General features: G+C 53.0%; 2 protein-coding genes across 9 annotated transcripts; one reads left to right on the top strand and one right to left on the bottom strand.

Moving 5' to 3' along the window:
* Positions 1-11635: 11635 nt before the first annotated feature.
* On the top strand, positions 11636-41137 carry LOC144729026 (uncharacterized). The gene is made up of 5 exons (XM_078608858.1): positions 11636-11833; positions 14243-14347; positions 27341-27540; positions 38008-38415; positions 39101-41137. The coding sequence occupies exons 1-5, from the start codon at positions 11636-11638 to the stop codon at positions 40071-40073; spliced, it is 1884 nt and encodes a 627-aa protein (XP_078464984.1). The 3' UTR covers positions 40074-41137.
* Positions 41138-43684: 2547 nt separating this feature from the next.
* PAN2 (poly(A) specific ribonuclease subunit PAN2) lies at positions 43685-67468 on the bottom strand. Of its 8 annotated transcripts, none has more exons than XM_078609294.1 (27): positions 67299-67468; positions 65942-66151; positions 65343-65648; positions 63237-63362; positions 60560-60729; positions 58966-59086; positions 58686-58763; positions 58259-58526; positions 57283-57449; positions 56880-57055; positions 56453-56549; positions 55282-55401; positions 54834-54953; positions 54106-54234; positions 53686-53885; positions 52903-53045; positions 51106-51212; positions 50556-50654; positions 50301-50377; positions 50014-50149; positions 49305-49442; positions 48774-48833; positions 47743-47833; positions 46749-46906; positions 46110-46253; positions 45844-46023; positions 43685-44544 (listed from the first exon to the last, which is right to left on the bottom strand). In XM_078609294.1, the coding sequence occupies exons 3-27, from the start codon at positions 65508-65510 to the stop codon at positions 44008-44010; spliced, it is 3810 nt and encodes a 1269-aa protein (XP_078465420.1). In that variant the 5' UTR covers positions 65511-65648; positions 65942-66151; positions 67299-67468; the 3' UTR covers positions 43685-44007. The 8 variants fall into 8 exon arrangements, with proteins under 8 accessions (XP_078465420.1, XP_078465422.1, XP_078465416.1 ...); XM_078609296.1 differs by lacking the exon at positions 65942-66151 and adding an exon at positions 45381-45474; XM_078609290.1 differs by lacking the exon at positions 65942-66151.
* Positions 67469-72089: the final 4621 nt, after the last annotated feature.

Raw genomic sequence — 72089 nt, 5'->3', positions numbered from 1 at the left:
TCACCACTGCACACTCCACATCGCCACTGCACCCTCCACATCGCCACTGCACCCTCCACATCGCCACTGCACCCTCCACATCGCCACTGCACCCTCCACGTCACCACTGCACCCTCCACGTCACCACTGCACACTCCACATCGCCACTGCACCCTCCACATCGCCACTGCACCCTCCACGTCACCACTGCACCCTCCACGTCACCACTGCACACTCCACGTCACCACTGCACACTCCACATCGCCACTGCACCCTCCACATCGCCACTGCACCCTCCACATCGCCACTGCACCCTCCACGTCACCACTGCACCCTCCACGTCACCACTGCACACTCCACATCGCCACTGCACCCTCCACATCGCCACTGCACCCTCCACGTCGCCACTGCACCCTCCACATCGCCACTGCACCCTCCACGTCACCACTGCACCCTCCACGTCACCACTGCACACTCCACATCGCCACTGCACCCTCCACATCGCCACTGCACCCTCCACGTCGCCACTGCACCCTCCACGTCACCACTGCACCCTCCACATCGCCACTGCACCCTCCACATCGCCACTGCACCCTCCACATCGCCACTGCACCCTCCACGTCGTCACTGCACCCTCCACATCACCACTGCACCCTCCACGTCGTCACTGCACCCTCCACATCACCACTGCACCCTCCACATCACCACTGCACCCTCCACGTCATCACTGCACCCTCCACGTCGTCACTGCACCCTCCACATCACCACTGCACCCTCCACGTCATCACTGCACCCTCCACGTCGTCACTGCACCCTCCACATCGCCAGTGCACCCTCCACGTCATCACTGCACCCTCCACGTCATCACTGCACCCTCCACATCGCCACTGCACCCTCCACGTCATCACTGCACCCTCCACATCGCCACTGCACCCTCCACATCGCCACTGCACCCTCCACGTCGCCACTGCACCCTCCACGTCACCACTGCACCCTCCACGTCGTCACTGCACCCTCCACATCACCACTGCACCCTCCACGTCGTCACTGCACCCTCCACATCACCACTGCACCCTCCACATCACCACTGCACCCTCCACGTCATCACTGCACCCTCCACGTCGTCACTGCACCCTCCACATCACCACTGCACCCTCCACGTCATCACTGCACCCTCCACGTCGTCACTGCACCCTCCACATCGCCAGTGCACCCTCCACGTCATCACTGCACCCTCCACGTCATCACTGCACCCTCCACATCGCCACTGCACCCTCCACGTCATCACTGCACCCTCCACATCGCCACTGCACCCTCCACATCGCCACTGCACCCTCCACGTCATCACTGCACCCTCCACATCGTCACTGCACCCTCCACATCGCCACTGCACCCTCCACGTCATCACTGCACCCTCCACTTCATCACTGCACCCTCCACATCGTCACTGCACCCTCCACGTCATCACTGCACCCTCCACTTCATCACTGCACCCTCCACATCGTCACTGCACCCTCCACATCGTCACTGCACCCTCCACGTCATCACTGCACCCTCCACATCGCCACTGCACCCTCCACTTCATCACTGCACCCTCCACATCGCCACTGCACCCTCCACTTCATCACTGCACCCTCCACATCGCCACTGCACCCTCCACATCGCCACTGCACCCTCCACATCGCCACTGCACCCTCCACTTCATCACTGCACCCTCCACATCGCCACTGCACCCTCCACATCGCCACTGCACCCTCCACATCACCACTGCACCCTCCACATCGCCACTGCACCCTCCACATCGCCACTGCACCCTCCACATCGCCACTGCACCCTCCACATCGCCACTGCACCCTCCACATCGCCACTGCACCCTCCACATCGCCACTGCACCCTCCACATCGCCACTGCACCCTCCACTTCATCACTGCACCCTCCACTTCATCACTGCACCCTCCACATCGCCACTGCACCCTCCACATCGCCACTGCACCCTCCACATCGCCACTGCACCCTCCACATCGCCACTGCACCCTCCACATCGCCACTGCACCCTCCACATCGCCACTGCACCCTCCACTTCATCACTGCACCCTCCACATCGCCACTGCACCCTCCACATCACCACTGCACCCTCCACATCGCCACTGCACCCTCCACATCGCCACTGCACCCTCCACGTCGTCACTGCACCCTCCACATCGCCACTGAAGCCCTCCGCGACGTAGCTACGTATCTCGACCCCTCACTCGCGTCGCGAGGAACTACCTGCGAGGCCGGTGGCCACGTGGAGCGGTGGCTGCCTTGTGGGCATCACTCTTCTCACAATACACAACGAGTGTAGCCTGTGGAGTGTGTGGGGTGCAGAGTGTGGGGTGCAGGGTGTGCAGGGTGTGGGTTGCAAGGTGTAGGGTGCAGGGTGTGCAGGGTGTGGGGTGCAGGGTGTGGGGTGCAGGGTGGAGCGTTGAAGGTAAATACAATTTGGGTGAAGGATGCAGTGTGTCGGGTGGAGTGGAAAGTTGAACGTGGGATTGGGTGGATGGTGGTCTGTGAGAACAGAGGGTGGATTGCAGGGTAGAGTGGAGGATGGAGTGGAGGGTGGTCTGTGAAGACAGAGGGTGCAGTGGAGGGTGGAGTGGATGGTGGAGTGGAGGGTGGAGTGGATGGTGGAGTGGAGGGTGGAGTGGATGGTGGAGTGGAGGGTGGAGTGGATGGTGGAGTGGAGGGTGGAGTGGATGGTGGAGTGGAGGGTGGAGTGGATGGTGGAGTGGAGGGTGGAGTGGAGGGTGGAGTGCAGGGTGGAGTGGAGGGTGGAGTGGAGGATGGAGTCCGGAGCGGCGCTTGGAGACCGCGCCGACTCTGTGTCCGCTGTCAGTGCGAGTCGCCTCCCGCGGAACAATCTGCGCCGTCACCAGCTCGGGTCTAAAATAACTCCCCGCGTCTCCCCGCATCTCCCCGCGTCTCCCCGCGTCTCCCCACGTCTCCCCGCGTCTCCCCGCATCTCCCCACGTCTCCCCGCGTCTCCCCGCGTCTCCCCACGTCTCCCCACGTCTCCCCGCGTCTCCCCGCGTCTCCCCACGTCTCCCCGCGTCTCCCCGCATCTCCCCACGTCTCCCCGCGTCTCCCCGCGTCTCCACACGTCTCCCCGCATCTCCCCACGTCTCCCCGCGTCTCCTCGCATCTCCCCACGTCTCCCCGCGTCTCCCCGCGTCTCCACACGTCTCCCCGCATCTCCCCACGTCTCCCCGCGTCTCCCCGCGTCTCCCCACGTCTCCCCGCGTCTCCCCGCGTCTCCCCACGTCTCCCCGCGTCTCCTCACGTCTCCCCGCGTCTCCCCGCGTCTCCCCGCGTCTCCCCACGTCTCCCCGCGTCTCCTCACGTCTCCCCGCGTCTCCCCACGTCTCCCCGCGTCTCCCCACGTCTCCCCGCGTCTCCTCACGTCTCCCCGCGTCTCCCCGCGTCTCCCCACGTCTCCCCACGTCTCCCCGCGTCTCCCCGCGTCTCCTCACGTCTCCCCGCGTCTCCACACGTCTCCCCGCGTCTCCCCGCGTCTCCACACGTCTCCCCGCGTCTCCCCGCGTCTCCTCACGTCTCCCCGCGTCTCCCCACGTCTCCCCGCGTCTCCCCACGTCTCCCCGCGTCTCCCCGCGTCTCCCCACGTCTCCCCGCGTCTCCCCGCGTCTCCCCACGTCTCCCCACGTCTCCCCGCGTCTCCCCACGTCTCCCCGCGTCTCCCCGCGTCTCCCCACGTCTACCCGCGTCTCCCCACGTCTCCCCACGTCTCCCCACGTCTCCCCACGTCTCCCCGCGTCTCCCCGCGTCTCCCCGCGTCTCCCCACGTCTACCCGCGTCTCCCCACGTCTCCCCACGTCTCCCCACGTCTCCCCGCGTCTCCCCACGTCTCCCCACGTCTCCCCACGTCTCCCCGCGTCTCCCCACGTCTCCCCGCGTCTCCCCACGTCTCCCCACGTCTCCCCACGTCTCCCCACGTCTCCCCGCGTCTCCCCGCGTCTCCCCACGTCTCCCCACGTCTCCCCGCGTCTCCCCACGTCTCCCCACGTCTCCCCACGTCTCCCCGCGTCTCCCCACGTCTCCCCACGTCTCCCCGCGTCTCCCCGCGTCTCCCCACATCTCCCCGCATCTCCCACCGCTGCGTAGCGGGCAGCCTGCGGTGAAGCCGCGGGCCCCACAAGCTGCCCACTCCGCACGGAGCGCTTCTCTCAAGGAGGGGGCAGCGCGCGAAGGTTGACAACGCCAGACTCGCGCCGGACACCGCCACGTACCCTGCGTACGGAGCAACAATAACAATACTCATAATACTCATAATAATTGTGATTCACATTTATTTGTAAGGCGCCTTCCACTCACGTCTCACGGCGCCCTGCTAAGATTCGGGTTAAGGAAAGGCCAAGGGAGAAGGAGGAGCAAGAGAGACTAAACGGACTTAAGAAAATGTGTTTTTTTTAAAACGCGACTTAAAAGTGTCCACATTGTCGGCTTCCAACGGGGGGGAATTCCACGCAAGCGAGGCACAAATGCCCGCGCACCACAGGAACGCAGTCGAGATCGAGCTACGCGCAGAAGGTCTGTAGATCTTAACGACATTGAGGGGCTGTACGGATGGATTTGCTCGTGACCACGTGGTGGTGGTGCCGGCCCACGCACGGATTTACAAAGACTCGCAGAAGAAAACTCGACTCGTTTCAAGACCGGTAGCCAATGTGGTCATACGTAACGGTGGTTCGGGTGAGGACCCATAACTGCCGCAATTCTGTAAGAGTACGAATGTTGAACTTGCCAATACATGTTTTGGAGTTCTGTGAGAGCGGAGAAGGGCGGGGTAAGGCGATGGTTGTGAAGAATGGCGAGGAATGGTGAAGGTGCCGGAAATCGCGGCGTGCGTCAACATTTCCTTTCCACCCAGGGGGGTTTCTCTAAGCTCGCAGAACTTGTCTCTCCATGGACCCCCCCCCTCCCCAGACGGCACTCGCCACCACTCTCCCGTGCAGGGCGCGTGTGTGTGAGTGTTGAACTTTTTTCGCACTGTACGTAGCCAACCGTGCTAATCGGAGGTGCGGGATGTCCGTGGGAACACATTGAACACCCTACTCACAACAACAACAACCCCCGCATTTATATACACGATCCCATCCCAGTTTGTGTTCACGTGCATTTGGAATCGCAAAGTTAAATGTTTTGTTTACAAAAGTTGGAAGTGTTTGACACCAGGGAGCCTCGCCGATCCTGTAGATGCGGAGTTTGCGTGTCTCTCTACCCGTGGTCCCGCGGATTTTTTTCTGGGTCCTCCGGGTTTCACCTCCAAGTTTAGAATCAACATCACGCGTTTAGAGTATTTGGATGCCGCAAATGTCCACACGATAAGCCACTTTCTTTGGGCTATCATCTGTGGCCAGGTCGCTTCTGAACAAGAGATCTCAGTGTTGGGCCTAATCTGGTAAAATAAAAACATTCTTCAGTTTGGAGTCCCATGACTCTTTTTTTTCAGGAGAGTCCTGCACCGCGACGCTTGGCCAATATCTGCGTGTAGCAGGACACCAAAGCGTGATCCAGTCTGCCCACAGACGGGTCAGATGCCCTGCATGCTGTACTGCCTCCCTCATCAACGTCTCACCACCACCACTCTGCCACGTGCCAGCTGTTTCATTGTGGGACATCGGGACAAAGTGTCCCAGTACAGGTGTCCCACACTCCGATATGGCTGTCTTCGTGTCGGACAGCTGTTTCTGTGCGGGGCAGCTATTTCAGTGTGGTACATCGCGACAAAGTGTCCCCAGTACAGGTGTCCCACACTCCGAGATGGCTGTCTTCGTGTCGGACAGCTCTACCAGCATATAACAGCTGTCCCGCTGTCAGACAGCTGTCCCCATCACAGGGCGCCCTTGCGCGCCGGGCAAAGTGTTGTCTTACACCGCTGGCAAACGTCCACGGCGAAGCGAGCTGCCGTGCGTGCCCTCCTCCCTCGCCGTGTCACGGAAAGAGTTGCAAACCCAGGCTGCGGCCGGAACAATCACCGACACGTGTTTCGATTCCAATGATATCCCCCTTTAGTAGGAAGTTGACACGTATCCCTCCTACTCCACCACCTCCACCACCTCCACCACCCCCCCCCCCCCGTGTCGTGCTCATAGCGCAGTGAGCGTGCCCCCGTCGCGTCCGCCGTTTGCGGTTTGTTGCCTTCGTCTCGGGTGATGCGATCACTTGGCCGGTGCCCGCTGTGGCAGAGGGCATCACGAAAATAAATAAGCAAATTGGGCCGCGCGAGTTTAATTAATGTACACAATGCAGCAGCCCTGGGGATGGATGGGTGCGGGTGGATGGCGTGGGGAGGGGGGGCTCTTATTAACGGTGTCATCGTGCCTGATGATTTAACGGTCTCGATTCGCAGATCTGTTGAAATCGATCTCCGGCGCACAGTCGCGACCGTCAGTTATCGCGCCAGATAAGCGGCGCTGAAATGTATACGGGCGACGCGGGCGAGCAGCCACCGCGGCTGCCGATGGTGCGGGACTCCAACGCACCCTCCCCCCCCGAGCATTCTCCATGCTTCTGCCCGCGTGCTTCACGTCCCATCGACAGACTCACCCGGGAGAATCGGGGGAGCAGACACCCCCTAACCGCCCCCCCCCCCCACCTGCAAGAGCAGATGCCAGGTTGCTCAGCTCACTCCGTCACCGCCACGAGCACCCGGGCAGGGGCTGACGGCACAGGAGCCGCCGCTCGGAGTCTCGCGGTGGGCCAAAGTTCACATCCGGGCACCGTGAACTTCACAGCCGTGAACCCGTGAACTTCACAGCTGTGAACCCGTGAACTTCACAGCCGTGAACCCGTGAACTTCACAGCCGTGAACCCGTGAACTTCACAGCCGTGAACCCGTGAAGTTCACAGCCGTGAACCCGTGAACTCCACAGCCGTGAACCCTAAATTTCGATTTAAAGCTTTCGTGGTTTTTTCGGTAAAGTCACGTAGAATGGAAATAATAAAATAATAAAAATAAAACATAATAAAATAATTCTCACGACGTTTCGGCCACAACGCAAGCAGCCGTCCTCAGGTGGAGAACAGGTCTGTCGAGAAGACAGAGTCTGAATGAACCCGTGAACTTCACAGCCGTGAACCCGTGAGGGGGGGGGGGGGGGGTGAGGGGGGGGGGTGTTAGGGTTTGACCGGTAGGTGTCGGGTGAGGAGTGGGCCTCGGTGAGGCACTGAGTGGGCCCTGGCCTGGGGTAGAGGGGCCCGTAATTAAGGCCCCACTCGGCCGTGCACAACATCCCCGGTGCAGCGCCATAACAGCAGCTGAATCAACACCAACATGGACATCATCATCGTCGCCACACACACCACTCGCCCACGCCTCCGCTCTCCTGTACGGCGTGTGTGTTGAACTTCTTTCGCACCGTACGTAGCCAACCGTGCCAATCGGGGGTGCGGGATGTCCGAGCGGTGATAGTGAACACCCTCCTCCCTACAACAACAGCAATAAACACATTCCTGCGGAGGGAGCTGGTAGGAACGTTGGGTTGCTCGGTCAATGGCCAGGGTCAACGGCGGCGTGGTGTATTCCGCAAATATGTCCGACTGTGAGGGCGGGCACAAGCCGGCGTGAGTCGGTTAAACGTTGAGTTTTATAAGGACACCACGGGGTGACCAGCCCCTCTCCACCCAGCCCCTCTCCACCCAGCCCTAGCCCTCCCTCCCACCCCCCACCCAGCCCCACCCTCTCCACCCAGCCCCACCCTCTCCACCCAGCCCCTCCCCACCCTCCCCACCCAGTCCCTCCCCACCCTCCCCTCTCCACCCAGCCCCACCCTCCCCACCTAGCCCCTCCCCACCCTCCCCTCGCCACCCAGCCCCTCCCTCCCCACCCAGCCCCACCCTGCACGACGGACGGACGGACACAATAATCCCCTGTGGGCTGGTGTAACCAGGAGGTTCCTACCAGTACAACCCGGCATTTGTACACACCTTGGTATCCCAGGTTGTGCTCACGTGCATTTAGAATCGCGAAATCAGCGCTTTGCTTACAAAAGTGTTCAACAGCCGGAAGCCTCACTGAGTCTGGACATTGTGTTGGGCTCTGCGTGCTCCTCTCTCGCTCCCTCTCCCCGCGTCGTCTCGTGGATCATTTTGTTTTTCTCTCTCCTCCGGATACTCGCAGCCACGCGTGCGAGACGACGATGAATGGATGGGGGCGGGGGGGTGGCGGAGCGCTTTAAAAATAAAAAAGTGAAACGCAACAATGCCCCTCGCGCTGCGTGCGCGGCTGAAGCTGAGAAGCGTCGCCGCGATTGATTCTGCAGTGAATGGGGCGAGAAGCACTTAGTGGCGGAGCCGGGCACGAGACGAGAGGTGGTGGTGGTGGGAGGGCTTCGGTTACCCCGAGGGCCGGAGGAGGAGGAGGACGTGGCGCACGAACCTCCTCTAAGGAGGGAGGCTGCCACCCTGGGCCAACCGGCTCGTTGCCCCCCCCCTCCTACCCCCCCTATCGACTCGCACTCCGGAGTGGAGGCCCCTTCGACTCGATTTCCCGGCGCGGCAGTTCACAACGACGGTGCGCGTTGCGTGGCGGGCCCAGCGACGCCTGGGTCGTCGTGGAAGAGGAGACCAAGCGCCAGCTCGAGTTCGCTCCGGTCGAAGCGCTTCCGCCAGCAGCGTCGCGAGCGAGCAGTTGCAGGGCTGCGCCTGTAACCTCAGGGGTGCGGGATGCCGTGCAGCGGGGGGGGCGGGTCCACGTGGGCAATGGCGCTCGGTGAAGTGTCGTGCGCGGTGAGCGGCGACTCTGCCGGTGGTGAGCGTCTCGGGGGGGGGGTGGATGTCTCGACGTCTCGGTTGGCCGTGAGAGCGCAACTCCAAATCCCCCCAGCCCCCCCCCACCGACGCGCTGTTCACGGGGACCTTCCTTTGTTGTTCACGCGACCAACCAGCGGCGCGGACGCTTTTACGCGCACGCGCACAATCACAAAACTGTCAGAGAAACTTTAGCGCCGGGTCCGGTGAGGTGGCTATAAATAGATGCGGAGCGATGAGGATGCCCACAGGGGCCTCACAACCCTCCCGTGCCGGGTGTGCTCCACGGTGGGGAGGGCGTGGGGAGGGCGTGGGGGGATCACAGGGGAAGCGGAGTGCTGTACCCCCCCCCACCATCACCGCACCCCCCAAGGCCCCCACTTCATTCACACAGAATTTCCACTCTGGTTGTTGGGATTTCGTAGCTGGTTGTTGTTGTGTGTCCCTCTCTCTCTCCTGCGTGCTCGTTAATCCACGAAAACACCGCGGCGGAGAACACAGATAAATCGGCGGCTTTCCCTGGCGTGTAGACGCGGCCAGTCACAGGCGAGCTGCCGCGCTTGTGAATGGGCAACGGGCTTGGTCTCACCGGTTGGATTCCATCTCCTGGGGCCGCCCTACGCCCCACGCCACCTCTGTGTCCACCACCTCGCAGGGTGACACGGGCAGAGCGCAGTCGATCGCCAGGTCGCGTGCGACGAGCTGAAGTGTGTGGGTACAACCCTCTGGGCTGAACGATTTGGGGGAAAATATCTAATTGGGATTTTTCTGACAGATATTGCGATTGCGATTTGATTTGCGATTCATTTTTTTAAAGTCAAGTTTCGGTTCAATATTCACTGTGTGATAGATTTTAAAAAATATGATGGAGCATTACCACATGATACCATCAAAATATGAACTGCTCTATATATTCTATTAAGCATGAGAACTTAAAGATATTAATTGCTTCCAATATTTTTTTCATTGAAATAGAACGAGAAAACATAGAACAATTGTTAAGTTAAATAAATAAAGTTATACTTATTAAAAATAAAACAATTCCAATAAAAATATGTTGGGCTTTTCAAATCGCAGCGTTTGCGATTTGCTAATCGCATTGTTTCAAATTGCGATTTCGATTTTAAATCGATTAATCGTTCCGCCCAACAACCCCCCACCCGTTCCGACTTAAACAAATCCTCCCGGATTCGACTCCCGATTCGTTTCATCGTGAATCTGGTAATCGGATCTGAGAACAACCCCGCACGGCTCTGCCTCGCTCCGCGCGAGCGAGCTGCGTGCAGTCCATGCACGGCCACCACCGCAGACATGCTGTGGTGTCTCAAACGACAACACCGTAGACCTATACAACGCACGCACTTTCATCAATCCACGTGCTGGATGAAGACCTGCCCCGTGCCGTGTGAATGCGGGGTGCTGTTTGACCGCGCGTTTGACCACCGCGGGTCAGGGCAGTTCGGCGAAGATGACAGGAGGTTCCCCCGCGATCGGTGTCAGCCGCGGCCTGGGACTCGAACTGAGGGTGGCTGGGTCCACAGTGCGGCGCGCTAACCACGACGCAGATCGCTACGCATTTGATATTCAGACGCAGCCACGGCAACCGGGAGGATTCCGAACTGAACGCGATGCTCACCGCGGGGGTCGCGCTGCGAAACGTGGCGGGTTCGTTGCGACGCGGCCGGGGGGGGGGGGGCTGGGGGCTTAGCGCGGAGCGGACCGCCTCGGTCCGCTGCGGCTACGCGAAGGTCGGGACTGGCTGCTTTGCGCTCCGCCATGTGACTGTCTGGGGAAGGGAGGAGAGGCGAGTTGGGGAGCACGAGGGAGGGAGGGATTGGGAGGCGGCGTGGCTGGGCGCGGGGGGCACGGCTTTGTGGTGTAAGGTTGGAGCGTGCGGTCCGTGCACAGAACGTTTTAAAACGCGAGCGGAGCGGGGGGGAGGAGGAGGAGGGAGGAGGAGGGGGGAGGTAGGGGGAGGGGGGCGGCCCAGCCAGAAGCGGGGTCACAAAGTCGCGCAACATTCCCCATTAAAACGCAGTCGCGTGCGCAGCAGGCACGGCCAGGATTAGCGCACGAATCGTGATCTTGTGGCAGAAAATCAGCGCACGAATCGTGATCTTGTGGCAGAAAATCAGCGCACGAATCGCGATCTTGTGGCAGAAAATCAGCGCACGAATCGTGATCTTGTGGCTATGGAAACAAACAAAAAAAACCCGTCCTCTCTATCTCTGTCTCTCTCTCTCTGTCACGCGCGCGCTCTGGGATCTCGACGTGGAGGTGGAATTCGGGGCCAATGTCCACGGCTGCGTTTCGCTTCCGTCCAAATGCCGCACCATCCGCAGTGCAACAACACAAGCATTGGCGTCGTTGTGCCGAATATCCGTCGTAACATCAGCGGACAACAACCGCCGCCTGCACATCTCTGTCCCTCGGCAGAACGAGAAACACAAATACACGCATCGAAGCATGTTCATTTACACATCCCATCATGCGCGCGGCATCAGTGGTAGCGCAACTGGGCTCCACGTTGTCCCCCCCTCAATCGTCAGGGATTCCCCGATCGGCTCATCCGGTGCAGCTGTCACCGGATGGATTCGCGTTGATTCCACACGCGTGGAGCGTTGTCAATGTGACCCGGGCGCGCCCAGGGGATCATAGAGGGCCCGGGCAGGATGCCACGTGGGTGTCCCCTTCTTTGTGTGAGGAATGGGGGGGGGGCGGCATATTAACCCTTTGCCCCCCACACAACTCCTCCTCGCATCCAACGTGAGCGGCCCTGCGGGTCACCTGCACCGCGAAGTGCGCATCACGAGCAGGAGGGAGGGGGATGGGGGGGCGGGGTGTTCCCGGCATGAACCCAATGGCTGGACTAAGCAGGGCACTCGGTGACGAGGCGGCGATCGCAGGGCTCAGTGGCAGCGACGGCAAGAGCCCTGAGAGCCCCCACGGAACCCGCCCCCACCCCCCCCCATACACGCGCTCGGCGTGCCACGTGCGCGGCGTGGCCACGTGCGCGTGGCCACGTGTGCGGCTCAACGGTGGCGCCCAAGTGAGCGCAGCGGGGTGTGCGGCACACAGCCCCCCAGCACCCCCCCAGCCCCCCCCCCGGGGGCCTGGGGAGAGTGCGGGGTCGGCAGTGGGTGCAGCGGCGACTCCCCGCCGGGCGATTCGCACGGCAATCGGCCGACGGTGCAGGAAATGGGCGGTCTTTAAAAGACAAAAATCCCCCGTAAAATATTAAGAGGCTGTTGGGACAAGTGCTGTTAGCGAGCGCCTATGAAGGCCGGCGCGGCACACGAGGGGGTGGGTAACATCACGCCCGGCCGCCTTTGTCTCCCCAGCGTGGATGATTTCACACCGCACCAGATATTCATTTAAGGCTGAGTCGATCTAGGGGAGGCCCAGAACCGGTTCAGATATTCGTCACTGGTGTTGGCCATGAGCTGGAATCGAACCGGGTTCATAGCGCAGCACGCTAACCGCTACACTACCGCTCCACACACACCAAGACACAAACACCAAGACAACAACAACCGCGGTGACGTCACCACGACGCTTGTGCCAGGCCATGTGCACGTTGAGAACACGTGAAGTGTTGAACGCCCGCTGGCAGGAGGTCACGGGGCAGACCCAGGTGCCACGGGTCGACTAACTGAGATGAGTGGCTGATGCACCACCTGTGCCCCCTACTATGCCAACTTGCTTTGCTTTAGTCACCCGGCGCTCCGCTCGTTGTTGTGAGCGTCGCTCCTCCCCCCTCCGTTGTTGTTGGACGGCGACTGCCTCCAACTGCCCAGTAGCGTCCTTCACGAGCCTCCTCCACAGAGACCGATCTTGACACCGCTGGTACCAGTCATCGGCAAGTCCACTCAGCTCCACATCCTCCTGTACCACATCACTCCATCTCTTCTCTAGCCCGTGCCGCGCCCGTTTAGCCCCCTCGATCCGGCCGAACAAAAGCTGTTTGGACATGCGGTGGCTGGGCATGTGGGCTACATGACCCAGCCAATGCAGCCTTGCCTGCCGGAGGAGCTCACCGTTGGGACTTTTTCCAGATCTTTCAAGGATTTGTGAGCTCCTTACACAATCCAGCGTTACACAACTGATGAAAGGATAATGCCGCTCGACTGATTCAAAGTGAGACCTCTGCTGTTAAACCGGAGCCGGTCATGAGCACACTGCCCAGGTATGGGAAACTCTCCACTCTCTCCACAACTGCCCCATCACCAATTGGGAGTTGTGTGGGTGGATTGTCCCATGGTACAAAATACCCAGGCAGGTGCTTAGATTTAGTGGGGCTGATGATAAGGCCCCACCTCTGAGTTGCAAGCTCTAGGTTCAGCAGCAGCGCCTCCAACTCCTGCTCTGAGTGAGCAGCAATTACCAGATAATCGGCATACATGATATGGTTAAGCACCCGGGCATCGATCAGCCTCCCATTGCATCTGTAACAGATGTAAATTCCTCCGGTACAGCTATTGAAGGCTTCACGAACGACGTGATCAAAATAGATGTTAAATAATGTGGGAGCCAGAGGACATCCCTGTCGCACCCCAAGGTGTACAGGGAATGGCTCCGACTCCCGGCCACGTAGTGTTATCCGGGCCCGCTCATCATCATGAAGATCGTGAGCAGAGGGTCAGGGATTCCGAAAGCACGAAGAACAATCCAGAGCCCAGGCCTACTGATGGTATCATAGGCCTTGACCAGGTCAATAAACACCAAGACACATACACACACCAAGACACACACACACACAGCCGTTGCCGAGAGTTGAACGAAACATCGTGATACTGCGTGTGCAGTGGTGCACAAGCACATGCAGACACACACGCAGACACACAGACACACACAACATAACAACTCATCACATGTGTCAACACCGCTGGCCGACAGAGGCAGCATTTGATTAGAGGCGACGTTTTTGCCAATGGCCTTCTTTCGTAGCAGGACAATTGCCTCGTCGGTGTGTCCGGTCGGTGGCTCTTGTTCAGCGACCTGGTGACTCGTTAGGGACTGCGTTGTCAGCCGTCCAGTCCTCGGCCGATAGCACAACCATTCCCGTCTCAAATAACGAGCGTGGCGGTGCTCACCCCTCCCGCTGTGCAGCCCCGAGCCTGGAAGAGTCTAGAGGCACTCCCGCATGAGGATGTGGCCACCCCGAGCCATCGCGACGAGCTGGGGGGGGGGGGCTCTCTGGCAGGACTCCACAGCGCTCACGGTGACGCAAACGCAGCGGCCAACCAACCTCGGACTGGACATTTATAATTGTCGCTCTATGTCAGACATGCGGGCGAAAGAAGCCGCGAGCCGTCGAACGTAAATTCCACGTTGCTATGGCGAGGGCGATTATATCCGCCTGCCATGCGCCGTCGTGTCCGCGTCAATCGTTGCCTCCTCGAGACGCGACTCGGCCGGCAGCCGGTGGCGCGCGAACTTTGGGCGCCGTCTCGAGCAGAGCGCGCTCGAGCGGGCAGGGGAGGCGACGGGCTTCGTCGTGGGCGAGGGGCGCTGCGCGGATCGTTGGGAGATAAACAGCGGCGGGCGGGCGGGCGGCTCACGCGTGACCCGCCCTCGCCGATGCCCAGCCGCTCGAGTGGGGGGTGAGGGGTCCCGAGCGCATTCATAATCCATGAGGCGCGTGAGCCAGGGCGGGTTCGCTCCGTGACCACGCCACCACCCTGCTCCTGTTGCCTGAGAGCGTTTCGAGAAAGGGTTTCCATTGGAGCCATTGTGAGGAGATTCTGGCGACGCGCAGCGCCGGTGTCGCGTGACCTCTCGGATTACGCGGCGCTCGTCGCTGAGACGCGGCGGCGGCGCCGGGGACCCCGAGCGCAACGCCACGGCGGAAAGATCGCGAATGAGAAGTCGCCGCGACTGTGACGAGTGCGCACGCACCCCCCACCCCTCACACCCCCCCCCCCCCCCCCACTTACATCGCGGTCTGTCTGTGCGTAGCGCGCGGGCGCGCGTGTTTATTTTGGCAATGTCGTACACGTGTCGTCGCTTTTGTTTCCGTTTGTTGCAAAGGTATTTTGGCTGCCCCCACCCTCCCGTCGCGTTTGCTGTTGACCCCGACGATGGGAGATGACGGTCGGTGAGTGGGGCGCGTGGCCCGTTCCGGGAGAGCACCGCATCGCAGAATCTCCCGTGTCTGAAATCTCACAGAATCTCTCGTGTCTGAAATTCTCACAGCATCTCCCGTGTCTGAAATCTCACAGAATCTCCCGTGTCTGAAATCTCACAGAATCTCCCGTGTCTGAAATCCTCACAGCATCTCCCGTGTCTGAAATCTCACAGAATCTCCCGTGTCTGAAATCTCACAGAATCTCCCGTGTCTGAAATCCTCACAGCATCTCCCGTGTCTGAAATCCTCACAGCATCTCCCGTGTCTGAAATCTCACAGAATCTCCCGTGTCTGAAATCCTCACAGCATCTCCCGTGTCTGAAATCTCACAGAATCTCCCGTGTCTGAAATCCTCACAGCATCTCCCGTGTCTGAAATCTCACAGAATCTCCCGTGTCTGAAATCCTCACAACATCTCCCGTGTCTGAAATCTCACAGAATCTCCTGTGTCTGAAATCCTCACAGCATCTCCCGTGTCTGAAATCTCACAGAATCTCCCGTGTCTGAAATCCTCACAGCATCTCCCGTGTCTGAAATCTCACAGAATCTCCCGTGTCTGAAATCTCACAGAATCTCCCGTGTCTGAAACCCTCGCGTGCAGGATTCCCCGAATGCCATTTCTATGGGTGGCAGATGTCGTTTTCGCAAATGACCCTAATTACGCAATCGCAAACCCCATTCCGTGCCCGCAGCAATGGAAATGAGCACGCAGCTCTTTGCATTTGAACCAACAACAAAATGGACCAACGCAACGATTTGTTCCTTCCCACTTCAGCAGAGCACTTTACATAATTGCCCCCTGTTGGTCATTCCGGCCATCTTCGTGGGGAATACGTAGCTCCCACTTAAAACGTTCGTGACTGCAGGAATTCACATTCTTTGGTTCTTTCGGTAAAGTCACATAGACATAAAAACGAATAATAAATAAATAAAGTGAATTCAAATATATAAATAATAAAAACAATAATGTAGACTGTAGCCTGGTTCTTATTCGGAGTGATTGTACTGACAGTCTATAATGTAGACTGTAGAAATTGTTATTAGTCTGGGTGATTGTTCTGGCAGTCTATAATGTAGACTGTAGTCTGGGTATTAAGTTTGGTGAGTGTACTGGCAGTCTATAATGTAAACTGTAGCCTGGTTATTAAGTTTGGTGAGTGTACTGGCAGTCTATAATGTAAACTGTAGCCTGGTTTTTAAGCTGGTGAGCGTATTGGCAGTCTATGATGTAGACTGTAGCAATGGTTATTAAACTGAGTAAGTGTACTGGCAGTCTATAATGTAGACTGTAGCCTGGTTATTAAGCTGGGTGAGTGTACTGGCAGTCTATAATGTAGACTATAGCCTGGTTTTTAAGCTGGCGAGCGTATTGGCAGTCTATGATGTAGACTGTAGCAATGGTTATTAAACTGAGTAAGTGTACTGGCAGTCTATAATGTCGACTTATTCTTGGTTCTTTCAGTAATTTAAATATGAAAAAAAAAATATTAAAACAAAAACCACGACGTTTCGATCGCTACACAAGCGGTCGTCATCAGGCAAAGGGGGGTTAGCCTCTAAAGGCGAATTGTTTATAAGGTTTAGAGATGGGCATTGCCCAAGTGTGTCAGCAGATAACCCCCTAAGAACCAGGCTACAGTCTAAATTATTGGTGTTTTGTTTTCATTTTTTATTTACTTTCTTTTGTATTTTTTTAATGATTATTTTTCTTCTATCTCCGTGACTTTACCGAAACAACCAAATACTATAACTCTTCCTTCTTCCTGACAAGCGCCGCGCGGACCGTAACAAGACCATTGCGTTATTCCACGCAGTTGACCCGTAGGAGGCAGATGGGTCATAGGCTCATGAAAGATTCAGCACTTGGCTGGAGGAAAGCAACCGAAGGAAGAGAATGAGATAAGACGGGGGGGGGGGGGGGATGTCCACGTGTCACAGCCGTCGAGTGCCATCGAGATGTGCCTGCTCGCTTCTTGTGTCGGTGTCCGCGTGACTCGTGAGGGCGCGGGCGGCCTCGGAAACAGCTTCAGGGTTCGACGGTGATGAAAAGGCGAAATCCTCCGAAACGTGAAGGTTCATTGGAGTTTGAAGTGACCAGCACAGCATTTGTGCTCGTTTGGTCTGAACCAAACAAGAAATAAAAGTCTAACTCCACCGCCACTCAAAGTGCAGAGACATTCGGGAGATCGTGTCATGTTAACGTGTGAACGCGTCTTGGTTAAGCAGAGTGACACCTGTGCAGGGTACAGAGTGAGTGACAGGTGAGCAGAGTGAGTGACAGGCGAGCAGAGTGAGTGACAGGTCAGCAGAGTGAGTGAGAGGTGAGCAGAGTGAGTGACAGGCGAGCAGAGTGAGTGAGAGGTGAGCAGAGTGAGTGACAGGCGAGCAGAGTGAGTGAGAGGCGAGCAGAGTGAGTGACAGGTCAGCAGAGTGAGTGAGAGGTGAGCAGAGTGAGTGACAGGCGAGCAGAGTGAGTGACAGGTCAGCAGAGTGAGTGATTGGTGAGCAGAGTGAGTGACAGGCGAGCAGAGTGAGTGAGAGGCGAGCAGAGTGAGTGACAGGTCAGCAGAGTGAGTGAGAGGTGAGCAGAGTGAGTGACGGGTGAGCAGAGTGAGTGACGGGTGAGCAGAGTGAGTGCCAGGTCAGCAGAGTGAGTGAGAGGCGAGCAGAGTGAGTGGCAGGTGAGCAGAGTGAGTGACAGATCAGCAGAGTGAGTGACAGGTGAGCAGAGTGAGTGACAGGTGAGCAGAGTGAGTGCCAGGTCAGCAGAGTGAGTGAGAGGTGAGCAGAGTGAGTGGCAGGTGAGTGAGTGAGTGAGTGAGTGACAGGTCAGCAGAGTGAGTGAGAGGTGAGCAGAGTGAGTGACGGGTGAGCAGAGTGAGTGAGAGGTGAGCAGAGTGAGTGAGAGGCGAGCAGAGTGAGTGACAGGTCAGCAGAGTGAGTGACAGGCGAGCAGAGTGAGTGACGGATGAGCAAAGTGAGTGAGAGGTGAGCAGAGTGAGTGACAGGTCAGCAGAGTGAGTGACGGGTCAGCAGAGTGAGTGAGAGGTGAGCAGAGTGAGTGACGGATGAGCAAAGTGAGTGAGAGGTGAGCAGAGTGAGTGACAGGTCAGCAGAGTGAGTGACAGGTCAGCAGAGTGAGTGAGAGGTGAGCAGAGTGAGTGACGGATGAGCAAAGTGAGTGAGAGGTGAGCAGAGTGAGTGACAGGTCAGCAGAGTGAGTGACAGGTCAGCAGAGTGAGTGACGGGTGAGCAAAGTGAGTGAGAGGTGAGCAGAGTGAGTGACAGGTCAGCAGAGTGAGTGAGAGGTGAGCAGAGTGAGTGACAGGTCAGCAGAGTGAGTGACAGGTCGGCAGAGTGAGTGACAGGTGAGCAGAGTGAGTGACAGGTGAGCAGAGTGAGTGAGAGGTGAGCAGAGTGAGTGACAGGTCAGCAGAGTGAGTGAGAGGTGAGCAGAGTGAGTGACAGGTCAGCAGAGTGAGTGACAGGTGAGCAGAGTGAGTGACAGGTGAGCAGAGTGAGTGAGAGGTGAGCAGAGTGAGTGACAGGTGAGCAGAGTGAGTGACAGGTGAGCAGAGTGAGTGACAGGTCAGCAGAGTGAGTGACAGGTCAGCAGAGTGAGTGAGAGGTGAGCAGAGTGAGTGACGGATGAGCAAAGTGAGTGAGAGGTGAGCAGAGTGAGTGACAGGTCAGCAGAGTGAGTGACAGGTCAGCAGAGTGAGTGACGGGTGAGCAAAGTGAGTGAGAGGTGAGCAGAGTGAGTGACAGGTCAGCAGAGTGAGTGAGAGGTGAGCAGAGTGAGTGACAGGTCAGCAGAGTGAGTGACAGGTCGGCAGAGTGAGTGACAGGTGAGCAGAGTGAGTGACAGGTGAGCAGAGTGAGTGAGAGGTGAGCAGAGTGAGTGACAGGTCAGCAGAGTGAGTGAGAGGTGAGCAGAGTGAGTGACAGGTCAGCAGAGTGAGTGACAGGTGAGCAGAGTGAGTGACAGGTGAGCAGAGTGAGTGAGAGGTGAGCAGAGTGAGTGACAGGTGAGCAGAGTGAGTGACAGGTGAGCAGAGTGAGTGAGAGGTGAGCAGAGTGAGTGACAGGTAAGCAGAGTGAGTGAGAGGTTAGCAGAGTGAGTGAGAGGTGAGCAGAGTGAGTGACAGGTCAGCAGAGTGAGTGACAGGTAAGCAGAGTGAGTGAGAGGTGAGCAGAGTGAGTGAGAGGTGAGCAGAGTGAGTGACAGGCGAGCAGAGTGAGTGAGAGGTGAGCAGAGTGAGTGAGAGGTGAGCAGAGTGAGTGACAGGCGAGCAGAGTGAGTGAGAGGTGAGCAGAGTGATTGACAGGTAAGCAGAGTGAGTGACAGGTTGCCGTGCTGTGCACAGCTGCGCGGCCCCCCCGCCTTGCCCTGCGATTTCATCTGAGCCCAACCCGCGCCTGTGCCAGCGGTCTGATACCTGCCCTGGAAGCAATCGAGTTGTGTGAAAACTGCTCATGAATATTGAATTGGACGTCAGTCATTAATGAGTCTAATGGAAACTTACCGGTCAGTAAATCTGAGAACTGTTATCCTTTACACAGCGGGTTCAAACAGACATTTGATCTCACACCTTAGCATAAGCAATGACCGGAGCCTCAATGGTCAATGGCATCTACAGTGTTACAAGTGAATATTTAAAAGATACAAAAGGTGGAATCGTTTATTTTCTTTTCTGAACAACGAAAACGGCGTCCTTGTGCGGAATGGCAGGTGCCTCTCGAGTCTTGTCGCAGAAAAAAAGTAAATTTTCCGCATTTGGGAATGTTTTTTTAAAAATTCATTGTTGTTAACGTTTTGTTGAAATTCCAGCCACCGCGGGGCCGTTTTGCTGCTTCGGGGCCGCAGAACGCGGCTAGGTCAAAAGGGGACGCGTGGCTTCTAGCGTGCGGGGATTAATGAGAAGAGAGGGCACGCGAATGAGGGCGGGTGGAAGCTGGAGATTGAAATCGGGGCCAAAAAAGTCACATGGCCCAATGGTGCACGACTACGCGATACCGGTCCGGTAAAACCTCCAAATCTGGCTTCCTGCTGCTGGACGCCTGCCTCTAAACCCGCGCCATCTCACCCTAATCATGTTGGTCGGGGACTGTACAGACATCTGCATGGCGAATCCTGAGCGCCTGCGCGCCGCTCAGCGTTGCAGATTTCAGCTGCATTCATCTGTCCCCCTCCCCCCCCACCTTCTTCTTCTACCATGAACGTAACCCGCCACTATCGCGGACCACAATAAATCCTCGTGTGCACGCTCTATGAATAGATTAGCGATAGATTAATAGAGCGTGCAGACCACTACAACGTCCGGCACACAGAGCCGAGCCCGATGGATTTTAGTCCTGTCGGGACCCATCCAGCCCATTATGAATCCTCACCAGGGCGAGCTGACTGCACTAGTCGGGACCATTTCGTCAGTCAGCTGCGATGACAGCCCGTGGTGCTGGTTATGCAAGCGCCTCCTTGGGGCAAGAAGAGCCAAACCGTTCGTGAGGATGAATCGGCTTTCGAAGGGGGTGCTGACACCTTCTTGGTTCTTTCGGTAAAGTCACGTAGAAGGGAAATAATAAAATAATAAAAATAAAACTATAAAATACAATTATCACGACGTTTCGGCCACAACGCAAGCAGCCGTTGTGAGAATTGTATTTTATTATGTTTTAGTTTTATTTTTATTATTTTATTATTTCCCTTCTACGTGACTTTACCGAAAGAACCAAGAAGATGAATCCCTGCAGTCACGAAAGCTTCAAATCGAAAGGTGCTGACACCGTGACGTTGAAAGCAATGTCCAGACAACGCAACGTGTACAGGCTCGGCATCTACACGGGGCGACAAGATTCGCCTCCTAAACAACATCAGCCAAACCCACCGAGCCAGCGACAACTCGCTTGGCGACCGAGGCCTCCACGGTAACTGAGCAATGGCCATACTTCTGTGTTGAGGTCTCCCATGGCTATTGCGCAATGCTGAGGTCCCATGGCTCTTGTCCAGTGTCACGTGGTGTGGTTATTGCCCAGTGTCACGTGGTGTGGCTCTTGCCCAGTGTCACGTGGCGTGGTTATTGCCCAGTGTCACGTGGTGTGGTTATTGCCCAGTGTCACGTGGCGTGGCTCTTGCCCAGTGTCACGTGGAATGGCTCTTGCCCAGTGTCACGTGGCGTGGTTATTGCCCAGTGTCACGTTGCGTGGTTATTGCCCAGTGTCACGTGGTGTGGCTCTTGCCCAGTGTCACGTGGCGTGGTTATTGCCCAGTGTCACGTGGTGTGGTTATTGCCCAGTGTCACGTGGCGTGGCTCTTGCCCAGTGTCACGTGGCGTGGCTCTTGCCCAGTGTCACGTGGCGTGGTTATTGCCCAGTGTCACGTTGCGTGGTTATTGCCCAATGTCACGTGGCGTGGCTTGTGCCCAGTGTCACGTGGCGTGGTTCTTGCCCAGTGTCACGTGGCGTGGTTATTGCCCAGTGTCACGTGGCGTGGTTCTTGCCCAGTGTCACGTGGCGTGGTTATTGCCCAGTGTCACGTGGCGTGGCTCTTGCCCAGTGTCACGTGGCGTGGTTATCGCCCAGTGTCACGTGGTGTGGTTATTGCCCAGTGTCACGTGGCGTGGTTATTGCCCAGTGTCACGTGGCATGGCTCTTGCCCAGTGTCACGTGGCGTGGTTATTGTCCAGTGTCACGTGGCGTGGCTCTTGCCCAGTGTCACGTGGCGTGGTTATCGCCCAGTGTCACGTGGCGTGGTTATTGCCCAGTGTCACGTGGCGTGGCTCTTGCCCAGTGTTAGGTGGCGTGGTTATTGCCCAGTGTCACGTGGCGTGGTTATTGCCCAGTGTCACGTGGCGTGGCTCTTGCCCAGTGTCACGTGGCGTGGTTATTGCCCAGTGTCACGTGGTGTGGTAATTGCCCAGTGTCACGTGGCGTGGCTCTTGCCCAGTGCCACGTTGTGTGGCTCTTGCTCAGTGTCACGTGGCGTGGCTCTTGCCCAGTGTCACGTGGCGTGGTTATTGCCCAGTGTCACGTGGCGTGGTTATTGCCTAGTGTTAGGTGGCGTGGCTCTTGCCCAGTGTCACGTGGCGTGGTTATTGCCCAGTGTCAAGTGGTGTGGTTATTGCCCAGTGTCACGTGGTGTGGCTCTTGCCCAGTGTCACATGGTGTGGTTATTGCCCAGTGTCACGTGGTGTGGCTCTTGCCCAGTGTCACGTGGTGTGGCTCTTGCCCAGTGTCACGTGGTGTGGCTCTTGCCCAGTGTCACGTGGCATGGTTATTGCCCAGTGTCACGTTGTGTGGCTCTTGCCCAGTGTCACGTGGCGTGGTTATTGCCCAGTGTCACGTGGCGTGGCTCTTGCCCAGTGTCACGTGGCGTGGTCATTGCCCAGTGTCACGTGGCATGGATCTTGTCCAGTGTCACGTGACGTGGTTATTGCCCAGTGTCACGTGGCGTGGTTCTTGCCCAGTGTCACGTGGCGTGGTTATTGCCCAGTGTCACGTGGTGTGGTTATTGCCCAGTGTCACGTGGCGTGGCTCTTGCCCAGTGTCACGTGGCGTGGTGATTGCCCAGTGTCACGTGGCATGGTTATTGCCCAGTGTCACGTGGCGTGGCTCTTGCCCAGTGTCACGTGGCGTGGTTATCGCCCAGTGTCACGTGGCGTGGTTATTGCCCAGTGTCACGTGGCATGGCTATTGCCCAGTGTCAGGTGGCGTGGCTCTTGCCCAGTGTCACGTGGCGTGGTTATTGCCCAGTGTCACGTGGCGTGGTTATTGCCCAGTGTCACGTGGCGTGGTTATTGCCCAGTGTCACGTGGCGTGGCTCTTGCCCAGTGTCACGTGGCGTGGTTATTGCCCAGTGTCACGTGGCGTGGCTCTTGCCCAGTGTCACGTGGCGTGGTTTTCGCCCAGTGTCACGTGGCGTGGTTATTGCCCAGTGTCACGTGGCGTGGTTATTGCCCAGTGTCACGTGGCGTGGCTCTTGCCCAGTGTCACGTGGCGTGGTTATTGCCCAGTGTCACGTGGCGTGGTTATTGCCCAGTGTCACGTGGTGTGGTTCTTGCCCAGTGTCACGTGGCGTGGCTCTTGCCCAGTGTCACATGGCGTGGTTATTGCCCAGTGTCACGTGGCGTGGTTATTGCCCAGTGTCACGTGGTGTGGCTCTTGCCCAGTGTCACGTGGCGTGGCTCTTGCCCAGTGTCACGTGGCATGGTTATTGCCCAGTGTCACGTGGTGTGGCTCTTGCCCAGTGTCACGTGGCGTGGTTATTGCCCAGTGTCACGTGGCGTGGTTATTGCCCAGTGTCACGTGGTGTGGTTCTTGCCCAGTGTCACGTGGTGTGGTTATTGCCCAGTGTCACGTGGCGTGGTTATTGCCCAGTGTCACGTGGTGTGGTTCTTGCCCAGTGTCACGTGGCGTGGCTCTTGCCCAGTGTCACATGGCGTGGTTATTGCCCAGTGTCACGTGGCGTGGTTATTGCCCAGTGTCACGTGGTGTGGCTCTTGCCCAGTGTCACGTGGCGTGGTTATTGCCCAGTGTCACGTGGCGTGGCTCTTGCCCAGTGTCACGTGGTGTGGTTATTGCCCAGTGTCACGTGGTGTGGCTCTTGCCCAGTGTCACGTGGCGTGGTTATTGCCCAGTGTCACGTGGCGTGGCTCTTGCCCAGTGTCACGTGGTGTGGTTATTGCCCAGTGTCACGTGGTGTGGCTCTTGCCCAGTGTCACGTGGCGTGGCTCTTGCCCAGTGTCACGTGGCGTGGTTATTGCCCAGTGTCACGTGGCGTGGTTATTGCCCAGTGTCACATGGCGTGGTTATTGCCCAGTGTCACGTGGCGTGGTTATTGCCCAGTGTCACGTGATGTGGTTATTGCCCAGTGTCACGTGGCATGGCTCTTTCCCAGTGTCACGTGGAGTGGTTATTGCCCAGTGTCACGTGGCATGGCTCTTTCCCAGTGTCACGTGGCGTGGTTATTGCCCAGTGTCACGTGGCATGGCTCTTTCCCAGTGTCACGTGGCGTGGTTATTGCCCAGTGTCACGTGGCATGGCTCTTTCCCAGTGTCACGTGGCGTGGTTATTGCCCAGTGTCACGTGATGTGGTTATTGCCCAGTGTCACGTGGCATGGCTCTTTCCCAGTGTCACGTGGCGTGGCTCTTGCCCAGTGTCACGTGGCATGGCTCTTTCCCAGTGTCACGTGGCGTGGTTATTGCCCAGTGTCACGTGGTGTGGCTCTTGCCCAGTGTCACGTGGCGTGGCTCTTGCCCAGTGTCACGTGGCGTGGTTATTGCCCAGAGTCACGTGGCATGGCTCTTTCCCAGTGTCACGTGGCGTGGCTCTTGCCCAGTGTCACGTGATGTGGTTATTGCCCAGTGTCACGTGGCATGGCTCTTTCCCAGTGTCACGTGATGTGGTTATAGCCCAGTGTCACGTGGCATGGCTCTTGCCCAGTGTCACGTGGCGTGGCTCTTGCCCAGTGTCACGTGATGTGGTTATTGCCCAGTGTCACGTGGCATGGCTCTTGCCCAGTGTCACGTGGCGTGGCTCTTGCCCAGTGTCACGTGATGTGGTTATTGCCCAGTGTCACGTGGCGTGGCTCTTGCCCAGTGTCACGTGATGTGGTTATAGCCCAGTGTCACGTGGCATGGCTCTTGCCCAGTGTCACGTGGCGTGGCTCTTGCCCAGTGTCACGTGATGTGGTTATTGCCCAGTGTCACGTGGCGTGGCTCTTGCCCAGTGTCACGTGGTTTGGCTCTTTCCCAGTGTCACGTGGTGTGGTTATTGCCCAGTGTCACGTGGCGTGGCTCTTGCCCAGTGTCACATGGCGTGGCTCTTTCCCAGTGTCACGTGGAGTGGTTATTGCCCAGTGTCACGTGGCGTGGCTCTTGCCCAGTGTCACGTGGTTTGGCTCTTTCCCAGTGTCACGTGGTGTGGTTATTGCCCAGTGTCACGTGGTGTGGCTCTTGCCCAGTGTCACGTGGCGTGGCTCTTGCCCAGTGTCACGTGGCGTGGTTATTGCCCAGTGTCACGTGGCTTGGTTATTGCCCAGTGTCACGTGGCGTGTTTATTGCCCAGTGTCACGTGGCGTGGTTATTGGCCAGTGTCACGTGGCGTGGTTATTGGCCAGTGTCACGTGGCGTGGTTATTGCCCAGTGTCACGTGGCGTGGTTATTGGCCAGTGTCAAGTGGCGTGGTTTTTGCCCAGTGTCACGTGGCGTGGTTATTGCCCAGTGTCACGTGGCGTGGTTATTGGCCAGTGTCACGTGGCGTGGTTATTGCCCAGTGTCACGTGGCGTGGTTATTGGCCAGTGTCAAGTGGCGTGGTTTTTGCCCAGTGTCACGTGGCGTGGTTATTGGCCAGTGTCACGTGGCTTGGTTATTGCCCAGTGTCACGTGGCGTGGTTATTGCCCAGTGTCACGTGGCGTGGTTATTGCCCAGTGTCACGTGGCGTGGTTTTTGCCCAGTGTCACGTGGCGTGGTTATTGCCCAGTGTCACGTGACGTGGTTATTGCCCAGTGTCACGTGGCGTGGCTCTTGCCCAGTGTCATGTGGCGTGGTTATTGCCCAGTGTCACGTGATGTGGTTATTGCCCAGTGTCACGTGGCATGGCTCTTGCCCAGTGTCACGTGGCGTGGTTATTGCCCAGTGTCACGTGATGTGGTTATTGCCCAGTGTCACGTGGCGTGGCTCTTGCCCAGTGTCACGTAGCGTGGCCCTTGCCCAGTGTCACGTGGTGTGGCTCTTGCCCAGTGTCACGTGGTTTGGTTTTTGCCCAGTGTCACGTGGCGTGGCTCTTGCCCAGTGTCACGTGGTGTGGTTATTGCCCAGTGTCACGTTGCGTGGCTCTTGCCCAGTGTCACGTGGTTTGGTTATTGCCCAGTGTCACGTGGCGTGGCTCTTGCCCAGTGTCACGTGGTGTGGTTATTGCCCAGTGTCACGTGGCGTGGCTCTTGCCCAGTGTCACGTGGTTTGGTTATTGCCCAGTGTCACGTTGCGTGGCTCTTGCCCAGTGTCACGTGGTGTGGTTATTGCCCAGTGTCACGTGACGTGGTTATTGCCCAGTGTCACGTGACGTGGTTATTGCCCAGTGTCACGTGGCGTGGCTCTTGCCCAGTGTCACGTGGCGTGGCTCTTGCCCAGTTTCACGTGGCGTGGTTATTGCCCAGTGTCACGTGGCGTGGTTATTGCCCAGTGTCACGTGGCGTGGCTCTTGCCCAGTGTCACGTGGCGTGGCTCTTGCCCAGTGTCACGTGGCGTGGTTATTGCCCAGTGTCACGTGGCGTGGCTCTTGCCCAGTGTCACGTGGCGTGGCTCTTGCCCAGTGTCACGTGGCGTGGTTATTGCCCAGTGTCACGTGGCGTGGTTATTGCCCAGTGTCACGTGGTGTGGCTCTTGCCCAGTGTCACGTGGCGTGGCTCTTGCCCAGTGTCACGTGGCGTGGTTATTGCCCAGTGTCACGTGGTGTGGCTCTTGCCCAGTGTCACGTGGCGTGGCTCTTGCCCAGTGTCACGTGGCGTGGTTATTGCCCAGTGTCACGTGGCATGGTTATTGCCCAGTGTCACGTGGCGTGGCTCTTGCCCAGTGTCACGTGGCGTGGTTATTGCCCAGTGTCACGTGGCGTGGTTATTGCCCAGTGTCACGTGGCGTGGTTATTGCCCAGTGTCGCATGGTGTGGTTATTGCCCAGTGTCACGTGGCGTGGCTCTTGCCCAGTGTCACGTGGCGTGGCTCTTGCCCATTGTCACGTTGCGTGGCTCTTGCCCAGTGTCACGTGGTGTGGTTATTGCCCAGTGTCACGTGGCGTGGTTATTGCCCAGTGTCACGTGGTGTGGTTATTGCCCAGTGTCACGTGACGTGGTTATTGCCCAGTGTCACGTGGCCTGGTTATTGCCCAGTGTCACGTGACGTGGTTATTGCCCAGTGTCACGTGACGTGGTTATTGCCCAGTGTCACGTGGCCTGGTTATTGCCCAGTGTCACGTGACGTGGTTATTGCCCAGTGTCACGTGACGTGGTTATTGCCCAGTGTCACGTGGCCTGGTTATTGCCCAGTGTCACGTGGCCTGGTTATTGCCCAGTGTCACGTGGTGTGGTTATTGCCCAGTGTCACGTGACGTGGTTATTGCCCAGTGTCACGTGGCCTGGTTATTGCCCAGTGTCACGTGACGTGGTTATTGCCCAGTGTCACGTGACGTGGTTATTGCCCAGTGTCACGTGACGTGGTTATTGCCCAGTGTCACGTGACGTGGTTATTGCCCAGTGTCACGTGACGTGGTTATTGCCCAGTGTCACGTGACGTGGTTATTGCCCAGTGTCACGTGGCGTGGTTATTGCCCAGTGTCACGTGGCGTGGTTATTGCCCAGTGTCACGTGGCGTGGTTATTGCCCAGTGTCACGTGGCGTGGTTATTGCCCAGTGTCACGTGGCGTGGTTATTGCCCAGTGTCACGTGGCGTGGTTATTGCCCACTGTTGAGGAGTTCCCGCGCCCGCCGTGCGCCACCTGGCGGCAGCGGCGGGAGGCGAGGAGGAGGAGGCGGCGGCGGCGGCGTGGGACTGCGTCACGGGCGGCTTCTCTCGCGATAGCAGCCAAGCAGCTCGGCCTCGCTAAGATGGCAGCGACTGCGAGCGAAACTAAGTTGAGGTGAGGGCACCCGGCCCGGGCCCGGGCCCCCCCGCGCGGCGTCTCCCCTCGTCCGCAACTCAACGGAGGCGACGTCGCAACCGCCTTCGGCTCGCTCGCGACGCGCTCCGCGGCGTCTCTCTCCCCTCTCTCGTCTCTCTCCCGTCTCCCTCTCGGTCTCCTCTGCGTGGCCCTCCTCTCGCCGCAGTGGCGGCCGCCGCGAGCAGCTTGCAGGGGGTGGCCCCTTGGTGGCCGCATCCCCATGGAGACCGGGGGGCCCCCGTGGGCCCCAGCGCGCCCATCTCGTAGTCTCTCACCGCCGCCCGCGGCTCTCAACTGCAGGCGGTGGTGGTGGTGGCATGAGCGGCTCCCTTCCAGCGCCGTCAAGCGAAGGGGATGAAGAAGCAGGAGGGGAGACCCCCCCCCACCCCAAACCCCTCCGAGCGCTGCCGTGAGCGAGCGGGGTGATGTCGGGGCTCTAGAGTTTTGTAGAATTCGTGGCTCCGTCGCGTTCTTGTTCAGAATGGGGTCTGGGTGGGTGTTAGTTGGGGGGGTGGGGGGCTCAGTTGTGGGGGGCCCACGGGGGCCCTCCCTTGTCAATGGCGCCGTTCGCTCGGGGCAGATTTGAGCGCCTCTGACGGGAGTGGTGGTGGTGGTGGTTGTTGTAGTTGTGTTGGTTGTTGTGGTGGTTGTGGGAGACGTTTTGCGCGTTGGGCGGGAATCCCAGCCGCGCCGTTCATCCCAAGTCAGATATCGCGGCGATCTGTTTCGGGGTCCGCCAGGGGTCACGGGGTCGTGATGAGGCATCACGGGGAAGGGGACGCGTGGCCCCCCACGCTGAGCGTGCCCCCCACGCCCAGCGTGGCCTCTGTGGAGGCCAGGCGGGAGGAACAGCGACAAAGCTGTCCAATAGTTCCATGGGACCCCCCCCCCCAAACAAAACCAAAGACCAATTTTTGGTACCAGCTTTAGAATGGTACCAACAAGACCAATTTTACTTGTTGGTACCAGCTTTAGAATGGTACCAACAAGACCAATTTTACTTGTTGGTACCAGCTTTAGAATGGTACCAACAAGACCAATTTTACTTGTTGGTACCAGCTTTAGAATGGTACCAACAAGACCAATTTTACTTGTTGGTACCAGCTTTAGAATGGTACCAACAAGACCAATTTTACTTGTTGGTACCAGCTTTAGAATGGTACCAACAAGACCAATTTTACTTGTTGGTACCAGCTTTAGAATGGTACCAACAAGAACAATTTTACTTGTTGGTATCAGCTTTAGAATGGTACCAACAAGACCAATTTTACTTGTTGGTATCAGCTTTAGAATGGTACCAACAAGACCAATTTTACTTGTTGGTATCAGCTTTAGAATGGTACCAACAAGAACAATTTTACTTGTTGGTACCAGCTTTAGAATGGTACCAACAAGACCAATTTTACTTGTTGGTACCAGCTTTAGAATGGTACCAACAAGACCAATTTTACTTGTTGGTACCAGCTTTAGAATGGTACCAACAAGACCAATTTTACTTGTTGGTACCAGCTTTAGAATGGTACCAACAAGACCAATTTTACTTGTTGGTATCAGCTTTAGAATGGTACCAACAAGAACAATTTTACTTGTTGGTACCAGCTTTAGAATGGTACCAACAAGACCAATTTTACTTGTTGGTACCAGCTTTAGAATGGTACCAACAAGACCAATTTTACTTGTTGGTACCAGCTTTAGAATGCACAGCCAACATTTTAGTTGCTAATTAAAAAGATGTAAATAGCACGACTAAAAAGTATTGCAAAACATAATCCACTTTCGTTTGCCCCATTGCTCCCGATTGGAAAAGGCTCACCACGGCTTGCTCGAAATAAACTTGACGTGATTGTCCGTACGTATACACAAACCGGTATACACGACATAGTTTACACTTTCCGTGGTAGCGAATTCTGTTGAGGCTCACACGGACGCAGTGATGGGCGCGACGTGGATATTGCATAGGGCAGGGGTCGGCAACCTACGGCTCCGGAGCCGCATGCGGCTCTTTACGGGCTGCTTCTTGACGATATGTACGTATGTACAGTATGTACTCAGATGCATTGCGGCTCTTGAAATACTGATTTTTGTACCGAATTGGAAAGAAATGGCTCTTCTTGTTATTTTGGTTGCCGACCCCTGGCATAGGGGAACGAGGGTACCGATTGGGCTGGGTTGTGGCCGGCGTTAGGGCTGGGTTGTGCTGGGTGAGTGCTGGGTGAGTGCTGGGTTGTGGCCGGGTTGTGGCTTGGTTAGGGCTGGGTTGTGTCTTGGTTAGAGCTTGGTTGTGGCCGAGTTAGGGCTGGGTTGTAGCTGGGTTAAGGCTGGGTTGTGGCCGAGTTAGGGCTGGGTTGTGTCTTGGTTAGAGCTGGGTTGTGGCTGGGTGAGGGCTGGGTTGTGGCCGGGTTAGGGCTGGGTTGTGGCTGGGTTAGGGCTGGGTTGTGGCTGGGTGAGGGCTGGGTTAGGGGAGGGTTGTTGCTGGGTTAGGGCTGGTTTAGGGCTGAGTTAGGGCTGGGTTGTGGCTGGGTGAGGGCTGATTTCGGGCTGGGTTGGGGCTGAGTTAGGGTCGGCGCTGATTAGCACGGAGGCAAAAGTGGCAATTTCTTTCGGGCCTCACAAAAAAACACGAGGGCTCCACTACAGGATTTTTGCATCGCAAAAGTTTGCTATTTAAAATTTTGGCAAATATAAGTGTACTCGCTTGTGATAAATGCATAATTGCCCAAAAATAAGCGGTCTTTTGCCTTGGGGACATGGGATGTAGGTTTGAACAAAGTGGACGGTGGAATAAGGGGCATGGCAGCCCTGGGCTTCTGGGAACCTCCGGGCGGCCCTGCTATTGAGGGGACCACCGATAGCGCCAAAGCGGCAGTGCGTGGTGAAGGTTGAGCGGGGCCCACGTAACACCTCGTGCTCACGCACCCTCGGCCATCAAACCCTGACACCTCCCCCCCTCACCTCCCATGATGGGAACCTCCCGAGACGAGGAGAGCCTGCTGATGGAATTCGTCAGTGGGCCTTTGGTCGTGGCTGTGGTTATGAATGTAGCACACATCCAGACGGGATGTGAAGATAACGTCTTTGGCACAGTCAGCCCCGCAGTGTTTGACGCGTGCTTGTCTGCAGTGCGCCACCATGAAGTCCCTCTGATGGCGAGTCTTTGCCCTACTTGGTAACGTCTACTTCAAGTAATTTAGTAAGCGAGGTGTGATGTCCGTGCCATTTGATATCTCCAGTAATTGGTGATGGCGTCCGGGCAAGAATGAAGTTCCAACTTCCTATTTGTGCTCCACTTAATCAGTCTCTTTGTATGGGTACCTCCATTTATATATGTATATTTAGTGGCTAAATTAGTCCGGCTGGCACGGATTAAGTGACGTGTATAATTTGGTTAAACTGTGCAGTAGTTCTCGTTAAAGAGTTTAAGTCAATTGCACCAGGAAATTAAGCATTACCTGGCAAAGCCAAGACTCCTAGATTTTAAACCTCAACATGGAATCTGCTCAGCCTTGCTTCGAGGAGTCTGCACGTGTGATGCCATGGGCAAAGGGCAGCATCACACCGTTTCCTGTAGCATCTATAACATCACATTGGTTCCTATAGCATTTATAACATCACACCATTCCCTATAGGATCGTACCGTTTCTTACAGCAGATGGGGCAGTGACGTCCAGCAGTAGTGCGTTCGCCGCTTGTTGCAGAGGTTTGCAGTTCGCATCTGGCACTGCCCTGGTTAATACTGCCGGTTAAATACTGCTGGCTAATACTGCTGGTTAATACTGCTGTTAATACTGCTGTTGATACTGCTGGTTAATACTGCAGGTGATTACTCATACGAGGGTAAGGTTTGTATTTGGATTACTGAGCTCATTGAACACGGAGTTCACTTCACCGGGGAATGATTTCCACTTTAAAGATATCAATATCAACTGAGATCGTATTAAACCGCATCAATTAATTTGTAATATAGATTAATAATATTGCAGCCTTTAGCCTTGTGAAAGAACAATTATATTATCGCTCACTGTAGCCTAGGTGCACGTTTCAAGTGCTTACATAAGGAGGGCATGACCGATGGATTACGGTTTTCCGATGTCTGTTAACCTACATTAACACTGAATAATTTGTTATAGTCTCGTGGCTTAAAATGTGGATTTTTTTTTCTTCCGATGAAGCTTGTTTTGCAGCAGAGGTGTTGTGCTCGTCAAACCACACGCGGCAACCATCATCGCCGTAGCTTGTGCACGCGCGTGTCGGGGTCATCCTCGACAAAAGCAACCAAGCAAAGGAGTCGCCGCTTGCGACGCGTTTGCGAGCTGCTGTGCCCTCCTGGCTCGTAGTTGGCGTGGGCTCGCAAGGCAGAAGGCGGTGCAAAATATGGCAGATTCACGTGCCTCTCTGGTTTCAGTTTGGACGCTGATTTGCTGTCATCATGCGATGCGCCTCGGGTGCACTTGTCAAGTTTAGCGCTGTGCGTTGAAGCCAGTCGTTATCGTTAAAAATACACAACTGGAGTATGTGCCAGCCAACTGAAAAAACAAAAGGCGCAGTTTAGATTACATTTACGTGGGAGCAATAAAAGAAACGCTCGAAAGCAACGTCTGCAATTTTCCTGGCGATGTGGCTGGAGGAGGAGAGGCTGAGTGGCTCAGAGGTCAGGGAGCCGTGTTGGCACCGCTGAAATCCTGGGTTAGAATCCAGGCAGTTACCTGAGATTACACTGGGTTCTCAAGTGTAACGAATGGCTGGTCTCAGCCCCGTCACCCGTGACTGCACAAAAAGAACATCGCGTTACATTTGGTTCCGCACTTAATTTGTTTGACTGTTACAGCGACAAAAAATTACTCCCAAGTAAAGCGGACGGGAAAGTACTGCCCTCTTGTTCGCCGCCTAGAGATCGCTAAAAGGGGTCTCAGAGTTGGCTCTGTGATGTCCACTTGTATGGGGGCATTCTCTCACATTGCTCTGCGAGAGTTCCTGCCCGGCTGGGCACTTCAACTCATGGCGTGACACCAAGGCCACAATCGGGACAAACAAATGAGAAAATACAACAAGGACGCATGTGGTCTGACGTGCCACGAACGAGAGCGGGTTTAGTCGGCCTGTCGATGGTGGCGACACTGAGTGAGAATAGGGTACCGCGTCACTGCAATGAATGAGTCATGAGCCTCCCCACCTCCTTCCACGACTTGGCTCCGAGCCAGATCACCGGTGCCGTGTGAGGACAGCTATCATGGTTTGGTTCCTGGCTAGGCACAGCCAATAGCCGGCGGAAAACCATCTGTGCCACGATGGCCCCTTGCTGGCTGAGCTTGGATGTCCCAGCAGCGAAGGGGCATCACAAGTGCAGTCTGCTCTCATATAGCTCTTCCTCCCGATATTAGGAAGCCACTGGAGCTCTATGCACATTGAAATCGAGATTGAAAACTCATTTCTTCAAACTGGTTTTTTGTGTTTGGGTTGTTGTCCTTCCCCCAGCATGGTTGGCGATGTGCGGTGGGACAAAATTTCAACATGCGTACATGTCACGCGGTAGTAGTTGCGTTCCTGAAGAACACCGCTTTATGGAAAACCACGTTATAATAAATAATATATCATAGAGGGCAAAGCGCAGTCCGCGATAACACGTGAGATGTGTACGCAGGCTGAACAAAGACTGAGGCGCGTGGGTAGCATCTACAAGTTTCCAGCAGCATCCCAATGCCTTGCGTGATGCTACGCCGAGGCAGCCGTACAACTGCTTATTCCTACTTGCGCTGTGACGTAGTTCTGTTAACTCGATCACGTTACGGGCAGTACTCGGGTTACGAACCTAATTCGTTCTAGAGACCTGTTCTTAAGTCGAACGGTTCGTAAGTCGGAACACAACAATGCACCGTATTTAAATGCCTTTTTCGGTCGGTGTTATGAAATGTTTTACAGTTCAACAACAAAGGGAAGCATTGTTAAACTCATAAATAATAATATTGTACATTGGCATGTAACACTGTAAATAATACTGGAGAGTAAATCAAACATAAAATAAAGTAACACAAATAGGATTTTTGTTAAAATTTCCACTTGCCTGGAGTCCTGATGCAAGCTTGTAGTCGGAAGGGGGCCAATGAGTCCCCACAATTGCATACACACACACACGGGGCATACACACACACACGGGGCACACACACACACACACGGGGCATACACACACACACACGGGGCATACACACACACACGGGGCACACACACACACACGGGGAATACACACACACACGGGGCACACACACACACACGGGGCACACACACACACGGGGCATACACACACACACACGGGGCACACACACACACACGGGGCACACACACACGGGGCACACACACATACACACACACACAGGGCATACACACACATACACGGGGCATACACACACACACGGGACACACACACACACACACGGGGCACACACACACACACACGGGGCATACACACACACACACACACGGGGCACACACACACACGGGGCACACACACACACGGGGCACACACACACACACACGGGGCATACACACACACACACGGGGCATACACACACACATACACGGGGCGCACACACACACGGCACACACACGGGGCACACACACACACACGGGGCACACACACACACGGGGCATACACACACACATACACGGGGCACACACACACACGGGGCACACACACACACGGGGCACACACACACACACACGGGGCATACACACACACACACACGGGGCATACACACACACACACACGGGGCACACACACACACACGGGGAATACACACACACACACGGGGCACACACACACACACGGGGCACACACACACACGGGGCATACACACACACACACGGGGCATACACACACACACACACACGGGGCACACACACACACGGGGCACACACACACGGGGCACACACACACACGGGGCACATACACACACACACAGGGCATACACACACATACACGGGGCATACACACACACACACACGGGGCACACACACACACGGGGCACACACACACACACACGGGGCACACACACACACACGGGGCATACACACACACACACGGGGCACACACACACACGGGGCACACACACACACACAGGGCACATACACACACACACACGGGGCATACACACACACACGGGGCATACACACACACATACACGGGGCACACACACACACACATACACGGGGCACACACACACGGGGCACACACACGGGGCACACACACGGGGCACACACACGGGGCACACACACACACACGGGGCACACACACACACGGGGCACACACACACACGGGGCACACACACACACACGGGGCATACACACACACATACACGGGGCACACACACGGGGCACACACACACACAGGGCACACACACACAGGGCACACACACACACACGGGGCACACACACACGGGGCACACACACACGGGGCATACACACACACACACACGGGGCATACACACACACACGGGGCATACACACACACGGGGCATACACACACACACACACGGGGCATACACACACACACACACACGGGGCATACACACACACACACACACGGGGCATACACACACACACACACGGGGCATACACACACACACACGGGGCATACACACACACACACACGGGGCATACACACACACACGGGGCATACACACACACACACAGGGCACATACACACACACGGGGAATACACACACATACACGGGGCACACACACACACACACACGGGGCATACACACACACACACACGGGGCATACACACACACACACGGGGCATACACACACACACACACGGGGCATACACACACACACACGGGGCATACACACACACAGGGCACATACACACACACGGGGAATACACACACATACACGGGGCACACACACATACACGGGGCGCACACACACACACACGGGGCACACACACACACGGGGCACACACACACACACACGGGGCACACACACACGGGGCACACACACACGGGGCACACACACACGGGGCACACACACACGGGGCACACACACACGGGGCACACACACACAGGGCACATACACACACACACACGGGGCATACACACACACACACGGGGCACAGACACACACGGGGCACACACACACGGGGCACACACACACGGGGCACACACACACGGGGCATACACACACACACACACGGGGCACACACACACACACGGGGCACACACACACGGGGCATACACATACACACACGGGGCATACACACACACACACGGGGCATACACACACACACACGGGGCATACACACACACACACACGGGGCACACACACACACACGGGGCACACACACGGGGCACACACACGGGGCACACACACACACACGGGGCACACACACACACGGGGCACACACACACACGGGGCGCACACACACACACACGGGGCACACACACACACGGGGCACACACACACACACGGGGCACACACACACACACGGGGCACACACACACACACGGGGCACACACACACGGGGCACACACACACGGGGCACACACACACGGGGCACACACACACGGGGCACACACACACGGGGCACACACACACGGGGCACACACACACGGGGCATACACACACACACACGGGGCACAGACACACACGGGGCACAGACACACACGGGGCACACACACACGGGGCACACACACACGGGGCACACACACACGGGGCATACACACACACACACACGGGGCACACACACACGGGGCATACACACACACACACACGGGGCATACACACACACACACGGGGCATACACACACACACATACACGGGGCACACACACACACGGGGCACACACACGGGGCACACACACGGGGCACACACACACACACGGGGCACACACACACACGGGGCACACACACACACGGGGCACACACACACGGGGCATACACACACACATACACGGGGCACACACACGGGGCACACACACACACAGGGCACACACACACACACAGGGCACACACACACGGGGCACACACACACGGGGCATACACACACACACACACGGGGCATACACACACACACACACGGGGCATACACACACACACACACGGGGCATACACACACACAGGGCACATACACACACACGGGGAATACACACACATACACGGGGCACACACACATACACGGGGCGCACACACACACACACGGGGCACACACACACACACACGGGGCACACACACACGGGGCACACACACACGGGGCACACACACACAGGGCACATACACACACACACACGGGGCATACACACACACACGGGGCACAGACACACACGGGGCACACACACACGGGGCACACACACACGGGGCATACACACACACACACACGGGGCACACACACACACACACACGGGGCACACACACACGGGGCATACACACACACGGGGCATACACACACACGGGGCATACACACACAAAGACACACACACACCCCAACGACAACGATTACCCGTATAGCCTGTAACAGACTGTTGGGGCAAGTGCTGTTAGTGAGCAGCACCTATGAAGGCCGGGTACGGCACACGAGGGGTGGGTGGTCAGCACCACACCCAGCTTCCTTTGTCTCCCCAGCGGTGATGTTTATACACCGCACCAGGTACTCATTTGAGGCTGAGTCGACCTGGGGGAGGCCAAGGTCCCATTCAGATAATCGTCACGGGTGTTAGCCGTGAGCAGGAATCGAACTTGGGTTGCCAGGTTCGTAGGGCAGCGCGCTCACAGTTGCACGACCGCTCCCCCCCCCACACACATGCATGCACACAAAGACAGGCCCCCCCGTATAGCCTGTAACACACTGTAGAAGCAGGTGCTGCTTGCGAGTTTCACTTATGAAGGCCGGTATGGCACATGAGTGGGTGTTGGCCAAAACCATGCCCGGCCGCCTTTGTCTCCCCAGTGGTGATGTTTACAGACCGTGAGCAAGAATCGAACTCAGGTCGCCGCTTTCGTAGAGCAGCGCGCTAGCCGCTACACTACCACTCCCCACACTGAAACTTTCACACACACACGTCCGCTCGCGCACACGCACGCAAACACTCCCAGTGCGAGGCCGACTCACTGCATCTCGCTGAGGATCGCTCCTCTGAACAAAATAATTCTGCGGTTATTACAATTTTGTGTTTTAAGTCAATGTTACATTTTTTTCCATCATGGAAGATGGTTCGTAAGTACGGGTGTTCATAAGTCAGGCGTTCGGAAGTCGAGGACTGCCATTGTATCCAATTCGCATCCGCGTTATAAAAAAATCGGTTGCAATACATTTATCGCGTTATATCCTATTCGCGTGATGGAAACGCACGTTGTAGGAGAACAGACTGTACCGTACCGGCTCAGCTTGTTGACGGTGCATTGCACATCGGAAGGATCTAATACAGTGTCCGACGTGGGCTTGGAATTGTTTCTGCAGTGAGGAATTTGTAAAAACGGACAAGCCAAAAGTGGACAAGAGCTGCCACGAGCGCTCCAACGATGGCAAAGAGGTGGCGGCGGCAGCGGCGGCCGCAGCGGCTGCGGCGGCAGAGGGAGAGGACGGGGCCGTTGAGCGCGAGGAGGAGGAGGAGGAGGAGAGCGACAAGCTGTTCATCCACGAGCCCAGAGGCCAGGGCGAGGGCGAGGGCAACTCGGTGGACGCCGTCGTCGAGAGCGTCGTGAAGGGGATCGGAATCGGCTCGTCGCCCCTGAAGAGGAAAAGGAGCAGCCGGGGGCCGCCTCCACCCCTCTTTGACGACCCGTCGCTCCCGGAGGGCTGGGTCAGGAGGCTGAAGCAGAGGAAGGCCGGGAGGTCCGCGGGGAAGTACGACGTGTACATATTCAAGTGAGTGCATTCCCGTAGTTTTCTGGTGTTGGGAGTTCACAGGATGCCATTTGATAAGGCCTTGAGACATTAATGTCAAAGTGATTTCCTGTTCAAAAAAGCGTTGAGGCGGTGACCTTCTGCTTACAGCCCTGAGACACTGGTGAACATTCCACATTCCCATGATGACAGGCAGTCTCTTTCATAGGACGACCACTGTTAACTTACCCACAAAGCTGTACTCATTTTAGCAGGGATTATGGGTCAACTGCTCACTGGAATTTGAATTTGTAACCTTATTGCGAGTTGGTTCTACCACGGAGCCATCTGGTCGGTATTTATATGGAGATTTTTTATGTTTTAAGTAAGCTTTTGGTCGTTGAAAACATTTTCAACCTATTTTTTTTGGCTAGCTACCCAAGTTTCACTTAATGTCACTATTTAAGTGCTGTTGCTCTTGCATAAGACTCTGTTTGCTTTTGAAATGAACACCTAATGGGAGTGCGTCCCCTGCCAAGGGTTGCCTAGCGGCCACTCTCACCAACAATAAAATGAACACGACCAACTACTTGACAGACTTTGTGCAGTCTTGCCAGTGGGAAGCGGCTTGTTTATTGTTCCACCTGCGGTTGGTCGACTTTATTGCCATGGATATTGTGGCTTTAAAATACAACCTTCCGTGCGATGTCTAACCTCTCGTTGGCAGCCCCCAAGGGAAGCAATTTCGCTCCCACGCCGAGCTGAGGAGTTACTTTGGCAAAACGGGAGAGGTGGTGCTCAAGCCGGAGGACTTTGACTTCACGGTGGCAGGGCGAGGAAGCTCGGACGGCCGTGGTAACCGGTCTCCACGACTCCCACGGCTTCCCAAAACGGCCTCCGGCACTTTGGGTTTCGGGAGGGGGAGAGGAAGGGGGAGGGGCCGGGGCCGAGGGCGGGGCCGTGGCAGGGGGACCACCCTGGCGGTGCTCCGCACCATCGGCAGGGGACGCGGGTCCCCCGGCAGACCCCGGAACGACCAGCAAGCCAGCCCCCTCGTTCAGAGCATCGTGGTGAAGCTGCCCTTCGCCCTGGCGGGGGCGGCGGCGGCGGCAGCAACGGGCGGGTCCGCCGTGAGCGTTCCGGTTAAACGAAAGCGCGGACGACCCAAGTTAAACAAAGACCCGCTGCTGAAATCGGTCCCCCCGCCAAAGAAGCCGAGGCTAGAAACTGTTACGCCCGCAGTCGGCAAGCAACGCGAGGATGGGAAGCCGCCGTCATCTTCCACAGAGGTTTCTTCCAGAAATGTCGCCGCAGCCGCCGCCGCCGTCCCCGCCGCCGCCGCTCAGGAGCCCACGGTGGGCAGCTCCCCAGAGGCGCAGCCGCAAGCGAGCCAGCCAGACCTGGGCGCGCCGCCCAAGGTCAACCTCAAGTTCTACAAGCAGAGGTCCAAGAATAACGTGACGGAGAAGCCCAAGAAGAAGGAAGAGCCGAAGCAGCCAAAGGTACTGTCCATTTCCATCAAGGTGGACGATGGCGCCCAGAAGCCTGCGGAGGAGGGCAAGCTGAAGGAGTGCGCCGCGACCGCCGCCAAGGAGCAGCCCACGGAGTCTGCGGTCGCCGTGCCAGACAGCAGCTCGTCGCCCTCGCAGCCGGACCAGGCCAAGGCTGTCGAGGCCAAGAACGCCCAGGATGGAAACTGAGGGCAGTGTCGGCCGGGGAGGCCGGCTCGGTGCCCGCGGTGGACGCTCGTGTGTGTGACGGGGGGTCGGGGGGGGGGTGGGAGGATCTTTTGGCATTCTCGCTTTCTATAAACCGTAGGGCTTGACCTGACACACGTTTTCCTAGCTTTCCCAGAAGTTAGGTTGCTAGTGATCAGTCTTTTACTTAACGTTGTACAGTGTTTGACAAAACACTTCTTTTGTTAACACTTTGAATGTATTGCATCGAAAGTATTTTCAACTTTATTTGCAAAGTCATTTCTATTGTTAGGATATGATTGTTTTTCTGTATGTTTTGGACCATACGATTATCCTTAACATCACGACCCAAAAACACATATCTGCACCGAAAGCTATCCATCCATGACCTACATGCAATAGATATTTCCTGAGATTTGTATGTGTACCTTGTGGGTATCTCTCCTGACCTGTAATACACATTTACGTGCCGGTGATTTCGAATTCTTCCATTTGACTCATGCACCAGTGAAGTTGTCAACCCGAGATGTTTTTAGTGTCCACCTATTTAACCAGTCTTTCTGATTAACTGCTTGCAGATATATCTACAAGTGTATTCTGCAGTAATGTTTAAAAACTACGTCCCGACATTTTCTATGTTTAGCTTTGTTTATAAGATTTCTGCACAGTACAAAGCTTTGCAATAACGTATACAGTAATAGGTAACTAGTATCTCATTTATTGTATCTCATTTATCCGTAGTCTTTTATTGGCCAGTGTCGAACGCTGTGCATATCGAGGCCTTCATGCAGTAGTTATTTATTTGCAAAAAAAAAAGTTAACCAGATATTCTGGTGGGAAGAACATGAAGGATTTATAAAGCCGCGTTTTTGCTACAAAAAATGTAATCCAACACGAGCGGTTTCCTGCTTTTTATTTTGCGATGTTTACGTAAACAGAGGAAAGCATAAACTGACGGCCCCTTGCCTATCCTACCAGTAGTAAAACCTATTCTTATACGTAACGCACTTACTGTATACGTAATGTATATTAAATGTTTGCACTGTCCGGGGTTTCTAAAAAACGAATGCTCGATGAGTGACTTTTTTCTGACGATCGTGAAAGTTGCGTGGACGAGTCTGTTGTAAACACACAGTGTGGGTGACGTGCGGCAGGCCTGTCTTCATAATCACGGTCGTCTATTTGCAGCACGGGACCAGCTGAGCTTTGCAGCCTCTCCCTGAACGTGTGATCAAGATTATTTTTTGTTGTCCGTGGTGTCTGCGTCACCCGTTATTCAGGACACGCTACAGGCCAATACACACGGCAGCGGTAAAAATGACGATGTACACACGCACAGCACAGCACCACCGCTTGTGATATTCTCATCGCAGCCTTCAGGCCACCCCGAGGACAAGACGGCCCCCCCTAATGGACTGTTGTCATTGCAAGCCGCTAAGATGAGTGGCTGAGGACTGCGGTGATGATGGACGTGCCACTCGCCTCGTGTGCCCTCAGCGAGGCCTCTGCCGAGTGGCTCAGCTTTGCTGAGGGAGCCAGCTCCGAGCTCATACCCGTCAACCCATGCGGCTTACCCCGTATTCTTGTACAGGGAAATTGAGTTTCCAGGTCCATACGGCGTACAGCCGTTTCAATGCAGGCAAAAGCAAGTTTTTTTCTGTGTTTCTCCCATGTGGTGGGACTTTGTAGGATGAAGGGCACGGGGTGACCAATAAGGTCTGATTTGGTCTGTAATAAAGGCACTGATTCGCCGTTCACAGGTTTGCGAGCTGCACCAGTCGATTGAGATGCACGCACCGAATCACTTTTCCTTTAAGATTCTGCATAACTGTGCCTTTGAATAATATACAATGACTGCTCTTCCATGTCACTAATTGTCCAATATTGGAAGCCTTTCACGCAGCTATCAATGAAACAAAGAAATTCCAGTTGTCATGAGCGTATCATCCCAGGTGAGTGGCAAGGTGTTAACTACCTCACCTGGTATACAGGAGGTTGCGAGTTCAATCTTGCGTGTGTCTCCACGTCGCCGTGTGGATTTCTCTCCGGGTTCTCCAGTTTTTCCCTCCACAGTTAGAATCAACATGCGTTTAAGAGTATTTGGCTGCTATAAATTTCCACGTGATAAGCCACTTTGTTGAGCTATTATTTGTGTCCAGGCCGCTTCTGAAAAAGAGCATTAGAGCTCCGTGGTAGGCCTCACCCGGTAAAATATAGTTTAACTGTTGAGAACATTTTAATTTAAAGCTTTCGTGACTGCAGGGATTCATATTCTTGATTCTATCGGTAAAGTCACGTAGAAGGGAAACAATAAAATAGTTTTATATTTTTTTATTTTATTGTTTCCCTTCGACGTGACTTTACCGAAAGAACCAATAATATGTTGAGAACATTTTTACAGATGACTGCCACGGCTTGCATTCCATTCTTCCAGCTCTGATGTTTACACGAGACAATTTTATTGACCTCAATGTTATTCATCGGGGCGGTAGGGTGGCCGCAGAGGTAGCGCTCATGCCTCCTTGTCCACAACGCTCTGGGTTTGATTCCCAACTTGGGCACCTTTGTATTTTCTCCCCCTGTTGTGCACCCATTCCTCCACGTTCTCTTCAATGTCTTCACACAACGCAACTGGTGATGGCCACACATCCAAACGGTGAAAAATTACCTGCAAATTACTCAATTGGGTTAACTGGCGCCCCCTACTGCAAACACCTGGCAGGACCCCCCCATCTAGGCTTTTCTGGGTAATGTCCATATATATAAGGCAAAGTTGTGATTGTGTGTCTGTTCAAAATGTTTAGCGTACTTCCTGACATGCGACAAACTGGAAATTTGCCATGTGGGTACTTTCCAGACTGTACACCATGCAAAAATTATAAAAAGACACGGGTTTTTTTTTGGGGGGGGGGGAGCTCAATAATGCATATATTTTTTGCACAGCAAGTGAGCTGTGACCTCAAATCTGTCACGTGACCCGCGCATGTGGAAGCGTAACGCGTTGTAGTGTAGTAATTAGCGCGCTGCGCTACGAACCTGGCGACCCGAGTTCAATTCCCGCTCATGGCCACCACCGGTAACGATTATTTCAACTGCTCCTGGGCCTCCCCTAGGTTGACTCAGCCTCAAACGAGTAACTGGTGTGGTGTGTGAACATTGCCACTGGGAACAAAGGCGGCCGGGCGTGGTGGATCCAAGTCCCGGGCGAAGCCGGGTAGTACAGCTAGTCGAGCATAATAAGTAATGCATTCCACTCCTCACATCCACATGTTTATGTATAAACATAAATGAAAAACTAAATCGTAGGAATGTTTAACCATGAAAAAAGGCAAATGTGTACTACATCAACAATGGTGAAAGCACACCCCCCCGTTTCATTGGACATGTTCAAATATTGACTGTCTTATAACAAATAAAGAATGACTCTTGAAGCTCAAAGTGCAACGCAAGTTACAGCTCTCAATTCCTACGACCTACAATACATGAGGCTGCGCTGGGAGCAGAAGGCCGACCACCTTCCAGACATGGCACTGAGATGTGGAACAAACGTACACCCAGTCAGGACAACCACGGACCCTCATCGGGACCTGAAATAAACGGGATCAACGCAAACCAACAATCTGCACATTTATTTAAGTACATAGGCGCATGTACATCAGACAACTATCGTCGACCAAAAGGGTTTCATTTAAAAATGTATTTTGCAAGTGGCGTGCGCATAAACACTTAACATTATAAAAGGCAGTATTTACAAAATTGCCACATCAATATATCTTCAAAATTAACGAGGGGGTCCAAATCGCAAAAAAACTTCCAACTAAAATAAAAGACAGCCAACAATAAGAGTTGTGTTTGTAGCAGTGTGGCAAAAGTACAGTAGTGTATATTGGCTGACAGGTGGCCTTAGGATGACGCTTAAAAAGGGTTGACCTCTCACTCACATTCCCTGCTCGCAAAGCCGCCTGGAGCCGTGCCAAGCTGTGCAGCGGCTCGTGCAGCGGCTCGTGCAGCGGCTCGTGCAGCGGCTCGTGCAGCGGCTCGTGCAGCGGCTCGTGCAGCGGCTCGTGCAGCGGCTCGTGCAGCGGCTCGTGCAGCGGCTCGTGCAGCGGCTCGTGCAGCGGCTCGTGCAGCGGCTCGTGCAGCGGCTCGTGCAGCGGCTCGTGCAGCGGCTCGTGCAGCGGCTCGTGCAGCGGCTCGTGCAGCGGCTCGTGCAGCGCATGCAGGCTGCTCCGGGTGGTGCAGGCTGCTCCGGGCGGTGCAGGCCGAGGAGCCTGGGGCGTGCGCGGTGCAGAGCATGGCTACTCGGGGACCTTCCAGTCACGCTTGCGTCCCTCCTCATACAGCTGCTTGAGCGTCTTGCGGAAGCCGTCGACGTCGTGACCGTTGTTACTGAGCGCCAGGTACTTCCTGTAGAGCTGCAGGGCGGTGTTGGCGTCCTCAATGCTGTCGTGCGTCTCCGCCTGGATGTGCAGCTCTGCCAGGGCACAGGGAGGGGGGATGCCGATTATTTAGCGAATGCTTCGACACTTGACTTGTGTGCGGAGCACCGGATACACAAGAAACATGGATAATTACATTTATACATATGTATGCCAATGTTATGCGAGTGACGTCAGCCCCCCCCCCCCCCCCCACATAGCCACAGGGCCATGACAGCCTCCTCCTCCAGCACGTGCAGGGTAACGGCACGCCGGGATCCCGATTACCTCTTGCCAAAGCACATGGCTCAACATACCAATAACAAACCAAATCTTCCAGGTCACCGTTCTCCAATGTGTTTCCGGATTTTACCACGTGTTGTTTGGACAACAGTACAACTGCAAAGAAACTAAGCGGAAACCTCGAGTCATCATATCAACAGAAACTTCATTGACACAATTTTCTCTGTTTACCTGATATGCTAGGATAGCGTATGTCCATAATACAGGTTTTTTTGGGGTTAGATCACGGAAATAGAAATGTGTCGTTAAACCCGCCACCACCCGACACAGCCAACTAGTAAGGTTTGTCATGTAAACAGAACGTGCCAATTCGTTACTAGTACAGCACACCGGTGTGTTGGAGAGCAAATCCACAACATTTACAATGTACGTGCTTGCTGTTAGTGATTAGTGCGGAGGTTTTTTATAGTCTTGTTCCATCCTGGAAAATGCTGAATGAGTTTAACATATTCCTCTGGCCGCTTAAAACTGATCACTAAACACCCCCGTGTAATGCTGGCGCGTCAGCATTATCAATGTCACCTTAAATGCGGCTATTTGCTGCACAAAGCAACAGTAATTTGTAAATGCGTCATATATAGTTACGTACCAAGGAAATGCCAGGCCAGGAACCTCAAAGAAATCATTCTCTTCCTGGGTATGTGGAAGAGGATGACCGTGTCGATGACTTGTTCCTTTGGGACCTAACCAGTGCAACACACGGAGTGAATCCGAAAGGCAACTGGAGAGCACAAAACCCATTCGAAGGTTCAGCATCCATTTGAGTTCACAGTTTTTCGTTACAATTCAACTTCAGTTCGTGCACAAACGTCAACTACTTTACATAAGTACAACATACATTAAGTTGTCAACCTATACAATGTATCTAAAAAAATACGTATTCACCGAATAGCGAATGTCGAATAATTGACTGTACTGGGGTGGAGTTTTTATTTTTTTATAAAATCGTTGGTGAAGTGCATTGCACATCCACGTACAAAAACGTGCACATCCACGTACAAAAACGTGCACAGCCACCGAACACCGCCAACGCGTTCCACACACGACCCTACCATGAGGTTGATGACACGGAAGTCCTTGCGCAGCCCGTGCCCAACAAACTTGACTCCATTGTCGATGAGGAAGCGCAGCTTGAGGTATGTGGACTTGAGGGTGGTCAGGTGCTTGGATGAGACCTTAGCATCCAAGTCTCCTGGTTTGATGCCCGAAAACTGGGTCAAGTAGTCCACGACCTACGTGGGATGATTCAGCGTGTTTATCATGGGTGTTGTGCAGGCAGATCTTTAACAGATGCGGTGAGGTTAGTGAGAGTGTTTACCTGCTCCTGAGTAGAGATGTAGTCGTCGATGAAGGGAATGCCCTCGTGGGCGCCCTGCCCGCGCACACACGTGATCCTTGCCACCGACATCTGGCTGGGTTTGATGGTCGACTTTGTTCCATCGCTCCTAAGCTCCGCTTCTTCCTGGAAGATGCAGCGCATGTGAGCACTACACAGGCCGATCCCTCCTCACTCATGCCGGGATGAAGATGAATTTCTCTTTTCCCGATCATAATACAAATCTTTCACCCAGCAGAGGCATTCTGTGTCCTGCTGGAAGATGTCCCATTTGTATGCGACATATCTGGGAGGTATCACAATTCACCCCGCCCGTGCCTCGCTTCACGGATCAATTCTCCTGTCTCACCGATATTATCCATATCGTTTGCATTATCTGCCTTGCTTGTTCTGTTCCGATCGCTCAATTGTCTGTGTGTATATCATCTTCATCAATCGTGAAATATTCTTACACGTATGATTTGATGCGTGTATCGTTGACTTTTATTTTAATCTATTAATTATTTACACGTCTACTGTGTGGGTGAGAGCGGGGCAAAGTGCATCTACGGCAGGAGTACACGCTTAACAGGGCGTGCCGTGTACCGGGTGTAATGCACGCGCTGTACGCAAATTCCGTACCTGATTGAGTGTGACAAACTCTGCGTCGAGGCCGACCAGGTCTCCCTTGTGCGGCAGCTCCGAGATCTGCAGTGGCATGAAGGTGGCGTTGCGCTTGCGCTGCTTCCTGGCCAGAGACGCCTCCGCCAGCAGCACACTCGGCTCGATCGGATTCTTGACTGGGGGCCAAGAGGTACAGCCGTGTCACGTGACCGAGCGCCACCGTCACTGTACTACGAGAAAACTGATAATAGTTTTTTTACCCTTTTATCTGGCAACAAAACTGACACCCTTTTTTTTAAAAGGAGTCATGTTTGCATAGACCACAATACCTGCAGTCATAATGCAAACAAAAAACACAACTCTGATAATGTATGCACTTGTCCTTGAAATTGATTGGTCCACACCCGAGACAGCTTTCCTTAGAGCCTAGTCTCACATGGTGTTGGACCAGATGACGCCAAAAGGCGCACAACTCAAAGACAATGCACCATCAGAGTATGAGAGCTCGGGGTAAGCATTTACACCATTGGAACCTCATTTGCCAGTAAAAAATGATAATTGTTTTTTTACCCTTCTATCTGGCAACAAAACTGACACGACCCAATGGTGTAAATACTATAAAACTATTAAACTATTTTTACCGTACCAGGTTAGGCCAACTGAGCTATGTAGCTCTTTTCCATAAGGGACCTGGCTATCACAAATGATTGCTCAACGAAGCGGCTTATCGCGTGGAAACTTATAGCAGCCAAGTAATCTTAAACGCGTGTTTCTAAATGTGGTGGGAAAAACCAGAGGACCCGGACAAAAATCCACATGATCACGGGGAGAACATGCAAGTGCAGGCGTCAGGGTCGGGTTTGAACCCACGACCTCCTGTATACCAGGTGAGGGAGTAAACGTCTCACCAATGCCGGAGACAGCAGTTCTAAAATTAAGATCAAGAAGGGCTATGCAAGTTCCCTGGTTCTCACATAGCCACTCGCCGAATCTCTCACTGGTATTCACTCACTTGATACATTGTACTTGGAGTTGAGGTCTTGCCGCACAAAGTACAACACGCACGGGATCTTCCAGCTCACGTCAAACTGCACCGCTTCAAACTGGTGGGCAGAGACTTTCATATTTGAGGTAGAAACAATACAAATGCGAACGTACGTAATTGTTTTGTACGATGATTTGGTTTTAATTACTTTATATTTTTTATACGTTTTATTTAGTTTATTAACACTTGCTGCTGTATCTGTCTGAGCTGGCCGAGTCACCCTTAAAAAAAAAGAGCTGTTGTAGCTCAACAGGTAATTTACTCGGAAAATAAACTTCTGAAGCTCATTCAAAAAATCCAAGTGATTTCCTGCTCAATTGAGCACTGAGGTGGTCCTCATCTCCTTTTTACAGCTCTGAGCCACCTATTTTATGGGGGGGGGGGGGGCGGACAAGTCGTTCCATAGGACAAACCGGACTTCCCTACAAGGTGATACTAATTTTATCGACCCCAGAGAGCCGATGGCCTGAGTTAACCCCCACCCAGGAAATGAAACTCCATAACTCTCGGATTGCGAGCCGCTCGCTCGACCGCCGAGCCACCAGGCAACGGGTCTTGCAAGAGCGGACGCCCACTTTCGCTCGTTCACATCAGAGCTTGCTCGGAATACGCAAGCCGCAGTTCTTCGTGCAACACACACTGTAGGCTTATGAGGTTGTTTTCCCAACTGCTTGTTGAATTATATTTCGATTAACACTCTGCTACAATTACAAGCTGCGTTCTAGTCATGTTTTAAAAGTACAGCGCTATATATATGTAAATGTATTTAGATACTCTAAAATCAGCTTTCAGTGCGTCAGTGCAAGGAAGTATGCAGACGCATTATCCTACAGTGGAAATAAGCTACAGTTCAGAAAATCAGTGTGACCTGGAGCCAGGGGTTGCTCACACATGTGACAGGACAGCCATAAACAAAAGCTACACACTGGGAGCACAATTTGTTCTTAAACATAAATGCTTCAAAGTGTCTGCAATAATAGAAAAATGAGGTCACTTACTTTATCAATAGGTTCAATGAGAAAGTCGTTAAACAGATACCACTGGAAGTGTGTGACACCCTGGGGAACAAACACGTGTTAGATGTCAGAGACAGCATCAGCAGGCACAATGTTAACGACAATAATGTACAGCCCTGCCTCTAGTGCTGGGTGAAGGCCTTTCACACCATCAGTCATGGGAGTTGTTTGACCATATTTCACCACGCCAATCAGTGCAGGCTGGTGAAGGGGGTGGGGCACGGGATGCGACGGTTTATTTATCACTCACCACCGATTTTAGCCGTGGTTTGAACCACAGTGTGATAACCATTGTGCCAACACTCACCCCACCCGTTGGTAGGAATGCAGACAATTAAATTCCCCTTGCGCTTCGTTTAAAGACAAATGCAGTGACCGTGCCTGTCACACCTGCCCCATACAATCAGGGGGCACAAAACCACAGAGTGCACCTCCACCATGTGACTGATGACCGTGCTGTCGCCCCTCTCCTATGCTGCCCTCCATCCCCCTCCGGGGCGTGTGGATTCTCACCTCCTTCCGATGGTGATAGGTTTCACCGACACGCACGTGCGCCATCAGGTTTCCCCCGGTGCGCTGGTCCAGCACGTGTGCCACGGACGCGGCCAGGTGGTACACCCCTCCGCCCCCATCTTCCTCGCCGTCCTCCACCTGCACCAACCACAGCGCGTTGTGCTCATCCACTAGCAAAACTCTTTGGCGCGTGTCGTGACGGGAACTGCAAGATCTTACAATGTCCGTCCAGGCCTCGCCGAGCCGCATTGGCTTCTGGTTGCCGAACGAATATATTATGAGGTTGCACTCATTACACACACAAAGTGCTTGCTACAAATGAACCACAATACCTTGTTGATCTCGGCAAAGAACATAAACCATCATGCATCCTCGCAGCGGCTTTGGCTAGCCATCGAACAAAGACTGTCACTGCATCGCGCGCATTCAGATGCACTTCTGCAGTCGTCTGGAATGTTCTTCCTTCCAATATTCGGAAGCCACTTGAGCTATGCACTTTTAAATGATCTCGATTGAAAACTCATTTCTTTAGAACTGCTTCTTGTGTTTAGTTTGTTGTCCTTCCGCTGCACCTCCAAGTATCAGTTGGCTAGGTACGGTGCGAAAGGAGTTCAACATACGTGCACACATGCAACCTCCACGTGGAACCACCCGCAGCCACCAGCTGCGAGCCATGTGCCGGGCAGCCGAGTGAAGACGGCGCGCGCACCTTGTCGAGTTCGTTCCAGGGCGTGATGTCCAGGCTGCGGTCTTCCGCGAGCTTGGTGCGAAAGGCGTAGGGAATCCACACGTTCTTCATCTCATCCAGGTTGGAACCCAGCTCCAGCCCCTCGGCCGCCATGGGCCTGGGTCAGCAATTACAACGCACCGCTTCACTCGTGCCCTACCCGCCCGTGACAAGGCGTCGACTGTAAAATGGAAGGCACGACACATTTGTTTTCTCCCCCAGTAGATGAGAAGGGGTGCGAGCGTGGTGGTGGTGGTGGCGGTGGGTACCATTCGGGGATCTTGGCGGGGGGGTGGGCCTTGGTGCCCTCGGCCTCCTCCTTGGCGACGAGCCTGCGGTAGGCGATCTGCAGGGAAGGAGAGAGCCACCGGCACACCGGAGAACTCAAGCTCTCAACCACACCGGGTCACCGTGTCGACACACTGATAATTATTTGATTACGGAAAAGAAAATCAAAGTTATTTAATGCAGATGTAATATATTTCATGGCAAGCAGGAGTTTCCCCTGTGGACTCCGTACGTACCTCCGACTGATTCCTCCAGAACTCACAGTCCTTGGGAGAGTTGACCTGGCAGTTTATAACGAGCACGTCAGGCAGTCGGCGCAGCTTTCTGGTCTGCACCTGTGGGTCACGGAGGCAGCCGGCAAGGCAGTATTCCACAACACAGGAACAGCACGCAGAGGAAGCTGCTGCATTGTACCAGTGCAGACACCACGAGGACACATGTGCAGGTTTCACCCAATGTAGCGACATGGATCAACTGGGTTAGCCTAGCGATCGAAATGCCCTCCTGCATGTTCAACCCAATCTGCAAACCTCTGATAGGGCGATGCATGACCATCTATAAATGCGTCAGAATGTTTAACATTTCATCATGCTCGTGATAGCCCAAAGCAGCAAGAAGTATCCACTATAACCAACCTGTCACACTACTATTGCACCTTATGCCAACGAGCATAGCTTGATTTCGCAGGTCAATTTTTTTCTCCAAAGCAGCGCAAAGCACGTGCACGACAGAAGTTGTGTGTGCGCAGACGTGTAAGCATGCGTGTGCCCTTCGGGGCCGACTCACCGTGGGCTGGTACTTTTCGCACACCTCACACCACGCCTGGGTGCTCTGGTCCAAGCAAATGCTCCTGCGAAGCAGCTCCACAAATTCATAAAACTTCCCCGGATCATCTTGTGGGAGACGACGGTGGACGTGAGACAAATTATCACCGTCAGCATCAGCATCCAATAATGAGCCGACAGATGCATTATTTCTGCATTAATGATGTGCTGTGACAACCTACAGATATCTAGAATGTATCTGCTGCTGGTACCCATGTAACATCCCTCAGCATTTTGAAGTCCCGCTTCGTTTCAAGAATCATTGGTTTGTCATTTGTACCGTCTCATTTGAGCTCTATGTTATGCCCGATTGAGGCTATTAACCTCATGTAAACACGTGTCAAATGTAAACGATTCTTAAACACCCGATTCGATGCATTATCTTGAGGATAACAATTAATTTAATCGTTGAATCATTACATATGTAGGGGGTGTTAATCAGCACTCCCCATCCTGTTGGCTGGAAGCTCTCCCTTCTCGTCAACAGGGGGCGGCAGCGCTAACACGCCACTGTTAGTGACCATGGCCCAAAGGGCCAACGACAATCCCTGGGAAGCGGATCCTGGGACACATTCCCCGGACCCCGGGAGGGGGGACTGGGGGATGATGTCACCTTCCAGAAAGTTCTGGAAGGGAGGCGTGGCTAGGGCGGAGCAAGCCACGAACTGGTATATAAGCCGGACCTCTCAAGGGTCTGGCTCAGTCATCTCCAAGCCGAATACTGAAGACCTGGGCTGAGGTTAGGACCCTGGGCCCCAAACTCCGTCGTCCTTCTCAGGGCCGGAACTCATTGAGGCCAGTGGTCAGGACCCGAAGACCTGGCACGGTCGGGTCAGCGTAGCCTCCCCTAGGGCTCCAGCCGGAGGACGGGAAGTTAACGGGTTTCCCAGTACTAGGGCCGGTGTAGTCCAGAGGCCATACCTCCCCACGTATCGGGTAAAGGGGCCGCTACCCCTTTGTGTTAGAAACCTTGTCCTAATAAATATCGTGTTGCCTCACAAGAAGTTCTCCGTCGATTATTACCCACTACACATACGTGAGTCAGCACACTGCAGTAAATATTAAACAACCAGTGGTCAACATAGTCCCCGAGCCCAGACCAGATGTCTCAGATGGGGTGGCATCACTTTAGGGGTTCCAATTTCTTTATGGGGTCAATAACAGTGAATTATTTGACAACGATTTGAAATGAGTGGGTCAACAATAAAGTCATAGCAGCCACAAATCAAGTGGCATTACAACATATTCCACCATAGCTGGCACCAATTTGTGCTCTGGCCCATAGACTAATCCGCAAGTTCTCTCCACCCTACACGAGGTCTTACCCTTGTAAGCCCCCTGGCTAAGAGGGCAGTGGGCCTGCCAGTCCAGAAGTGGCTTTGGTAGCATTCCAACAGCACAGTGGTGGAACCGTGTCCCCACACCTCATGATATGCGAGGCTCTGTGGGGCTGGTCCCCATTCTGTCACCACCCCCTCTGCCTCTTGACTCTCCACAGTTGACTGGAAAAGCAAGCTTAAACAGATATTTAAACATTTCTCGCAGCCTTGGATTATGAATGCCCCTGAATTTGAACAAAGTTCAAAGTTCAAAGCATGACTGCACAACATCCTATGGGCATGGTTTTATCACGATCTCCGCGAAGTAGGTGACACAAATACACGTCTTTGCGTCGCCGGGGTATGACTACTGGTGTTGTTGGTGATTTTCTGGGCTCGCCAGGGCTAGTACTGGCATGTGCGGTTTCAGGCTTTAGCACCTTTGCTGGTGTCCGGGTGGTGCAGCGTGAAGAGCAGCGCGGAGGAAACTCGCGACGTTTCCTTCCCACAGCGGCACGTGCTGCAGTTGTCCAACTCTGTGCCGAACAATTGGCTCACCACCGACTCGCTGGAGGCCTGCGCGCTGCATGCACAACAGCGTCACCTCACTAGTTCCACCGCGCCGTTACAGCAATGGTTACGGGTACACCTAACCCACAGCAGTTCAGAATTAGAGTCTGAATATTTATTTATATTGGAAGAATAAAATCCAACGAGCTATAAATCTCTTTTTCACAGATGTACAGTAAGGTGGGGTAAAATTTTTACAACAATACAAAAACATGATCGTAGTCCAAGAAAGGTAAATAAATCACCCATACTCATACAAATACAACTAAACCATCCCCATCCGACCAGGCAAAGCCCACTGAGGTATTAACTTATTTTTCAGAAGCAACCTGGTCACAAATGATAGCTCAACAAAGTGGCTTATCATTTGGAAATTTATAGCCGAAAAAAATCTCTAAATAATCTCAATGCATGTTTCTAAATGTGGAGGGAAAAACCAAAGTAGCTGGAGAAAAAATCCACATGACCATAGGAAGAACATAAAGCAGGAGTCAGGGTCAGGATCGAACCCTCGATATCCTGCATACCAGGCGATGAAGATAAAATCACACCACCGCTTGGTTAGTGACTTTAGTAGTAGCATGTTTAGGTATCACTGTTGAGGGAAGAGGCAACTAGGCTGCATCAGGGAGTGGCCAAGAGGAGGCTGGCACCTGCCAGTTATGCTGCGGTAGGCTGGCATGCCCTCTTGCTCCTGCATCTCCTGGTGCAGCTGCGTGAGGATGAAGCGATTCCAGCTTTGGATGAGTTGACCCAGATTCACTTTGCCCGTTGCCTCGTCGGAGTCCGCCAAGATGAGACTAAGGGCCGACGCCTCCGGAATGGTGCGGAAAGCACGCAGGAAGTTACTGGCCTGTGCAGCGAAAGCGGAATTAGATGGCAATTATGCATTTCCCATCCTCACAGTCGAGGCTATGTTAATACTGCATATATCTTGAATTTATTTCGCACTGTACGTAGCCACCCGTGCTAATCAGAGGTGATGTGCCCAAGTGCAATCACACTACAAACATAAGAAAATGCGTGCGCCACGTGGTGATGTCAAGTGTGGCCCGAGCAGGCGACGATCTTGCCTGGCACGGGTCCCCTTTGGAGAGATCGAGCATGTAGAAGAGGAATCCCAGCTCGCAGGCGAGGCAGAACTCCTTCTGGCACAGGTGGCTCTGGATGGAGCGGCGCACTGGCTCCAAGAAGTAAAGCACCTGCAAGATGTGCGGATCGAACACAGCACTCGGTCAACATACGGCAAAGACGAAGAATCCCCCAACCCCCCTCTATAGCTTACACAGGATGTTGGGGTGACTGCTGTTAGCAAGTATCAGCACTCCATATGAAGGCTGGCAAGGCACACGAGGGGGTGGTGTGGCCAGAACAAAGCACACACAACACACACCACTTAACAAAGACAAGATCCTCCCGTGCAGCCTTATTTAGTAAGCTGTTGGGACAAATTCTGTTAAGCGAGTACCTATGAAGGCTGGACTGGCGGAGGAGTGGTAATGCATGACCAGCACCGTGCCTGACCACCTTTGTCTCCCCAGTGCTGATGTTTACGCACCATGCGAGGTTCTCATTTAAGACTGAGTTGACCAGGTGGAGGCCCAGAACTATTTCAGATGTTCAACACTGATATTATCGAGGTCTGGAAATTTAACTCAGGTTGGCAAGTTCATGGCGAAGTGTGCTAACCACTACCCCATCGCTCCCCACACACCACCTAACATCCACACCATCTGACTCACAAACCAGGTGATACATATACACTTCATGCCACATAGACAAACACCACTCGCTTGCTTGCCTGGATCATGGAGTTGCAGTAAGCGTTGGGAATGTGGGTCTCCAGCCCTGCAAACATGGTCTTGTTGTAATGCTTGAAATCAAAATCCTCCAGGCCAAGTTTAGAATACTTGATAGTCACCTGTGAACAAAAAGAATAACTTAACACCTTACACGGAGGAAACGTAAACCCAAGGTATCCCCCGATTGCTCACAACGTTCAAACATGTGAGCTGGGTCCATAGGATACCTTTCCTTTGTTCACAAAGGTTATTTAAATGCAATATTGAATGTCCCGGACATTAAAGGAGGCGATCCCGTACTTGTGAAAAGGCTCGTGTTGCCGACTCGAGTGCGTGAGTGATTGGGCTGCCCCTAGAGACGACGGCACACGGCTCCCACGCATAAGCAAGTGCCCCCCCCCTCCCACCTGCTAAAACCACTGGACCAAGCTGCTGCCAGAAACCCACCTTCCTGTACTTCTTGGGCACCATGTAGAGGTGCGGCTCCTCCTCCCTTCCAATGGGCGACTCGGGCACCTGGGAGTAGCCGTCCGCCTCCCCATCCGCCTCGTTCAGCTTATAGGGCATCTGCTCATGTTTCACGCGGACACAGAGGCAGGCCTAACTGACTGTCTGTCGCAGGGAAAACGTCCACTCGTGCCACCACAGGCTGGACTCACCATGCAGGTGAAAAATATTCTTTGGGTCTTTCGGTAAAGCCACGTAGATAGAAAAAATGAAATAAAAAAATAACAATATCACGATGTTTCGATCGCAACACAAGCAATCGTCATCAGGTGAAATATATAGCGGGAGAGCTGCTGAGGCAGGAAAAAATATATGGCAGGAGTGCTGATGAGGCAGGGCGTTATAAAGGTTTGAGATGGGTGTAGCCCAAGGGTTAGTGGGCGGGGCTAGAGATGAAATTTGCATGTAAATGTAAGATGGGGTAAATCTTGACAAACGAAGCTGTGGGGGTGGCCATTGTATTGTGAGAGATTAGCATGTCAATGTTTGCTTGTAAATGTAAGCTCGGAGAGAGCTCGGAAAGAGCCATCACCACATGAAGGTGGAAAAGAATGGCAAGCCGCCATTTACTAAAACAGCTAACGGTGACTGTGTTAGTGAATGTAACTCAGAGTCGAAAATAACTGCTAACATAGGCAGGCAGGAAGGGAACAACACAGCCAGTTATGACCTAAACTGGTTAATAACGTCCTTCCAATGATTGCTCAGTTTGTACCCATCTTCTCAGCTGAAATTGTGTCTGTGTTTACATATCTGGATGGCTTCATGAACGAATCTTTGCTGATAGCCAGTGGGTTTTCAGAGTACCTTCGTCTTGGCAAAATCAATTTCGCGTGTGCCCACAGCGCTAAAATAATGATCAGCCACGGCTGAGAAAAAGAGCGTCGTAGCTCATCCTCCAGAATAAATATTCTGTTTCTGAACACAACGCCCGACCCCATTATAGCTCCAGCACTCCCAAATGCCCCCTCTTGTTGCCATGGCACCACCTATGTCCACAACCTATTTTTCTCTCCCACGGGCCGAACGCCAAAGCCCCGCAATCTCGAGCAGCACAGGTGCCGGTGTTTGTGCCGTGCGGGGCGCACACGCGGTGGCTGCGTGGGGTTACCTGGTTACGCAGTTTGGTGCGAGGGTTGGGGGCGTAGCCGATGAAGCCGACCATCTTCATGGAGCGCAGAATCTCGGGGTCTACGGGAGGGGCCCTCCTGCGGGGCAAGACAGCATTGAGCCACACTAACAACAACGACACCCCCCACCTCCTGGCGGGCCAGAGTTGTGGCACCGCGATGCCCACAGGAAGGGAGCTTCAGAACATTAGAGTGATCCGCCAGCCCTCGCCTCCACATGGCTGGATTACAAGCCACGTACACATAGCCACCTTGACCACCCGGCACATTAAGTTGCAGCGAGAATACGACGAGGTCAATTAAGATGTACAACGATTGAATTTTCCGAAAACTTTCAAGTGCCACCGTCAAAGAGCAAAACACAGTGGTTGTCGCGAACATGCGCAATGGCTCCGGGTCTTCACTGACCGGCGGATGGCGGCGCAGTTGGAGGTGGGCCAGTCGGACAGCAACGCGTCGCTGGTGTACGGCATGGAAACGAGGGACAGAGGTGCCAAGTCGTCGCTCCAGTCCAAGTGGGGCACGCTGTCCGACATGCACGGCAACGGAAACTCCGTTTCGCGGGAGTACTCGTTAAAGGTCACCTGTGCATCACGCCACGCCACAAAGACAAAGATCCACCTGTATAGCCTTAACAGACTGTTGGGGCAAGTGTTGTTCGCGAGCACCTATGAAAGCCGGCATGTCACACGAGCGGGTGCGTGGCCAAAAGCAAGCCACACACACACACACAAGCACAATAACAAAAGAGTGCTCAGAACGTCGCAACACAACCCATGCGCCGTGTGTGCCGTTCGAGGTGACGACGTACCTGTGGGCTATCCGCCCAGAGATGCAGACAGCCGCCAGAGTCTCCGAAGGCCAGGGCCTGGCGGCTGGAGGAGACGTCGAAGGCCATGATGAGCTGGCCCACCGTGTCCACGTGCATCATGTCGGCCGGGTTGGCCAGGCCTGTCGGCTCACAGAACTGGCACTGCCCTGTGTGTGGGGAGGTGTGGGGGGGGAGTGGTCGCATAGCGGTTAGCTCGCCGCACTTTGAACTCAGCGACCCGAGTTTGATTCCCGTTCACGGACAATGCCAGTGACGGTTATCTGAACTGGTTATGGACCTCCCTAGGTCGACTCAGCCTCAAGTGAGTACCTGGTAGGGTGTGTAAAAATCACCACTTGGGAGACAAAGGCAGCCGGGCGTGGTGTTGGCCACCCACCCCCTTGTGTGCCGTGCCAGCCTGCATAGGTGCTCGCTAACAGCATTTGCCCCACCATTCTGTTCAGGCTATACGGGGGATCTTTGTCTTTGGAGTGCACAGGCACACTTGCATGCAGGCTTTGCTAATGTCAGGGAGAATCATTGAAGATCAGCATCATTATCACAGCCTGCAAATTTTTTTTACCTGACATTAACACTGCATTGCCAATGAGAAATATGACAATTCCATGCAAATGTAAGACGGTTGAGTTAAATCTCTAATTTCAGTTTTATATACGTGTTTCTGCAAGGCAGTGTTAATGACGATGATAAGTATTCTAAGAGTGTGCTTCTAAACCACGCTGATAGTCTCTTGAGCTTCATTTGAATTGCATGACTGGGTGAGGCACTTTCCCCCACTCTTACACTAAAGAGCTCCGATTTCTTTCCCACCCCCGCCCCCCAGTTTAGATGTCTCGTGAGCGCCTAGATTTTTTTGATGTTGTTAATTTAGAGATAACGCGCGCACGCTTTAGAAATGGCGTGCCTTCGAGCGCCCCGGCCACCTTGGGCGCGTGCCTGCGAGGGCAGTGCTCACCAGTCTGGGAGATGATGGCGAGGCGCGAGGTGTAGGTGGGGATGAAGCGTACGAACGCGGGCTCCAGGTGCACTTGCAGCGGCGTGACGGCGCGCATCATGCGCATGTCGTACACCATGAGGAAGCGGTCACACGCCAGCCGGTTGAGGCGCGCCGTGAGCCCGCAAGTGACCAGCAAGTTGCCGTGCACGTCGAAGTCCGACAGGTTGTTCGCGTGGGCCTCAAACTCGTGCTCCGGCTTGAAGGTGCGCGGGTCATGCAGGGTCACCTAGGCGAGGCGTAATGGCGGAGGTGAACATCGCATACAGAGCTACCACTTCACAGCACACCACTTGTGAGATGTGCCGACGCAGTGCGACTTTGGTTAATAGACAGCGGCTAATATTTCAAGACCGTACATCCTGAGGCAATGTTGCCATTTTGGTACCTTGCCTCCAGCGTGGCCACAGAAGAAGAACCTGTTGGCTTGCTTCATGATGGTCACCCCTGTGGTTTCGACATCGTACTGCCAATGAGAACACAGGTGCGGGACAAATCGGAGAAGGTGCTGTCAACGCGACTGCCAAGTCCAATGCCCAACAGCGCTCAAAACAGTGAAACAGATCTTAATTTTTATACCAGTTATCAATGGCTGTGGGTGCCAATCTTATTTTATACAAAGGCATCCATATATCCGTGCTTAGTGCCGCCAGGGCGGTACCACGCACCTTCTGCATCTCCTGGGCACTGCTCAGGTCCAGCTCAAGAATGTGGTTCTGCTGGCCTCCAATCAGCAGCGAGTTGTTGGTCGTGAGCAACATGCAGTGCATTTCATGAGCCTCCTCCGTCCTAAAAACAAAGGACATGTCTACATCTTCTGTTCACACAGCGCGGCTGCAAGAAACGAATGCCGGGTGGAGTTTACTGTGTTGGCACGGGCCGCTGTAAATCTGAACACTTAACAAGGTGCACTGGCATCATATCCCACGAGTGCTCTTGAAACACCAATGGCCCGCTAAGTTATTAAAAGAGCTTAAGTCTCTTCTGGCCCTTGTGATAAATGCACCTGTGCAGTTGCTGCTAAGAGCCAAAAAGTGTACCTTCTTCCAATCTGTTTATCCGAGACATGGGCGGATTATAGTCAGCAGCCCAGACACACTCAAGTTCCTGACTCACGACAGCTCATTTTCACCATACGTCGCGTGCTAGGATTTATTATATCACGCACGAGTATGCCACCATGTAACTGCTTTTTTTTTTTAGCGCTCAACACAAGCGAAGTGGCTGAATGCAAGGCTAGGTGCTGTGCCCACCGTTCTGAAGTCAGCAATTCCTGGAGTCAGGGTTGTTATTAATGTGCACCAGGGAAAGAGGCAATGTAGATGTAAATCTAAAATCCCATCGGATCTTCTCCTGCATTTGATATTCTCGATATTACTACGACATTCAAACACAATCTCTGGAATCCAAAAATACATCTAACCAATGTAATATGTTATGAAGACTCCATAATCTCTTCAGACTCAGGGCAAGGTGCATATGTGTCCCACTAAAAAGGTTAAGAGGAACAACTTTTCTTGGAACATTGTGTTCATATAAACTCGGTGCTTAAAATTCTCAACAATGCTGTTTTCTTAAGCGTAGTGGAGATTATAAAAAGAACACTATTTTGGCAAAACAAATATTATTTTTTACCACCGAGCCCAGCAACATCATTGCAAGGCAGGTGCAAGATCACAAAACTGATTAGATCAGCACCCTGATGTGAAATGAAACCCTTAGTGCTACAAGAAAAATTCTAACGTAGGAGGGAAACATAAACCAAGTCCACGCTTGTGGGTAAATGTCAAAATAAAATCCATTCGTGCGTGCAAAACCATCACATACCAAGGGACATCCTTTCACATAGTCCTGTGAGGGGCTGCTCACTCAACACAGTCACAAATGAAGCGACCGAAAGAATCACAACTGTGACCCCCACTCACGCACATGTAGTCATTAGTCACAGACGATGTTATCCCTACTCACGTACATGTAGGCACACACACAATGACCCCTACTCACGTACATGTAGGCACACACGTAATGACCCCTACTCACGTACATGTAGTCACACACGTAATGACCCCTACTCACGTACATGTAGTCACACACGTAATGACCCCTACTCACGTACATGTAGTCACACACGATGTGACCCCCTACTCACGCACATGTAGTCACACACGTAATGACCCCTACTTACGTACATGTAGTCACACATGATGTGACCCCCTAGTCACGCACATGTAGTCACACACGATGTGACCCCTACTCACGCACATGTAGTCACACATGATGAGGCCGCCTCGTGAGAAGCACTTGAGGTTGTTTTTGGTAAGGAGGAGCACGCCATTGTCCAGGCTCTGCACTTGCCGCACTTCGTCCGCGGGGTGCACGACGAACGCCGAGTAGCGCTCCATCGCTGGCCCATAGTACGAGGCGACGCGGCCCTGCAAGGGAAGCGGCACGGTTGGCTACGTACGATGGGAAAGAAGTTCTACGTACATCAAGCCGCAGGCCAATCCTCCACGCCGCTCACGCGAGAGGCAGTCACGTCGTCCGGTACAACCCTCGCACCAACACAGGCGGAGGCGGCAAGTATAAAGACTTCCTAAAGCTGCTGTCTTTAACGCGAGAAGAAATTCAATAAGCGTTCACCAATAAAAGCTCCCCCACCTCTAAGCTCTCATAATCGCTACTGGCAGCTTAAGCCACGCTGCTCGTCAAGAGAAAGATTGGTAGTGGCAAAGGGAATAGAGCGCTCAACCACGAGACCCCAGTCTCCAAGAGACATGTTCCACTGTAACGCCCATTATAATTCCCATCATGCAGAGAGACATGCACTGGTGATGGAATGGCAACCAAAGGAGAGAGAACATGCCAGAGAGGCCCACCGCTATGGAGATGGGGCAATAATGTCGTCTCACATGCAGGAGCGATATCATGGCATCGTAAGACTATGAGGGATGGCGACGTCGTGAGGAGGCCTTCATCCAGCAGTGAATAGGTCATGGCTGCCACTGGAGCCATGTACTTTTAAATGCAGATTGAAGACTCATTTCTTCAGAACTGCTGTTTGTGTGTCGTTTGTTGTCCATCATCCCTCGCACCTCTGATTAGTACAGTTGGCTAAGTACAGTGCGAAAGAAGCTCAACATACATACACGAGCTATTTTGTTTCCATTACATTCCCTTAGCACAATGCACACTGCATCATATCCAAGGCATCACTGTTATGGCTCGTGGGTAGCACACTTTGCTTTAGTCTCCCCTGCAACCTGCCGCCCCCAATTCGTGTATTCGTGTGGTCTTAATGAAGGTTTCAGAAATGGCTAGGTTTACAATTTTAAACATAAATCAGGTGGAAAGTGCACGCCCACATGGCGGAGCCAGTGGGGGGGTAGGGTGGCACGTGTCCCCCCAATGATCCGATCGAAATCCATAATTTCGATCGGATCATTGGGGTTTATTAGTAATAAATTGGCATTTTGCAACCCCCACTGCCACTGTGTAGCATATTATTACGTGCCAGGGACTCTATGAGATGATCTGACAATAGTCTGAGTCCATAATTGGCAAAAAGTAACGGCAAAGCGGTTATAGGTGACTCAGAATTGTACGGAGTTGCGTATATAGCACACGACTTCCCTGAAGGCATTCACCTTCAGCGAGCGCGATCACACAAAGCAGTTCGAATTTGACTCTCGATCAATGGCTGCGCCATCGCCGCACACACGTCGAATAAAAAGCAAGGGACAAGTCCTTAGTTACTAACAACTGCTATCATTTTTCATTGCTGGAGGGGTTGCCCCCCTACCTGAAAATCCTGGCTCCGCCATTGGTCACGCTGCTATTTTTAAAAGGTCGAGCTCATTACACACAAAGTTCTTACCACAAATGAACCACAACAACTTGCCGATCTCGCCGAGGGGCATAAATCATCACACGAATTCCGGCTATCTTCCCAGCGGCTATTGGCTAGCCGTCGAACAAAGACGGTCACTGCATTGCGTGCTTTCAGATCTGCTTCTGTGGCTGTCTGGATCGCTCTTCCTTCCAATATTAGGAAGCGACTGGAGCCATGCACTTTTAAATCTGAATGGAAAACTCACTGCTGTGCTTAGTTTGTTGCACTTTGCCCGCACCTCCGATTAGTGCGGTTGGCTACATAAGGTGCATGTATGTATGCTGAACTTCTTTCGCACTGTACATAGCCAATCATGCTGATCGAAGGTGCGGGGGAAGGACAACAAACTAAACACAAACATCAGTTCTAAAAAAAATAGTTTTCACTCTACTATAGATTTAAAAGTGCATAGCTCCAGTGGCTTCCTAATATCGGAAGAGTGTTCCAGACGGCTGCAGAAGCGAAGATGAAGTTCAACATAAATATTGCACATCTTCCAATTTGCTGCAGTCATGCAATTCCCACAGACCCACCACAAGGTGGCGCGATTATACGCACAATAGATCACAAACATAACTACACATTATCCATAAATAAAAAGAGCCTCCTCTGATCGCCCTGCGCGCCACACGTCACACCCCCTAGCGCCGGCCATGAGTAGGAAGGTACAAAACTCACTTCTGCGGATGCTCGTGCAACTCTTGATAGAGTATACCTGGGTATGCTAAGGTGTACAAGAGCCTGGCAGAGTGTGCAAGCGTGTTCCAGTGAGTGTGTCAGCTTCTCGGTGAGAATCTGAATCTTTATCAGAATCTTGATTTATCCTCGAGAAATCTGATGAGCTATGAAGCTTTTGTTCAGTCAGTGAACCCATGGCACCTGGGTCTGTTCCGTGACCTCCTGCCAGCGAGGCCTTCTACACTTGACGTGGCCTCAAAGTGCACCTAGCATGGCACCAGCGTCGTGGTGACGTCACCGCCACCTAGTGCCGAACGGCGGTTGCTGTTGGTCCTGCCAGGGTGTGGGTGTGTGCATGGTGCTTGCTCATACCCCCTGGTTGCCAACCCAGAGCAGCTCCTCGTGGACGTCGAAGTGTGAGGTGCTGATGGGCACGCCCACTTCCGAGATGATGCTGTGCAGCTCCGAGTAGGCACCCTCCATCAGCGGAAGTCCCTCCTTCACACACACCGTGCACCACCATGCACCTCATGCAATGGTAGACTAAACATTCTGATTGACGAGTGATGCAATTCACCTAATCGTGTATCTTACGTCAAACTTGAAATATATAAATGTTCTGTCCTTTATATTGCAAATGTGGAATTGTATCACTGGACATAATTTGTAATAATTAATATTCCTTGACAGTGAAACCTCACCTATATGTCGCCTCTCTTTTGTTCTAAAACTTCCCCACTCAGACAATGTTATGTTCCAGCTAAAAACATTCCCCACACCCTCCCGACCGCACAAAATGTAGAGGTGGGAGGTAATTCGATTGACAGAAGCAGAGACAGACATGGAACAGACTTACAAAGAGCAGCAGACACACACACGGTGTGGGAAGCGTATGGACAGAGAGGCACAGCATGGAGGTGTGTGGTGAATGGCAAGCAGATACACATGGCAAGGAGATATCTTGACAGAGAAGCAGACACAGCACAGAGGGCTTCGAAATGGAGCGACAGAAGATTTGAAGAGAGATATACAGCACAACAGAAGCAGTGAGATAAAAAATACATAGCAGGGAGATAAATAACATTAAATACATGCTTTTTATGGGAAGTGTTCCCCTAGCCAACATTTAACCGGATATATAATTTTGGTTTGCTCTCTTGGAAAACCAATGATGTTTGACTGCAAATCCTAATGTTACTTTCCAAAAATATTCAGTCCCCTGGGTTATTTAAACGTTTTCACACCTAAAAATCCACCAATTTACATTAAATACATGGCTATGTGTTCAATGACACAAATGTAAGTGGTAAAAGGTTTAATTGAAACACTCCGTTCATTATAACATGTATTTTTAACTGTTACATAGAGCAGTGGTTCTCAACCTGTGGTCCGTAGCTCACCGGTCGTTCGGAATCTTTCAGAATTCAGAATCTTTAACCTGGAGGAATGCGATGAGCCATGAGGCTTTTTTTCCACACATGTAAGACAGTAAGAAGGAGCCAGCAGAATGATAGCACCTCTCCTTTTTAGGACCAAGCCCTTTTTTCAGGCCCACACCCCTTCCTCCAGACACCAGATTGGGCTGGTTCGAGCAGTGGCGGTGGTTGTGTCAGGGGTGGGAGTGGTGCACACACAAGTGGTAGTCGTGGGAAGGGAAATTATGGGGGTAAGGATGGCTTCACAATGACCAAAATTCTGCTTTGAGCAATATCAAATCCAAACATTATGAACGCATATCAATAGTAGCTTGCACATGGTACCCTGGTAACCATGTTGCAGTGTAGAATCTTATTGTAGTGACCCATTGTCTACTTTAACAACCCATGAGTGATAATTTATGTCCCAAGTAACTTGCGTGTAAGGGAAATAGTACATATTAATTAAGCAACGTTATGGAGAATATACGTAACAAATTAAATGAGCAGAGAGATCACCTCCTTATATTTGTCTCTCCACATAAAAACAGTGTAAGTTTGAGCACATCCCATTAGCCACACTGCCTTATTGGAGTGTGGTGATGTTTGGTGATCAACGGGGACTGGGCGGTGGCATACGCCTGTAATCCAGCACTGTGAACGCGAGAGTTGGTGATCACGCAAATGTTGTCAAACTCCCTTCCTGTGAGGGTCACGTCATGCGCTACTATATGTACCTGTGTGGGGGTCACATCATGTGACTACATGTGGTTGAACGGAGGTCACAGTTGTGATTATTTTGGTAGGTGCCACACTGACTCGCCAGGAGAAAGCAGTACAGCAAGTGGACTGCTCCGATTCCATCTGTACAGATAGAGTGCTGCCCCATCATACATGTGGGTTTACTCTGGATGCTCTAGTTTCCTCCCACACATGTGCACACTCAATACTTGGTTGAAAACATCTGAAAAACCCAATGCAGGGCCCTCAAAAAAAGTCCTATAGCTCGGCTTTTTCTATAGAGAAGTAATCATTAATATTATTCAATATTAATGACGCTCACCCCGACAGGCAGGCTGTCGATAGGCATTCCATCTCCATCCATCATTGTAGCACCAAGGCCCACGGGCTCCAGGCCACCGTGCAGGGCTGGGTCCAGGCTGGAGTCCATTCCGGGGTGCAAAGCCCCAGCGTAGTTGCCCAGGCTGCCGTTCAGCGCGTTGTACTCCATGGTTGGTGAAACGCAAGGCACAGTGTTCTTCGTCCGTTCAGGTTGCGCCCGTGCTGTTGCCTTCACCGACCAGCGCCCATCACCACTTTATTATCCGTTCAGCACGCGCTCTAGCAAATGTGTGGACCACATGACAGCCTGGAAAGAGAGACACTTAGATATGTGGCTGCCCTTCCCAGAGAAGGCATGAATACAAAAGAAGAGTTAATTTACTCAAGTCACTAACAAAAAACACATAATTTAATACCGGCTGGATAGGAGATTTACGAGGGGGTAGTGAGATCTGACGAGGAGTTATTGACAGAATAGGGGGGGGGATATTAGTACTGATGGGGGTGAGAATACTAACAGGGCCGCTGGTACTGATTGGGGAACTACAGTACTAATATCCCCCCACTGTTGTAGTGCCACGGTGGCGAGATGTTAACGACCTCGCCTGGTATACAAGATGTCGTGGTTTCGATCCGGACCCGTGTATATTTGGAGCTTGCACGTTCTCCCTGTGGTAGCGTTGATTTTTTTCTCCGAGTCCTCTGGGTTTCCCCGCCACATTTAGAAACACGCGTTTAGAGTATTTGGCTGCGATACATTTCCACGCGATAAGCCACTTCGTTGAGCTTTAATTTGTGGCCAGGTCGTTCCTGAAAGAGAGATACGTAGCTCAGTGGGCCTTACTAGGTAACATACGAGGTTTAGTTGAATACGTATAATACTTACGAGGAAGATTAGATAACGGAGACTGTAGCACTGACAGGGGAGTCCCCAAGTACTCAAGGAGAATGAGTACCAGTGGGGAGTAGCGATGGGAAATTGTTAGTAACGAGGGGTGAAGAAGAATGTGGCTCCTGTCATAGGAATATCGAATTTCCACTATATACATCGTTTCAGCTCTCACAGCGGAATGGGGCCCCAGTGAGAATTCGCGTGTCCTGCGATTGAGTCCATCACAGGGTAATAATTATAATTAGTTGTGTGATTAGCTACGTGACTGAGCGAGCCAATTAAATCGTTACTTAGTCCGGTAGTCAGCTGGTGGTGCCCGACTGATGACTTCACAATCAGAATCTTGTATTTTGAGTGCACGAGGAATCCGATGAGCTATAAAGCTCGTTTTGAAAGGCTTCAAGTATCGGACGGTCAGTTACAACAGCAAACAATACAACAAACGATACGAGTGCAAAAACTGAAGAAAATGGTAAGCAAGTCACTAAATATAAATAATTCGATTATATCAGTCCAATGCATCAAGATTGGGCAAGGGAACTAAAACAACAACAGCAGTTCCCAGACCACACAAAGATAAACACGCGCAGTCCCTCAATATTACGAGCTTGCGATTCAGTTTACATATTAAGCGATCAATTCGATAACTCATTCGGGTGACTATCTGTCTATAGTAGTTAGAGGCTCGTTACGCGAGCCGCTAACTACTACAGTTAGTTAATAAGCTCGGGTTAGTTAATAAGCTCGGCCAAAGAAGAATAACACTAGGCAGGCCCCGCGCGAAGCCTGCTTTGGCCTGATTCGGCTACCGGGAAACGAACCCCAGAGACGGCGCCGCGCGGGGCACTCTCGCGGTGGGGTGGTGAAGGGATCGCTTCTGAAATGTGAGGGCTGGTCCGGGTGTGGGGGGTGGAGCACGCTCACATGAGAGGGGTACGAGCGGGCTGGCCACGCTCACGCGGGGCCGATAAATCTCAGAACTTCAGCGCCGAGGAGATGATTCCCAGGCCGCTGTGGCGCCTGACCCGCGGTGCGCGGGGTGGTGCCAGAACAGAGGGATTCTACCTCGCAGCGACGCAGGCTCCTGGCTGCTATCGGGGAGGCGGGTGACGCGTCGGCGACGACCCCGAAGGGTTCCGAACGCGTTCAAAGTCGTGCCTGAGGACGGCGCCGTGAGACAACCCCGGCGAGAGACGCGGCCCTCAGCGCTGAACGGGTAACACGAGGGAATGCCACGGGGGGGGGGGGGGGTCACCCACGAGACCAATGGCATCGTCGAGCGGCTGTCGCGTGACCTCGTGCTCGTGTGGCCAATCAGGAGGCGGCGCGGGCAGGGTTTAAACCGGGACGAAGCACGTGACGATGTAGGAGCACTACATGTAGGAATAGTATTTAATGTGATTTAGTGTTTTAAATACTAAATACTATAAAATGTTGTATTTAATACGTAGTTAAATTCAGTTTACAATTCAATGGTAATAAATGTAGTATTTAATGCTAAATATATTACTGTTTTAGTATTTAACTGATTAGCCATTCAGTTTCATCATATGCAACTGAATGACTAATCGTACTCGGGTTGTAAATGTTGTGGATTTGCTCTCCAACACACCGGTGTGCTGTACTAGTAACAAATTGGCACGTTCTGTTTATGTAACAAACCTTACTAATAGGCTGTGTCGGGTGGTGACGGGTTTAACGACACATTTATATTTACGCGATCTAACTCACAAAAACCTGTATTATTTTACATTTGTTTACAACTGCTCGCAACCACTCGCAGAGACGTCCACACATAACCTATTCAGTTTCATGTAACCGAGTTGGCAACTGATCGATCAGGTATGGACCCGGATTAAGGATAGTTACAGAGTAAATTCCTCATCTCCATATTTGTCCACGGCTCAGCGTAGATTGGTGGCCATGATGATAATGTTGCTGTTGCGAGCGATGTCCCGTATTGCTGTTGCTGGGCCATGCCCCACTCAGCGCAATCGCAGTTGTTTGTGCTGTGCATGAACAAGACTGACAATGAGGAGAACTTAGCAGGGTTGACCACCGTGGAGATGGAGTGATCAGATGCGGTACTATCACGTGAAGGCGTGTGAAAGCTTGCGATATAATATAACTGTGGGAGAGTGAAGGCACGGTGAAACTTCCATCCTGTAGCGCAGGGGTGGGGAACGTCCGGCCCGCGGGGCATATAAGGCCTGCAAAATCATTTGGTCTGGCCCTGCCAAGGCAACTGCAGGCGGGACTCGAAATTCAATAAATCTAGGAGCAAACCTGGAACAGCAGTTGTGAGTAGCAACATCATAAATACCAGCTAACATCACACGCCTCACCAAAGAGAAGCAGTTCCAGCCATCACATTAGGGGTAGGTTAATTAAATGTTTCACCAAATATAACAGGCTAATTTTTAAGTTGATAATTTAGTATGGCCCGCGAATGATGTTATAAATATCCTAATGGCCCTTGGTAGAAAATGGTTCCCCACCCCTGCTGTAGCTGATATAGAATGGCTGGTGTTGGTGATGTTAGTGGCACACCCTGTAAATCGCTCTACAGCCCTGCTTGGCAGCTGATTTCAGAACACGCAGCCTGTGGCTCATGGTCTGGTCAGAGGAGGAATGATATTTACCTGCTTTTGTACCGGGGCGCCGCAGTGGTGAGATGTTAACTACTTTGCATGGTATGCAGGAGGTCGTGGGGTTCGATCCCGACCATGACGCCTGCTGCTGTATATTTGTTTACACATTCTTCCCGTGGTCGTGTGGATTTTCCGCGAGTCCTCAGGGTTTTCCCTCTACATTTAGAAACGTGCGCTTAGAGTATAATGATAAACCACTTCGTTGAGCTATCATTTGTGGCCAGGTCGCTTATGGAAAAAAGCTATGTATAGCTCAGTGGGCCTTACCTGGTCAAATAAAAAAGTTTAGTTGTGTACAGCGTGTAGAGGTTTCAACGGAAACTCCTCTCCACGTGCAGTACACGGCGGACAATGAGTGATGCGGCTTTGCTGTTTTTGTTCTCAATGGGTCCCGCAGTTTTTTTCTTCTGTAAGCGTTCTTTGCTCTAAACCCTGGAAATCATCAGCAGCTTGTTCAGCAAAGCATTTCACAAGAGAGTTGGGGCTGTTTAAACAAATAGTAATGTCAAATATTGATTTGGAAGGCCGCATAATGCAGGTGACTTTTTTTTTATATTACTATGTTTAAATGAAAACAACCTGGCTTCCTGTCTGCTCATTATAGATCAGTGGTTGTCAACTTTTTTTGGCTGCTGTACACCCCCTTGTTGAATTTTGTTTCAACTGAGTACCTCCTGTGTCGTTAAACCCGCCACCACCCGATACAGCCAACGAGTAAAAGTTGTCACGTAAACGGAACATGCCAATTCGTCACTCGTACAGCACACCGGTGTGTTGGAGAGCAAAATTTACATTTTGTAAAAAATAAATCTATTTAATGGGCGGTAAACATGTTGGCAATATACGCCTCATATACTCACAAGCCCACCACTAGGTGTCAGACGAGTACCCTTCAACAACATTACGACGCTTGCAATCGTGGTCCTACGTGTGATGAGAATCCCACAGGTTATTGAGCTAAAAGCTGCGCTGGTGTCATGGTTGTGAAAAACACAGACGGGTGACGCCGACACGACGCGTAGCCGAAAAGAGTCGATTTAAAATGAGCTTCGCTGGTTAAACCTCGCAGCAATGTTTTTTTCTTAATTTATTATTCCAGATATAGCCCACCGCTGAGTTATGTAGCTCTTTGTCAGAAGTGACCGTTGTCATAAATGATAGCGTAATGAAGTGGCATATCACGTGGATATCCATAGCAGCCACACACTCTAAACGCATGATTCTAAATGTTGAGGGGAAAACCGGAGGACCCGGATAAAATATCCACGAAACAATGGGGAGAGAGACACACAAACTCCAAATATATAGGAGGCGTCAGGGTTGAGTTCAAACCCACGACCTGCTCCATACTAGGCGAGGGAGTTTAACACGTAGGCTTTCGCGACCAATATCATCCATAATAGAGGTTTTTTCGGGGGGGGGGGTTAGATCGCGTAAATATATAAATGTGTCATGAAAACCCGCCACCACCTGACACAGCCAACTAGTAAGGGTTGTCACGTAAACAGAACATGCCAATTCGTCACTAGTACAGCCCACCAGTGTGTTGAAGAGCCAAGCCACAACATTTACAATCTGAGCCAGATTTGTGGAGAAGTCCACCTGTTTCGTTCCTTATATAGAGGCGTCGATGTTGTGACTACATTTTTGCGCTCTTGCGCAAAGTAATGGTGGGGGGGGGGGGGGGTTAATGAGTCAACGTACATTATGCATGCGCATAATGCGAGCCCTATGATATTGTCCTTCCTTTTTAAAGCTTTCGTGACTGCAGGGATTCATCTTCTTGGTTCTTTCGGTAAAGTCACGTAGAAGGAAAATAATAAAACTCATTCAGACTCTGTCTACTTGACAGACATGGTCTCCACCTGAAGACGGCTGCTTGCGTTGTGGCCGAAACGTCGTGAGAATTATTTTATTATAGTTTATTTTTATTATTTTATTATTTTCCTGCTACGTGACTTTACCGAAAGAACCAAGAAGACTTGTCCTTCTTGTCCACTGTGTGTATTAAAATAGCCCGACCAACGGTAATCCCTATTGAAGTATGGTGGCCTGTATAGGCTTGCGTTCAAACAATGTATTCGCTTCCACGCAGTACTAAGTTGGTAGCTATCCGAATGGTTAACATTGTTTTGATTCATTTCAATTTTGATAGATTATCTCATTAGTCTTGGCCAGTAATAGCTAGTTTTGCACAGAACTTCAGCATCAAAATCAATTGAGTGTCCTTGTTGGCACGCGTGTTCTGCTACTGCTGACAGTTGTATTTGGGGGTATTTCATATTTCTCTGATGTTCCTTTAGTCTCGTGCTGATCATTCGTCCTGTTTGCCCAACATAGCATTTGCCACAAGTTCAGTTAATCCTGTACACACCTTCTGTTGATAGCTTCGGTAATACATCTTTGTACCAGATATTTATTTTCGTATTTTATGTACCATGCCAAGTCTGACTCGGATGTTTTGTTTTTCCAAACATCTGGCTAGTTTATCAGTTGCTCCCGCAATGTACGGTATTTTGATCGTTTTAATTACTTGGGCAATTTTAATGCTCGTGTTATTTGATTTGGTTTTGGCATTCAATGCCCTGTTGATTTGTGCATCATTGCAACCGTTCACCACAACACTTTCACCCAGTTGTCCTCTGAATCATTCAGATGTTCATTGGCAAACTTCAGACGGGCATGTATATGTGCTTTCTTGAGCAGGGGGACCTTGCGGGGTCTGCAGGATTTCAGTCCTTCATGGCGTAGTGTGTTACCAACTGTTTTCTTGGTGACTATGGTCCCAGCTGCCTTGAGATCATTGACAAGATCCTCCCGTGTAGTTCTGGGCTGATTCCTCACCGTTCTCATGATCATTGCAACTCCACGAGGTGAGATCTTGCATGGAGCCCCAGGCCGAGGGAGATTGACAGTTCTTTTGTGTTTGTTCCATTTGCGAATAATCGCACCAACTGTTGTCACCTTCTCACCAAGCTGCTTGACGATGGTCTTGTAGCCCATTCCAGCCTTGTGTAGTTCTACAATCTTGTCCCTGACATCCTTGGAGAGCTCTTTGGTCTTGGCCATGGTGGAGAGTTTGGAATCTGATTGATTGATTTCTTCTGTGAACAGGTGTCTTTTATACAGGTAACAAGCTGAGATTAGGAGCACTCCCTTTAAGAGTGTGCTCCTAATCTCAGCTCGTTACCTATATAAAAGACAC

Source organism: Lampetra planeri, chromosome 31 (assembly GCF_965212315.1).
Source record: "Lampetra planeri chromosome 31, kcLamPlan1.2.h2, whole genome shotgun sequence".
Lineage (NCBI taxonomy): Eukaryota > Metazoa > Chordata > Hyperoartia > Petromyzontiformes > Petromyzontidae > Lampetra > Lampetra planeri.
This window is presented reverse-complemented; position numbering and strand designations above follow the sequence as displayed.

Coding starts and splice junctions, on each gene's coding strand:
- LOC144729026 (XM_078608858.1), top strand. CDS start 11,636: ATGAACCCAATGGCTGGACTAAGCAGGGCACTCGGTGACGAGGCGGCG. Junction 27,541..38,007: donor GCGAGCGAAACTAAGTTGAG/GTGAGGGCACCC, acceptor TTGTTTCTGCAG/TGAGGAATTTGTAAAAACGG. Junction 38,416..39,100: donor TACGACGTGTACATATTCAA/GTGAGTGCATTC, acceptor TCTCGTTGGCAG/CCCCCAAGGGAAGCAATTTC.
- PAN2 (XM_078609294.1), bottom strand. CDS start 65,510: ATGGAGTACAACGCGCTGAACGGCAGCCTGGGCAACTACGCTGGGGCT. Junction 60,730..63,236: donor TCTGGGTTGGCAACCAGGGG/GTATGAGCAAGC, acceptor CTTCCCTTGCAG/GGCCGCGTCGCCTCGTACTA. Junction 46,907..47,742: donor CTCCAAGTACAATGTATCAA/GTGAGTGAATAC, acceptor CTTGGCCCCCAG/TCAAGAATCCGATCGAGCCG.